The following is a 72,089-nucleotide window of genomic DNA, read 5'->3' as shown; positions in this document are numbered from 1 at the left end:
AAAAAAGAAGCACATAATAAGGAAAAATAGAAATGAGGAAGAAAATGAAAAAAAAAGTGGAAATAGAAATTACAAGGATCTAAAATGTTTCCGTTGTGATAGCAACAAACACTTGGCAGATAATTGGGAATGTCCCGCAAGGAACAGTATATGTACCCAATGTGGAATGATTGGTCATTTTCAAAAAGTGTGCTACAGGAAAGCGGAGAGAAAAGTGAGATACGTTGAAGAGGACGAGGAAGAAGAATCTGAATCATCTGATGAGTCTGAATACAACCTATGTGTGCTCGTCATAACAGAGGGTGAAACCAGAGAGAAGGAGGAAGAGAATGGTAATGAAATACCAAAGTGTGTCATCACCATTGGTGGAGTCGAAATAGATATAGTTGTTGATTCTGGAGCATTTTGTACAATTGTTAACAAGAATGTGTGGAAAAACAAACTTGCAGAAAAACTAGGAAATGAGTTAAAGGAAGCTGACATATCATTGAAAACATACACTGGTGAAATTGTTAATTTGGTTGGATGTAGAGAGCTGAATTTAAAATTCATGGACAGGAGTGCCAGAAGTAAGTTATACGTCTCAGAAAAAGGCCCTTCTGTACTGGGATGGAAAGATCAGAGGAAATTAGGGATAACTCTAAATCCCAACAGTTCGGAACCTGTGAGTTGGATTGCACCAAATGATTGTGCACAATATAGCCATATTGAGACGATGAGTGAGAGAACTTCACTTTCTGTGGACAATATTGGTTGGCAAGAGGCTGCTGAGAAAACGGAGGGGACAAGTGAAACGGCAATGGAAAACTCCGAACAAATACAAAGTACGTACAAGGAAAAACGTAATACAAAACATATAAAGAAAGAAATCGTGATAAGTAAAGAGCAAAGAGTAAGAGTGGAAAAGGGTGGATTTGTCAAAAAGAGACAAAGTAGGTTTTCACAAACTATAATAGAGGAAGAAGACTTTTATAATTCTGCCCACATCAGTGATGGGAAAGTGGGGCATGCGTCTGCATTAACTGTGTGCAACCCCAAGGCAAGGAGGGATTATGCTGGTGACACTGTCCAGGATGGGAAAGAATGTACTTTTCAAGATGAACTAGAGTACAACATCAAAAAGGATTACTTTGACTGGTTGTATTGTGAGGAGTCAGTGAAGGAGGGTGAGAGGATCAACACACAAGTGGATAACAAGTTTACTGCACCGTTGGAAGTCGTGGAGGTTACCTGCAATTCTGCTGTGCTAGGTGATGAAAGAGAATGGGACACCTTAGCTATGTACATTTGTCAAGGAGGCAATATCAAGCAAAGTAATGGCTGTGAACGATGCCCAGAGCAAGAAGGAAGCTACGGCAGTGAATCACAAGGGATGGAAGTGGAGGTAGAACTTGGAGTGGATCGCAATGGAGCAACAACCACAGCTCAGGATAACCTGGGTAGGCAAGACCGAGAGAACAGCGAATCTATTGGCAAACTTAAAGACGTCACCACGGATTCCTCTGGAAGTGAACAAGAGGGAAATGAGTTTGAAAGTGCGAGAAGCGACTACATGCATGAAGATACTGGAGAACTTTTTCAAATCAAAGATGGAACTGTTATAGCACCGGCTGGTGAAACTATGAGCGATCCAGAAGATGTTACAGCCTGCACTAGCAGTTTTAGCAGGGTTCTGATTGAACCCAACTAATTGGATGACTATGTTTGAGTGCAGCACCACGTTGTGAATTATTGGGGTTTCCAGCACATGTCTAAATTCTCTCCTTTTTAGGGATGGAGATGTGTTGTGTCTTAACCTTTCTCTCTTTCCTTTACCCTTTCCTGCGCGTGCCTGTCCCTAGCGCGCAATTGGTTAATGCAGCTGGAATGTTGACAGCTGAGGGTTCCGTGGGCGACAGTTGATATTGACAGTTATACTGAGTTGAGATCTGGCTGCGATGCTTACGCTTGCTGCGGTGTGTTGTCTTTGACAATAAATAATACTTCAAAAAACCTCTCATGTTCCCGAGCGTTATACTTAACACAGACGGACACTGGAATTCAGTGGTTTGCCCAGAATCACATGGTGTTGAGTGTTCTTGCCGAGACTCGAACCCGGTTTCCGAGCTTGGAAGTCGACGCCACATCCTATCCGTGAAGATTCTTTCAGTGAAGCCGCAACAGGCAGAAATAGCTACTCTACTGGTAATTTTTCGTGATCTGCGTGGAAAGGTTCCTTTTGGCATAGTGTTTTTTAAAATACAACTGCATAACGTGTTCCTTTAAAAAGACGTAATTAAAACGGCAATTCATTTTATAAATAAACTCAACGTCCAAATTGTAAAAACAGATGAAGCCTTGTGGATGACAGCCTCACTGATAGATTTAAAGACATCACACACCACGGATCTTGTTATAAATGACTTTACCAACTGTATTATATCTTAAGTTATAAATCAATTGTATTGTTTTTACTGTGTACTTTTATGGTTTTATATCTAGACCCCGAATAAAGAAATGAAGGGGTGAAAATAAAGCACTCTACCAACATCAATGTTAATTTTAAGACTGCTTAAATAGCATAAGGCAAAGCATTCAGGTTTTACGAAATTTGCCTAGCAGAGTCCTTGCCCTGTGCCATTTACCCTCCTATTGGCAATGGGGTGCTGATGAAAAAAAATAATCTTGCCTTGTCCGAGTAATACAAATGATGCCACATTGAAGAATCTATACCATCCACTGACTTTTTTTCTTGCTTCAATGTTTGAAGAGAGCTGACTGGTTTCCCAAACCTGCTATATCCTCGCTGCCATTACTTCGCAGTTAAGAAGGCTGGATTAGGATGTGAACACTCGTCACATAGCCCATGCCATCTTTAGACCACGAGTACCGCAATGTATTCATTCGCCTTTCATGCCACCCTGAAGTGCTCATGCAAAAGGAAGGTCTCCCCCATTTCACAAATCAGCGTATCTGGGCCACACTTGCAGAACTTTGATAAGTATCATCAGGCAGTCCTCCCTCCGCCTCCCTCACTGTCTGTCCTCATCACAGTGTGTCCACCTTGCAGTAGCCCAAAAGATAAAATCACAGCCTATACATCTAATAAATAACAGTGGTAATGGGGATGTCCAAACAGAAGAAAAATGCCAGTGATAAGTGCCCCTCGGTATTGTCAATCATTCCGATCTCAATCAGAGTCTTTACTCTCAGGGGCAGCAGAAGATAAGTGAGATAATGTCCAGTAACAGCAACAAGCAGGTGGCAACCATCAGACATTCAAAGCTAACAAGCAAACCCTTGCTAAAAATAGACCATATGACCCACAGGATAACCCTGAGAAAAGAGTGATGCCACATGTCCTTGACAGACTGCACTTTCCAATTTTGATGGGCTGATAATTCCATATGACTCACTGTAACCCTTGTGGTTGTATCGGCCGCAAGCATAACCTATCTCCCTCTGACCCTGCAGCGCTCCAACTTGGCTTCATTTTGAACCAGAATGAGCTTTGCCTGAAATGCTGTCCCCTGCCATCAGTCACTCCTTGCTCATATAATGACATAGAGGTATATTCCATTACCATGGTGAGTTCTTGGTGTCAGGTGGACCACAATAGTATCACTGGTTACTGATCACAACTCACTTAGTGCGCTTGAACTGGCATTTGTCAACACAATATTGGAGGCTATCACCATCACGCCATTAGCACATCTTGCACCAAGCCGTCTCTTTTTACTTTGGGACCCATTATTAACTCGAAGCCCTGATGATGGCCTTCATTATTTTTAGGTGATAGTGCCATCAACTTTGTCCCGTATGTACCAAAAATGATTCATCCGATGTCTGTTTTGTCATTTGTAACGTGAAATTATGAGGTACTATGTGGCTACCTGTAAATGCCTCACACCTGTCTTATGATTTCCTGCGTTATATTTATCAAAATTAATTGTTCGCTCAATTGTGTTGGTTTAATGGAGCTTAAAGCTCCACTGTTCAGTTTTAATCCATTGCCGGAGGCTCCTGTCAGCAATGTGGGCCTTCTCTTGTTTTCAATGCATGATAGTGATAAGCACAACCCAACAATCTTGAGTTTGTCCACGTTAAAAGAGAGAGGAATAAATAAGAAGAGTTAAGCTTTGAAAGAAGACACTTGTTTAGGGTCCCAGGACTCTTCACAACATCCTACAGAGGACGCCTACTTTCATAACAGAAAAAAAAGCACGGAAAGAGGTCCCCAAGAGGTTTGGTCCTTATTCCACCAGTACCCTACCAGCCTCCTGTTCTACTTGCAATAGCTGTGACGTTTTCTATCCCTTAGGGATAGTGAATGCCCCCTTACCTGTCTCAGAATTTCCCAGTATCTAATAGCATATGTCCAGTTGTACCTCTAAGTTAAAATAAGAAACATCTCAGCATTGATTACATTATCTGTGTTTCTTATTACATTAACTGTAAAAATATCACTATAAAAATACTTACCATTATATCTAAACCGTGGATACCAATTTTTCTTCACGACTTCCTTTAGTGTTGAAGCTGTTACTTTCCAAACAACAGACACATGTGTAGCTGAGTATGCACCTCTTTCTGACCACCAAACTCTTTATCATTACACCATTGTATGTTGTTAACTTCCGGCCTGAACACAATTCCCTCCACATCCATACGCAATGCACCATTTCCAATAGTTTAAATTGAATACATATCCTCATGAATAAGGATGGTGGATATCCACCAATATTCGACGAGGGCCTCCTGCAGCCTCCAGTGCTGAGCCTTAAAATAAAACCATTGACACTTGTGTATGAGCCTGCGTCGTTCCCAATCACATACCAACTGATCTACTGTGTTGCCATATGCACCACCTTGTGCCCTCCCGAATTCTCAGCATGATATAAATAACAGTAAATAACAGTAAATTCCTTGTGCAAGCTATAGAGCCATTAAGAATGCCTCACCTGCATATATTTAATGAGTACAGATTCAAACAGTGGCTTATTTGTGACTCAGGGTTGGCTCTGAGACAAGAAGATAGGACTAAAAGCTGGGTCTCAGTAGGGCACCACCACTAGGCAGACACCACATTGCCCCTCCAAGGAGTAAAATGTGCCACTGGAATGAAAAGACTGCAATAGTTCACTTTGCCTAGGGTCTCAAACATTTCTTCCATAGGTCTGGCTGCCACTGCAAACTATGCACATAAAACTTTCAGGACCCCTCACCTCAGACTATCATATTGCCTTCAAATGCTTTCTCAATTCCCTCTTTTCCATGGTCTTCCACCCTGGAATGCAGGTGGTCGTGAAATGATTTGTTTTCGGTATAGAGTCGAGGGCGTTTAAGTAGGAGCTTCGTTCGTTTTTTTTTTTTTTACTTGATAGATTCACGGGAATATTAAGTTTGAAGCCAGAGGAAATGAAAAGAATAATCCCCGCTTGACAAGAAACTGTGAAGTAACACAGTATAAAAACAGCTGAGGGTGTGGAGGTGCAGGTAGCGGACATGGATCAAACACCTCTGAAGCACGAGAACAGGGCCCGAGGGTGTGAATGTGGAATCGTTTAACAACACTAAATCACCTCCTCTGAGCTAAGCCTTTGCTAATGCAGCTCATGTCAGAGTTCAGCTGAGAGATGGGATGGGGCCGGTTTAGGGATTCGGTCCTTCCATTACTTTATTAGTAAAAGGCAGAATGGTAAGAAAAAAAACCTAGGTCAGTGCTGAGCGACAAGTAAGTGCAAACTCAGATACTCCACAGGAAACTCAGGCATGGACATCAATTCAGCGAAGTGCAGGGGTAGCAGAAATGATATCACATGCCCTTTGACCTCCACTTTCACTCTCACACACATTCTTACACATACACACAAATTCACACATAAGCACTCTAGCATAAACACACTCTGACCAGCAAGCACGAACACAAAATGCATTTAAAAGCATATTTTACTTACCTCAGCTGCCATGGAAGGGCATATTCCAGCTTATTGCACTCCATTTTCATTACATTATTAGTGAACAATATACTGGATGTATTCATTATTTGTGTAAGAGAAAATTGACAGAAAATAAAGAGAGTGGAGCCCCAGCTGCCCCTGTTTTCTTGGCACTGAATTTGCCACCTCTGAGACCAGGGGTCACAAAAACAATGCTAGGGGTAGCAAAGGGGAAGCCAGGGGTCTCAGCTGAAACCCCTGGTGACCCCTATATGATGTTCATTTACTCAGGGGTGTAGACAAGGCAGAGAAAGAATCAAAGATGGCGGGCTCAAACAGACTTTTACCCTTTCAAACAAGGGAACCTTCGAGTTTGGAGGAAGTCGTTTGTAACAATGGAATTGCAAATGTGCACAAGATTGAATTATGTAAGGAGACTGGTCATCGAAGTACAAAGATTCCCACAATTTGCCACTGTCAATATTTCATAGTTCAATGTTCACGAAAATGTCAACGCTTTTAGAAAGGTTTACATAATTAGAAGTAGATGTTTCACATCTTTCACACCTAACTTTCAGGAGCGGACCGTGCAGGTACATGTGGTGAGGCGGTGGGGGACTCAACATACAACAACGTGGGAAAACTAAATAAAAATTTAATTTTCCAACGAATATCGAGCCCCCCCCCCCCACCCCGCCCACCACTCTTACCTGCATGGGCTGCTCCGGCTAAATCTGCATTAAAAAAGACCTTTTCTTTTTAATAAAGTGTTTACATGTACATGCTATACATTGTTACTAGGTCTTTAAGTCAGCCTTCTTCACCCATCAGTGTGCTGTAATCTAATTCATAGTTTGCTTCCACCCACAAGAGGATACACAGGTTCAGCTGACTACAGTCATAAGCCTACATAACCGAGTGACAACATTCTGCTCTTGCACATTGTGCAAATCTACTCAAGTAGTCCCTATTAGGTGCAGGGACTACTGGTGAAATGCGTGCTTTCATATAAGCAAATATGTACATTTTCGCATTTAGACAATGGTTTTTTTCATAAAAACAGAGTATGTTCTGTCAAAGCCAAAAGGTCAGCAGTCAAAACCAAGAGCCAGATTTATAATTGCATTGGCCTTGAGGCATGCATGGTGAATCAAGGGCAACACAATACTTTAGTCAGAGTTACCAAGAAATGCCTTGCATGGCCTTTTGTTGCTTGGTAAAGTAACACAGGAATGTGCAAATCACTGCCTTGGATTACTCTGCCCTGGTAAGGCGTTCCATGGGTGGTGAGTGGGTACTCCCATGCATTCACCAATGGATTTTAGTGCATTCCCAAATTTAGCGAACATTCCTGTTATCATGAGGAATAGCAGAATCCACTGCTCTCCTAGCTCCTCCAGACCCCCCACAACTCATCGCCATTCAACTATGCCCCGCCCCTAACACCAACACTAACCCCCCTACCTGCATGCTCGTGAACTGCCGCTCGGCAGTGCGGTATGCGACCGAAATTTCAGAAACCATCAAGAACGAAGATACTGACATCGCCTTCCTCACAGAAACATGGCTCAAAGATCACTCTAAACCCATCATAGACCTTCTTACCCCCCCCTGGTAATTCCATTCTCAGAAAAGACAGACCTGGAAAAAATTGGGTGTGGACTAGCAATCATTTTTAAAAAAGAACTAAAACTCTCCCTAATCAGTAACACTGACTACACAACCTTTAAATACTTAGTCGCCGAACTGAAAATGAAAAGCTCTCCCTCAGTACGACTTCATAACATCTATCACCCTCCTGGTGAGCCCTGCCCTTTGCGGAAGAACTTTCTGACCTTTTAACTAAATCGTTACTTTCCAACTTCAAAAATCTCTTCCTAGGTGATCTTAACCTCATTGGAATGAACCTGATGATCCCACAATCAATTTTCTCAATAACCTTCTTGAGATTAGCGACCTCCAGCAACTTTGCCACTCCCCTACTCACTCCAAAGGAGCTATTCTTGACGCCATCATCGCTAACTCTGATTTGGCCTCTCTATCCAACATCATCCCTATTGGCTGGTCTGATCCCCATCTCATACTGTTCACGATCTCCCTTCCAGCACCACCCACCCCAGTAAAAAACAAGAAAACCACGATTATGACCAGAAATCTTAAGCAAATCCCCCTCGGCCCCTTGAATATAAACTCCAAACCCAACCCCGTCTCACCCCCTCTCCTTAAATGCAAATTAACTCACTGAGCACTTTAATAAAACTGTCTCAGAGGTTTTAGATCAACTTGCCCCTCCAAAAGTTAAAATGCAAAAAAATGTCCCCTCCAAATCATGGTTCACCGTAGACCTTAACAAAGAAAGACGCTAACTTAGACGGGCTGAAAGAACACAGAGGCAACACCCTTCCCCCTCCCATCTCACTCTCCTTAGAATCGCAAGATCCCCCTACAAAAACACATCTTTTCTGAAGAAGCATACTTCTTTCGTCTGCAACTCTCCCGTGCCAAAAGCAGACCCAGAGAACTGTTCAACATTATTAGAAATCAAACCTCCCCTGCACCCCCCCAACCCGGTGGCCTCCACTAACAAATGTGAAGAAATTGCTAACTTTTTCACCGAAAAAATTACCAAAATTGATCGTGCTTTCTTCGGAACTTAACTCTCGAGCACCCCTCAATATCCCCTGGATACTACACCGTTACCACCCCTCCCCTCAAAACCACCCCTTACTTCCTCACCTCTCTGTCCTTCGCCTACCCTTCCTGAACCCTGCCTCACTATCCCACCACCTAAAAACAATGCCTCATGGCATAATTTCCACTCCGTTTCTGAACTGGAAGTCTTCAACATCTTATCCAAACTTAAACCATCTCCCACACTAAAGACCTTCTCCATCTGCACTTGTCCAAGATCTAAAATACGTCATTGTCCCCTATTGGACCAACATCCTTAACGCCTCCCTCTTAACAGTGAGTGTTCCCATCTCCTTTCAACTCGGACAAATCACTTCCATCCCAAAAAACCCCAAGGCTGACCCTAATAACCCCAACAACCTCTGCCCAATCTCCAACCTCCCCCTCCTCTCTAAAGTCCTTGAAAAATGCACCCTACTTCAAGTGGACAATCACATTGACACGTACAACCTACTGGACCCCCTTCAATCTGGCTTCCGCAAAGGTTGCAGCACTGAAACTGCACTGCTCAACATAGTCGACGACATCCACCTTGCCCCAGACAAGGGCGAGACCTGCCTACTTATCCTTCTTGACCTCACCACTGCATTTGACACAGCCAAACACCCAACCTTACTCAATGCACTCAAGGATCGCTTCAGCTTAATGGCGCTGTCCTAAACTGGTTCACCTCCTACTTCCAACATAGAACCCAACAAATCAAATTCAAAACTGCCTCTCTAACCCAACATCTGTCTCCCTAAGTGTCCCTCAAGGATCTCTCCTCTCTCCTGCTCTTTTCAACCTCCTTGTGGAACCCCTTACCCTCATACTTAAACAAGCAGGAATCAACTATCACTTGTATGCTGATGATACCCAACTGAATTATAAAATAAAATCACATTCTGATATCCTACACCTTAACACTGCACTAAACAAGGTCCAAACCTGGTGTTACAACAACCATCTCAAACTCAATCCTAACAAAACTGAGATCATTCTCTTCTCTCCCAAAAACACCCCTCTCTCCATTCAAACTTCGATTGCTGATCTTAATGCCCTGAACTGCTCTCTCTCTAGCCAAATCTGTCTAATCACTCAGCATCACCATCAACAATAAGCTCACACTGAATTCCCATATGAAGAACTCAGCAAAAGGTGCCCTCTTCACTCTCAGGCATCTCAAAAAAACCAAACAGTTTATCCCAGCTGAACATTTCAAACTAGTCATTCAATCTCTTGTCCTATCAAAAATTGACTAAGGAAATGCTCTTCTCTCTGGTACTCCCAAAATTCACCTCGCCCCCATCAAATCTGTCCTCAACCTTGCAGCCAGACTAACAATTAACTGTAAATGTTTTCACCACATCTCACCTGCCCTCAAGGACCTCAAATGGCTTCCCATTGAAGGCAGATCCTTCTATAAAATTGCTGGCATTACGCACAAACCCCTCTACCAAAAGACTCCACTCTACCTCTAAACCAAACTCAATAAAGCGGACTGCGCCCGAACGTTGAGAAGCACCAATACACTTCTCCTCATTCCCCCACTACTAAAAAAAATGCCTCCCAATCCCGCTCCTTCTCTGGCAAGGCCCCCAACATCTGGCCCTCCCCAAGAACCTTCAATGTAACCCTCTTATGTCAGCTTCAAAAGAGACCTAAAAATACACCTTCTCACCAAATATTGGGGGACTTAACTTACTTAACCTAGGGCCAGATGTAGGTAAGTTAATTTTACCGATTCATAAATACCGAATTTTACCGATTTGGTATTTATGAATCAGTAAAATACAAGGGGGGAGATGTAGAAAGAATCGGTAATTGAATTACCAATTCTGTAGGAATCGGTATTTACCGAATCGGTAAATACCGATTCGGTAATGCCCATTGATTCCTATGGGCATTGAAGCCCATAGGAATCAATGGGGATTACCGAATCGGTATTTACCGATTCGGTAAATACCGATTTTTGCAAGGGTGTAAGGGGTGTCACTTTGACACCCTCTAGCACCCCGATTTAAGGCATGTGTGACATGTGGCACACAGACATGCCCTAAGGGCATGTCCGTCTGTCACATGCCATAGGTGTGCATGCACACATGTGCATGCACACCTGGAATCAGTATTTTACCACCCAATTGGATTGGGTGGTAAAATACCGATTCGGTAAGGCCTGTGGGACTCAGAAGAGTCCCACCTACATTGCAAAATTACTGAATCGGTAAAAATACCGATTCGGTATTTTACCGATTCAGTAAATTTACCGATTCGGTAAAAAGGTGCCCCTACATCACAAATGACCATTTACCGGTCGGTAACAACCGAAATCGGCCATTACCGGTCGGTAAATGGCCACCTACTTCTGGCCCCTAACTCCTTGCTCTCCGTTCCGACTAATTTCCTTCCTCCCTCCTTTTGCAACTCCCCTACCTCTTGCACTCACATACCCCCTCCTGATACCCTCCACACGCCCCCCCCCCTTACCAGCCCTTTTTCCCCATCCCCCCAATCCTCACCTCCCTAATTCGCCCCCCCACCATAATATGTCAGCCGAGCCCTCCTTGGTATACTATAAAATTGTTATTATGTAACAACATAGTTGTTAATTGGAGTTTGTCTATCGTCTCCCTCGCCACCTCACTACATACTCTAAATTTTTCTTTTTGACCACCTTGTATAATTTGTATAATTTTGTTTAGCTCATTACAATTGTTGCTCTTTCTTGTTTATAACCATGCAAATGTAAAGTGCTCTGATACCCTCGGGTAGTGATATATAAAACTTTCGAAATAAAATAAAAACATAAAATGAAGACTGGTGAAATTGGGAATACATCACAATTCTATGCCTCCTATGTGTGGACACAACGAGAAGAAATATATGTATTTCTCCTCGTTGTTTCCTCTTTTGAAGTGTGCTGCATTCTGCTGCTCACTTGGAAAAGGGAAAATGTCTCTAAGGATTGTTTTTGTGCAGTAAGGTGTCCCTTCCTGCACCAAAGCAATCTTGCCTGCAATGTAGGCATCCTTGCACCAAGGCGCAAGGGTGCCTGAGTGGGCACAAGGCAGCATTGTGCAGAAGCTGAGGCAGAGAGCATTAATGAGTCATATATTGGTAAATATGGCTCGTTCCTGCCCTCTCCTTCCAAACATTGCAGTGCAGCAAGTTGTGCTGCTACATTGCTTTGCGTGAAATATTGATAAATCTGGGCCCGGATCTATTGTCTTTGCCAATTTTTTTTTAGCAAATGTAGAACAAATAGACTTGAGCAAATCGCGAAAATTCAGGTAATGTTTCTAGGCGATGAGTGAGGCAAAGTTCAGATAAACCAACACATCAAAACTAAATTAAATCAGGATTGCAAAAAGCAAATGTGAAACTAAAAGGAGGCTACCTCCTTTCCTGAGAAAAAGGGTCTCCTGTTGTGACGTCTTTTTGTGACTACCGTGCTTTTCTGCAACACTGTTCTGCAGACCCTTTCCTTATTCAGTGACACCAAGGGGCATATCATCAACGAGGCGATAAAAAATTATCACCGTTTTTGTGTCCGTTTTCGGACAAAAAGTGGCGATAATTTTATCGCCTAATCATCAAGGTCACGCTATCTCGTGAAACCTTGAATTAGCGCCTGTTTTCTGAAGGCCCAGCTTTGCATCTCTAATGCAAAGTGGGCATTACTGCCCTGACATAACTTGAGAAATGTCGCTAAGCGACATTTCTCTAATGATCAATGGGCACGCTAACCTACAGAGCGACAAGCAAAGTAGCGATAACCTCTGTTATCTCTACTTTCCTTACGCCTGCTTCAAGACTGACTTAGCCATGATATCCTATGTAAGGTGGATATCAATATCTAAGAATGCCTTGCCCTATCATCAAGGTATCGCCAAACTTTGTGATATTAGCGCTGGATTTCCAGCGATAATCTCACATTTGGCAGTTAGCGCTTGGAATTTTATGGCTTTTGAGATAAGCATTCCTAATAGCACGCTATCTCAGCAATAAAATTCCATGTTACCCGGTGATGATTATCCTAGCGATACGTGCGCAGAACGATAATTATTGCCCGTCCTTGATAATATACCCATAAAATCCTCAGGAATCGTTACAAACTCATTTCCCCACATCATCGTTCTATTAGTTTGTGAACCTTCAAAATAGGATTATGGCATCCTGGATAGATGATGTCTTCTCTTTGTTGTTATTTTATTGGCAAGTGTTTTTCTGATTGTCTCTGTTTTTCCTGGCTCCCTTGAATGTATTATTTGCTGATTTATTGCCTATATGTGGGCAAAACATTCAAGTGACCGCAAAACGCATAATATCCGCTCGCCAGAGAACAGTAGCATGTGGGCACAGCGACCATGATGAGTGGTCAGTTTAAGCTAGGATAGTAAAGAGTGCATTATTTTGTAGGAATATTCGTAAGACTCGTAGACTGATTTATGAATGGAAAACCCAAAATACAGTGCTTTAGTAGGAGTTATTATTGTGCCAAAAATGCGCTCTGCTAAACCCTGCCTCAGATGGATGTTCTACTCAGGATGCAGTAGGAAGCCAGCAAATAATGAAGAGTGAAAGGGTCGGACAGAGACAGAGGCTTAAAGCGGAGGAACACATTCCAGCTGGAAATATCAGAGACTAAGGTCATCTCAGATAAACAAACACGAAAAGCCGCACTGATGGGAAAATGCTTGGATAGAGGCAAGGTAACTCAGTGGGTTAAGATTGGTGTTTTGCAAGGATCGAAACGTAGTCTGAAGCCTGTCAAGGCCAATCGAGCTCTTCTTGATGTGTGGTTGACAAAAGGGTTTCACAGTGAGCTGAGTGCACATAGCACCTTCTGAATACAGCACTTGGATATCCAAGGGGGGTTTCAATGTTACAGTTTCGAAAATACAACTGAAACTGTTTCGGATAATATCAATCTATCAAAGAGTTCCACAACATCTGTTTTCATGATGGGAGGAGAGGTTTAACTTGCTTAGCAAGGTAAACATCATTTCTAGCTGCACACTGATTGGGAGACTGCTGATAAAGTCAATAGTCAAATCTACAACAGATGGTCGCACAGATTCTGTCCATCTTCGATATTCCAGAGCTTTATCACTCAGCCTTGAAACTCTACATGTGTTAGATATGGCTTTCAGTACACTGTAGCAGCACTTAGCCTACTGCTATATCTATATTTTTCTAGCCATAATCTAGAAATATACTCTAAAGGGAACAAAGAAATGATGGACAGAAAAAATACAAGTTCCCAATATTAATTCACTTTTTTATATTTTACACTGAGACACCCTAAATCCAAGAAGATTGACCACAAGTGGTTTCAGTGATCACTGTGCCATAGGATTTAAAGTGCACCTCAAGGTTGAAATTGACCGCATTTGCTTCCATTCGGGAGGGGGGGTTGGGAAAGAAAAGCCCTCTGAATGGTAAAGATGTGTACCCCTGCCCTGAGTGCCCAGCTATATTATTATCTGGATCGCTAATGCTGATCTTTTTGTCATTGGCAAACACGGATGATGCACCATGAAAAAGGCCTGTTTCATGGATTTCAGTCTTGTTCGACAAGGACGTGTACCCAAAACACTTCCCTCGTAGAAGTGGAAGGCTACCATTTTCACCATGAGTTAAGCAGCATAAGCATGATGGTGTCTGCATGCCGTCTAGTGATCACAGGTGTAGTGAACAGGACTTTTTTACCCTGTGTCACTGGTACAATGCCTACAGGGTCAGTCACCTCTTAACCCCTTCGATGCGTGTGACAAGGTCAACTCCTCATGGGCGTTACCTGCGCTGTGCGTGTGACGAGTTGACCTTGTCACGTAACGCGGGATTTTTGAAATCTCAGCGGGAAAACCGCTAGCGCGCATGCGGTTAAAAGTTCTGCGGCTCTGTGCTGAACTCGTCCTTTGTCTACATCATGAAAATGTGGAATGCTGTGAAGTGCAGGAGTAGGGACTCTGCGCTGGTTGTATATGTGCCTGGGAAAGCTACAGGACAAGGATGGACCAGTATTGTACAGTAAATGTGTGATCAGTGCATGTACTGGGTGTATGTATGCCTGAGAGGAATACACTTCATGGGAGATGTAGTGCTGCGCAGAGCGTGCTCAATAAAAGCATCACCTGGCTGTATGTGTGCTTGCTTGGAGAACAATACATGGAGGCTAAAGAGTGATATTCAGTGCACACAAAGTGAGTGTGTGTGCTGGCAGTGTGTTTGTGAAGAACACACCCTGGTTAAATATAGAAAAGCTTCAGTGCTGAACAATCCGCACAGTCTGTGTGGGCTGAATGCATGTGTACATGTATGGGTACAGTGCATGGTGGGACAGTGCTGGATGGAGAGTGTGCTGTGGATGTACACTGAAGTAATGTGTCTGCAATGGTACATTACGTGGAAGGCCCTGGGTTCTATTTTGAGAAGCTCAGGACTGCTTAGTGAAGACTTAAGGAGGAGAGGAATCACCACAGACAACTTTGTATATTGCTGCATTCATGTTAGCTGGGTGGGGCCACAATAGAAGGAAAAGGAAGAGACTTCATTTACACTACAAAAGACTGCTCTTTGACTCAGTGATAGATCACAAGGAAGGCGCCTGAACACATCTCAGGAAGGGGGATGGAGCTGATAAGGGAATCATAAAAAGTAGATCTGGGGGTCTGAGATTATCATTTTGGTGCATCTATCACTGTAAACTACATCCACTTGTGAACAATGGGTCACTCCCATGAATTGTGTTGTGGACAATCAGCTTCAGATTGTGCCTGCTGTGACAGAGATATTTCATGACGAAATAAGAAAAGAAGTACCTACTTCAAAATAAGCAGAACCTCAACATGAAATTTCAAATCACCAGAACTTTAATCGCATTTGGTGTCTAGAAAAGAGCTATAAGAAGGGGAAGTTGAGTCCCCAATCATTTGTCATCTGCTAAGCAGCCGGACTGGCTGGATAAGAAGAGGAAGCTCTGCAATACTTCTGACTGTGACCAGAACTAGGAACCAGGGCCTGCTAGTTTCCCTGCTGGGTGAAGGTACATCACCCAGTAGACCAAGTTCACCTGCCCGGAGCATGGAGCTTCAGCACTGCCTACTTGCTAAAACCATTTTCCCCTATGAGGAAGAGGAAAGCGTTTAAGGGAATGAGGCCCAGTGGAGGAGCCCTAACCTGATGACTTCCTGTGTGAGGTCTTCTGATTTGACTAGACAACAATGTGCAGGACTGTTTGCGGTGACTCACGTATGCCAGGAGAGGGCTTGCATTGATTGAGTGCTGTGTGGAGGGCACCAAGCCTACATAGCTTTGTTGTGGTTACCCTGTATTCCAGAGGGGTCCACAACTGGAGTAGTTGTGTGGCCAGCATGTCAGGACCCGTGAATGCCTTGGAGGTGACTCCGTATGCCAAGAGGGACCACAGTGGTGTAGGTCATTGCATTTGAGGAGTCCACGTTGTGCCCAGAAGGTACAGTGGTAGCACTGTGTGCCAGGAGGGGTGGGGGAGAACAAATCGGCTGGGACTGGAGTGAGACTGTGACCAATGGGTCTAACCACACTGTGAGGTCTGCCCTGACTGACTCCAAAGGTCCAGGAGGATGCAGCAATGAATGACACACTCTTGTGGGACTCCAATCGGGAACCGAAGGATTGAATTCCCCCACTGGGGAGAACTCGATTTACCACATTTCTGTGAGGTGAAAGCTACTTTTATCACTGAAAAAAGATAGCCGCCTTACTCCCGAAAGTCATTCTGTGCGCGCCTGATGCTGCTGCATGTACTGCATACATTCTGACTTCTCTGAGCAAGATCTGACCTCACGAGTGCCCACGCTCAATGTACCCACTGTAACACTGAATGGTTCCATGCTGCAGGAGCTGAAAAAACCTTGAGCTGTGCATGTGGGCCTTGGGGTATTTGCTGCTGAAGGTGGTGCCGCACCATAGAGACATTTGACTAAAATCCTGAAGAGCCAAAGGGAACTCTTGAGCATGGCCTAATAGTGTGCACTCCTGGGAAGCTGCCACCAGTGACTGAGGAATAATCTCGAACATGTTACACAAGGAGGGTAGGACTGGGAATTGCATTGCAACTATCAGACCCCCAACCTTAAGGGGGATTGTATTGTTGCTTTTGAATGTCGTATTCCTTTGCATATGTAGAGTTAGAAATAAAATACAACTTTTTTTTTAAAGCAAGTATTTGGCTGGGCATTAATTTGTTGTTAATACTTTCAATTGTGAGTTGTGTTTATTTACCTGTATCTACACCCCCCAGAGGGAGACCTGACTGCTCAACACCATCTATCACTGAGAGTCAAGTGCAGAAGGGGTGCCTTGCCCAGTTGAACAGGATCCATAGTAGATTGGGTTCCAGGACATTAGGAGCAAAATGTCACAACCACCATTGTTAGGCCCAGCAACCCTGTGTGCCCTGTGGCTCTCTGAAAGGGGTTTTGTCAGGGTGTGGCCGGGCATTTCTGGCAGGACTGTTCCTAATGTGGCAGGAACACTGTCTGTTGTAGCACAGTGTGATTTACTGGAATGCGGTACAGAGTAATGGACATACTTAACAACAAATAGCGTTGCCAATCCCCTGAAAGATTTGTTCCGGCCACTAAATCTGATTTTTCGCTTTGGTAACCTGTCTTACACCTAAATCCTTTAATAGACGTTCTGTCTGTGGCAATCCACTAAGGCAGGGTGGATTCCTGACCTTGACTCTGCTAAACGTTCAGACCCTTGTTTGTCATGTTTTCCGGGGGGAACATTTCGCAAGAGAAATTATTCTGTATTAACCCACTTCATTGCCAAATTGCAGGCTTCCTCTGCTGGAGGTTCTTGTTGTCAATAGGCACTTGGACGTCAGTTCTACCATCTGTGTGTACAAGGCTCTTCCCTGACCTTCCTACATCTGGAAGCAGTCCGGGTTGCCTAGGCGGGCGGCCTGCGGAGAACATGGGTTGCATGTAACCTTGAAGGCATTTTGTTTTTTTCTTTCCTCTCTTGGGCTCACAGTTGCGGGCCAACAAAGGACTTGACTTGGATGGAAGACCAACGTGTTTACTAATGAAAGCTCTAGAGAGCAGTTTGCCGTACCTAAATAAAAGAAAACCCTCTAAAATCATGCAGAAATGTGGACACAATTTCACGAACATCTGGGACCAAGGATAAAAGGAGAGAGCCATTTGTTATATGATTAAGTTGTTTTCCTCTACTGTGCTGATTGTGCTCCTTTTCAGTTCATATGCTGACATTTCCCAAATAATTTTAATGTGCATTTTCGCAGACTTTCTGTACCAATAAATCTTCTAAAATGTCCGCATACTCATTATCACGTTATTTGTTTAAATAGTAACTTTTTGTGCACCGAGTAGAAATATTTTTAGATGCATAGGGATTCCAGTGTTGGAGTTATGTGCCCTGTGGCTAGCAGTTTGGCCAGGAGGATTACTGATCAAAGAGGGCTTAAGTGGCTGCACTAATCCATGTATAACCTATCCCACTTATTCATTTAGCGTATAGTGCTTGTGGGTGATTATAATCCTCCGAAAAGCTAATGTTTAAGCCTAATGAGTTCCTTCTGAATATAAAAAGGCAGGCACAAGACCTCTGTAGTAGAGGAGCTTGTCTTTTCGTTGTCCTGAAAGGATTCTAAAACCCAGAAACAGCCTGGAAATGCCTGCTGCATGCGCCAGCTTTTAGACTTTGCCATTTGAAAGCAAGATGCTGAATCTTAGCTTATGGAGAGATGCTGATATCTCCCCAGGCAAAAACCTTCACTTCTCTGCTTTCATCAATAATCATGTGTTAATTCAATGCAGTGTTGAGGTACTCCAGCAAAAGGCATTTGGTCTGATCTTAGTATAAATTATCGCAGTCGCATCAAAAGTAGTTTTGTGGACAACTGTTTATTTCCATGATCTTAGAAACTACTCTAAAGTGCTATTTTGTTCCAGTTTCGGCATATTTCGAGCGAAATACAAAATTCCCTTGAATATTTTACCCTTATTTAAAACTCAACTATATTATTGTTCTGTTAACATACAACATGAACACATTTAAAAAAGAATAAATACATCTCAGCTTTTGTTGTTGCACATAAATGTTGAGCAATTGCTTTATAAGTGTCAAAATAGTAGGAAACTACAAAACTGTACTACAGATTTTAGGAAAAACGTCCCAGCAAAACACTTGTCCATGGTCAGTGCTTGTTGCCAACTAGTGCAATTAACTGTTCCAGAAAGTCAAGAACTATTAGATGAGAAACAATAAATTCTCAGAAACAAATAAAACGTATAGAAAGGTCCTAAAGAATTTGCAGATTCGCCGCAACCCTTGCAGAACATGTATAGTTGGGAGACGCAAGTCCTGATGTTACAATACTGATTAGTGGTACCAGAAATCCCAAAGGGGTCAAAATTACATGTATGTCTTTTAATTGTATGTAGAAATAATATTCAAACAGCATGTCACATTTTTTTTAAATCCAAAACTCAACTTTTAAATAAGTCTAATGATTTGCATTGCTCCTTTCTGGATTTGCGGTACTCGTAATAAAAGCCCAGCCAACAGTATCGCGTGAGAGATGAAAATACAGAGAAAGAATTGTGATCCTGAAATATTTTTTCTGTTGGCGGATCTATAAAGGACTCATTAATTCTTAAACACCAAAAAAAGAAAGGATAGTTTTGAGTGATTACCCACTAAAATGATGCAAAAAAAATAATTGTTTCAATCCTTGAGAAACAAGTACCTCACCCCTGTGCATACAGCTTTTTCTATCCACCTCAGGATAAAATATTCCCAGAAATGCAGCTCAATATCTTTAAAAAGACAGGGTCCCAAGAACAGAACCAGCAGAGGCAAGTAGCAAAAGGTTCCAAGTTACAGCCTCCAGCAACAGCAGTTCAAGATGAAGAAGTGATTGATATACCGAGCGAAAGCCAGGATCCCTCCAGAAAGGCCGGGCATTGCAATTATTTACTGACCACAGGGTGAGAAGAAGTTGATTGCTGTAAAAGTCAGCTGCACTTTGTGCAATTATGTTTTGCAACAAGACCACCGTGATCTTTACTTGTTAGGATTCACAGGCATGATAAAACATCTGCAAGCAGTTTATCCCAATGAGGTTTCTCTAGATAAAGTACAGTGGAGGTGATAAGAAGAGGGAACATAGGAAGAAACAGAGCTTGTCACCCTACAAAGTAATCTCATTCCAGAAAATTAAAAACATTAAACAAAAGTTCATCTCAACTGTTAAAAAACATTAAAAAAAAAAACAAAATATAGCTTATAGTATATGATTAAAAAAAAATAATTAAAAAAGATGTTTAGTTTTAGAGGCAAAAAAATAAATAAGGGTCAGCTTCAGAACCTAAAATAAAGCCTATGCGCGCCGTGGTCTGCCCACAAAATAGGTCCTGTGCCCAGCCTCCTCCATGCACAGCCTGACGACCTGTGCAGCAAGGGTTCGCTGCCCCACAAGTTTGGGCATAGACATTGCTGAAGACAAAATCATGCTGTGAACCTTTGCTGTGAAATGCCGAAGACCTTGAACACTGGGGATTAGCTGCCTTAGGAGGATGCATGCTCAAATATATGTCCTGTTTGATTTGATCATAAATATTAGGATATGTATAAGGAGCAGATGGTTGTTGTATTTGAACAAGTAAATCACAGAAATGCACAGTTATTATTAGACAAACTAACCATGACTCACACACTTAATGCGCTGCTGATGATCTCAATTATGACTCAAGACCTGAGAATGGACATCATTGATGACATTACAATGACATTGCAAATGGCATCAATGATGACATCATGTACGATAGTGGGGCTGAAATTATTTTGAGAATCTTAAATAAATAAAATTAAAATAGGAAAAAAGTGCCAAAGACCGTATGTAGCGTGGTTTGATTCCCAGCAGAGGAATGGGTTCAGGGCTTGGCTTGTGACCAGGCTTGATAGCCAGATTCTGTTGCACACAGCCAAAGGCTTTATTCGGTGGATTGTCTGACAGCAAAGTGTTGCAGAGCTGGATACATGACCTGGGCGAATTCCAGGTCTAACACAGTTTGTGAAGGATTAAAAGCCATGTGCATCTTTGAGTAGTAGCTCACGAACATTTCAATGACGTTTCTGGGAGAAAGCCAGGCAGTGGGAACTACTCCTTTTGCACAGAAACAAAAGGTGTGTGCAGTGATGATTGTCGCTCCAGTGAGTGGTGCATGAGTGCCCTCACCATAGGTCAGTCCTGCAGATAACGTCCACTGTGCCTGGCTAAAGGACATTAGTAGTGGAGTTGGTCACCTAACAAACTTTGGAGCTGGACTTTGCCCAAGATATTGTCATTCCAAAAGCTAACAGCAGTAGTTCAGAAAAACTTCATTCACAGGAATTTTGTCATATTCCCAGCTCATACATTATGGGTTTTAATCAAAGGGATGCCAAGTTATGCATATATATTTATATATTATTGTTTGTAAAATAACAATTATGTGACAGGTAACAAAGTATTAAGACCTCTTAGATAATGAGAGCTTGGGCATTTTCCTGGTGGATTGGAGTCACAGGAGGCAGGTTTTGAGAGAGAGAGACACTGATTTGAACATTTGACTGCTTTTGGTTCACTGTTCAGCCGTGGAATCATGCATATGTGAAGCGGACAAGGATAGCATTTATACCTACTGGCGCATACAGGCATCTCCACCCATTTATAACCAGCAAAACAGCCAAAGACCCAAAGATAAATCGGGTTCTTCAAAAATATGAAAAATCCAAGTCTACTCCAAGTCCAGAGCTCAGCCATAAGGCCTCATTAGCATACAGCAGGCAGCCCGCCGGTCCACCGGGTCAGCAGACTGCCTATCATATTTAGAGATCACCTTCAGGCAACAGGAGATCTCTGTGCCTTCTCTGCAGCAGCCATTGTGGAGGCCCCAAGAATTTCCAGCAGGCGCCAAGTTTATTGGGCCCGCTCTGCAGAGTTTTTGTTTTCAAGAAGCAAACTCCGAAATGGGAGCTTGTTTCATGAAAATAAAAATTGCCCACTTCACAAACAAGCATTAAAAATGCAATAGGTCTCACCTTTGATTAAGATAAAGCCATTTGCTTTGCTAATGGTATTGTATGGCAAAGCAAATGGCTCTAACTTAATGAAAGGCGAGACCTATTGCATTGTCAATGCTTGTTAATATAGCACATTGTTTATCACATGCGTGTTTGAAGCATCCTCTCTGTGCACCTCATAAAATGGATTACGTAGCAAGTCTCTGTGGCGTCACCTCGGATGGCTGCCACTGCCCGAAGCAGGCTCACTGAAGCCCACGCTCTCTGCCGGGCTTCGGGGTGAATGTGAAGGGGCGGAGTAATAACCGGACTTCAGACTAGGGGTATATAATATTTATTTATTTATTTAAGTGATTTGTAGAGCGCACAAATACCCTTGGGTGTCTCGGCACTGAGAACTGCCCACTTGCCAGCACCAGCCAGACTCTGGTTTTTTTAATTTAATTTTTCTAATTCTTGTTCTCTCTCTCTCCTTTATTCTCTCTATCGCTCTTTCATTCTCTCTCTCTCTCTCTCATTCTCTCTCTCTATCTCTCTCTCATTCTCTCTCTCTTCTTTTCTCTCTCAATCTCTCACTCCTATTTTCTCTCTCTCTGTCTCTTTCTCATTCTCTCTAGACCTTTTTTCTCTTGGAAACCTACATTATAATCTTAACATTAAACACTGATAAAAAATGGTGGTACACTACACACCTTCAATATTCTGTGGGATGGTCACTACAAAATAACTCAAGAAAAGTGCACAAATTACTTCATTACAACAAAGTAAAAGTAACCTAGCCTGAAGACAGCCCATGAGAGGGACTTGAGATAACATCCTTTTCCTACCATCACTATGCACTCCATTTTGATAACCAGTGAAACGCCATCTGTCTAAAAGGAGTGACAAGCGTCTACAAACGTCTACAAACAGCAAAGAGGGAGATACGCACAAAGATAACAGCACCATATGCTAGCCTTACTAACAGATCCCGGTGTGGCGGCACTTGACGGGTGCTATTCTTGAGAGGAGAGGAGTTGTGCACTGGTAATTCTGTGACAATATCAGACGTGCAAGGACACTGAAGCATCTCTGAATCCTAGAGCGAAGTGAGAAACCGGATCTCTGCTCACTGGAGCAGATTCTGCGCAACGGGTACTCACTCCGTGCAACACAAGACTTCTGGAGATAGTTTGCTCTACGGTCCCTTGCTATCCTCACAGGCAGTGAGTGCCCTTAATGCAAAGCCCATGCGTCCTTGAGGCGTCCTGCTGACGTCTTAAGAAGGGAAGGTGTCTTGTTTCACCCTGCCTGCTTTAAACACCACTTTAGATTGTAATTGTAATTCTGAAGCTTATAAAGCGCATGGTTACACTTACCAGTGTGTCCCCGTGCTGAATAAACTGCTGAGGGACCCGTCCTGGCCTGTTCCTGTGAGGCACCCAACTCCTGGGCAGCCCCCTGGTGAAGCCAGGCATCCTTAGCGATTAGGGCCGGTGTGTAGACTAAGCAAGCTATTGCCCAGAGTTGCAGCGTGGGACCCCATGATTAGAGTAGGCACCGTGCCGAGAATTATCGGGTCCGCGGACATTTGAGCTCAAGACCCTGTCGCGACGGGAATTGAACCCTGGTCCCGGGCAAGACCTCTGCATCAGGGTCTGCCGCTCTAATCAGTGAGCCACACTCCTCCACAGATAGAGATATGAACTAAATTTGATGTAAACTATCAGCCCGGAACTGATGAAAATTTACTCCATCTTCTGATAACACAAACCATCATGCCAGTGAGGCCTATTCTACTTCTAATACTCATGTCAGTCACATCTGTTGCCCACAGATGAGATGCTGGAGGTTTGCAAGGAAATGGCCAGCGTTCGTCACTGATATATGGTCCTACCACTCTACAGTGGCTTCCGTCCGCAGATGAGGAGCCATCCGACTGATCCGAGAATGATCCATTCCTTATTGCAACAGCAAAGCGATCTCAGTTACTGCATTCTGAGTTAGTTAAGGCACGAGACGGATTCCATACATTACAAGGATGTAGGTGGTTCAGCGAACAAAGCCTAGGGGGACTCACTATATGAGACATGCTGGAAATAAAAATATTACTATAAAGGGTGCGGTCATGAGGTCAGCCGTTCTTGATGGCTATGTCACAAGGACCAGTTACAGTTTTAACAGTAACAGGGAGACCAGCAAAACTCTGGAAAATACATTTAAAAGGCTTTCAAAAAGTTTGAACGAAGTTATGCAATTAGAAAACGCATTCCTCCCGTCTGAGCTGTAACCCAAGGAATATCCACATGAGTAGCCAAGCAACAGCCCGGCCGGACAGCAGGCTGGACCGACAGGGCTTCTGTGGTTTGGGCAGGGGAGGCATGGTACAAAGAAAAACCAACGAGTTGGCCGAGTCCGTGGGATAAGACTTGATTCCGTCGTTATTTAACAAGTAAAACAAGCGCGTTACCGCAAAGACAGTGTGTTTATTTTCGCATCGCGCTTTAACTTTCAGTGAAAGCGCAATGTGAAAATAAACATGCGGCTGACTTTGCCAAAGCCGAAGCCGAAGAAAAAAGTGCATAGCGACTAAAGAAAGAGAGAGTGTCAGGCCGCCAGTAAACGATCCAATACCAATGGGCCGTGCCCAAAGGAGACAAGGCGGCAAAACGGAGGGACTAAGAAGCCTCCTTTACAATCAGAAGCCAGCGTTTTGCATGGAAGATGACGATACCCAATTAAAAAGATGGGCGGGGCTTCAAGTCCCCTTCCAAAACCGGATTGATTTCAAGAAGCTCTCGAATGCCAAGGACAGCGCAAGCGCGCTGCTATCGCGAGCCGAGACCTAAAAACGTTCATTTCCTGCACATAGGGGCTAATCTGCAGATTGGATCTTACCTAGAAGTAATGTGTTTCATACAATGGACTTAAAGAATTCTTGAAATATATTAAATTTCTTGCAGCTATTTTATTTTGAATGATTAGTTGCGATAAATACATGATATACTTGGGACAAGGGAATGGGGGTGAAAACGCTCCTTTTCTCACTTAAGAAGCCAACGGTCCTTGTCTAGACAAGCACAGGCAACCAAATACCTTAAAACTATTGGGTTCGTTCAAGAAACATGAATATGACCAGAGGTCCTGTAGCAAGTACAGGAATCTCTAGTAAGATAGATAAATTAGAATTCTTTGTAGCAAAACTGCTATTAAAAAAGTGTTTTAATAATAAATGTTTTGCATTAATTTGACCTTAATGCATAGACACACTAATGCTAGCTGTAAAGAGAAATCATGTTTATTCACGTTTAGATTGACTACAGCTAAAATAGGCCTGAATTTTAAAATGGCTAAAATTGTGCGCCATCTTGTTTTGTGACACATGAACATTTATTTCCAGGCGAGATGGAGTTCTAATTATCAAAAGGAATGCTCTTTTCTCTGCTTTTTCATGTAAAAAAAAGTTTTCTTTCCTTATCATGATTATCGTGGATTTGTTTAATGAATTGCACTTTCATAAAAACACCTGCTGTGTGTAGACAGCTCATTGTATCTTATGCTGTCACAGAGAGTGTAATTCTGAAGGATGCAAAGCGAAGCTTGCATTCTGAGAAACATTGCGAACCTTAAGAGCATATAATTGTCCCATTTCACTTTGACCTGATTGGACAGTTTTATTAGAACTGAGCATCGGTGTGTAAAATGTAAGAATGTGTGTGTCTTTAGGTGAGAGCCAATTAGAGTTCAGAGTGGAATAGATCAGACCAGAGTAGGAGATTTGGAGGCATATTTACAAGGGCTTTATCTCTGCTTTTTTGGCTTAAAAAGCGGAGATAAAACTATTTCCCTATTTATAAGAGGGTGCAAACATGCATAATCGCATGTTAGCACCCTTTTTCCCCAACTCCTCCCTTTGCATTTCTAATGATATGCAAAGTGGGCGTCACTGGGCGTACCCCGGATGGACTACCTTGCAAATATCACTGATGTTCACATTGTGATATTTACAAGGCAGCCCACATGATTTTAGGAGACGTTACATTTTGGCGAAAACAGTCATCTAACGTCTGCTAAAATCCTGACTTACCTATGTTTGACATAGGGGTGGATTATGCTGATACGACCACAGGGTGGTATCAGCAAGGTTATCATTGTTTTGCCGGGAACATCGCTGGAAAGCCAGCGATCGCTGGAAAACCAGCGATGTTCCCTGCAAAACAGCGATAACCTCGCTATCTCTGGAATTTTTATCGCCCTGGAGAAACGCATTCTTAATAACATGCTACCAGGGCGATAAATTCCAGAGATCGCCTGCGATAAGAAATTTTTTATCGCTAAGCACGGCCAGCGATAATTATTGCTGGCCGTTAATAATATGCCCCTCTCCGAGAGACAGTACTTACTTTCATTTGCCCTTTACTTTTAATTTAACCCCAATATGGTTTTCTTTTGTTTTCTGAAGATTTGATATCATTTGATTGCCTATTAATTGAAGTATATGGATGCTGTTTATAACTTGATACTAACTTGAATTTTGCTTTCTGTAATTTATTAACTTTTAATAAAATGTCCATAGCTTGAAGCTACATTATTCTCCTCCCTTTTCATGGAGCCTAATGTGCTATTCATATTATTGAGCATATTGATTTGTTGACCAGGCTCAGAAAGTGGAGCTCCAAAATCCTTAGGGGATAAACATTTCTCTCCTTCCATGAAATGAAGTACTTTATGATCCCGGATTTGCACAACGAAATAAGTCACAAAAGGAGTTACTTTTATTTCACAGCTTCAGGGGGGAAATTAGGGTGAAAAGACATATGCAAGAATGACTGCACACATCACGTATCGGCCATCTTTCCATTTAATGCCTGTGCACCTGTCCCAATGCAGTGTAGGCTGGGCAGTAGCAGCCTGACATTAATCAAAGTTACAGCCAAAAATGTTCTGAATGGTGTGTGTTTTTTAATAATGATGTCTTCATTCTGGCATAATTGAAAAGCAGCCACTCAATAATCTTGATGACTCATTGAATTCTATTTACTTTATTGTTTTTAAGTATAACTCTGGGAACAGCAGGGGCCTTGAAGTGAGAGAACTTTACAATATGCCATATTAAAAAGACTGCAATGAAACTTACAAACGTGTTACTATAAAACCGCACAAAAACCTTCAATTAGACATAGGTAATGACGCCAATTATTTTTATCTGGCTACGGCAACAATACTATGTGCTTATTCTTGTCTCGGTAGGTTTCTGCTTCCTAGGATTATTAATTGCCACATCTCTCTAAAGGGTCTCTCTTTCTTTTTCAGAAACTCACAATGTGCTCTGTGACAAGGCCATATTGTACATAACAGATATGAATAAAAACAATAACTCATTAGGTTGCCCCCTTGCTGAATTAGTACTTTAGTATTTTACCAATTGAATTGATCTGTACCATGCAGGGTCAGCACTTTCAAGCAAGTTTCAACACTGCTGACAATATTGAATGAAGTTGAATCAGCATGATAGTAGATTATTTACTCAAAAATGGAACTGTACAGTTTAGTTCAATAGAGATTGTCTCATTGCAGTTTATTATTCAACTGCTAAAATGAAGACGGCTGTAAAACAAAATAAATCATGAATGGACTATCCAGAGGGCTATAGGGCTATGTGTTGCTTAGAGTGTTACTTAGTTAGGTATCAGTACTACTATTGTGGTAGCAAGCCTCAGCCAGGCCTACTAGTGCAAGGGATTCATCCTTCTCTACACAGAGTCCTTAGACCAATAGCAAGACGTTGGCACAGAAATGGAATAGAAAAAACAGAGTTTATTAAACCTCATGAGTGGAACTACATTCACACAACACCCTTCGGTAGTGTATGAGGTAGCACACTGACTAGAAGGAGCTTGGTCCTGTCATACCCACACAGGGGCTGAAATGAAGGCGGTACAAGGCACAGAGTGTTGGTTTCAAATACATAAAAGGTCATACAGAGAGTGTGCTAGCAACAAGTGGGAAGGGCTCACAGTTAGCTAATTCTGGTGGACACATCTTGACAGTTACAAATTGGAGACAGCTGCATGCTCAACTGAGCATGTGCAAAGCAGAAGAGGATAAATATATCTTGTCTCTAGGCAGATTTCAAGAGCAGTTAACAGGAAGGTAGGACACAGCACATGGCAAACAAAATGGCCGACAGAAATACAAAATGGATTCCGTAAACGGACAAGATAGTCTCTAAATACAAGATGTCTTCTGCTAATGCTTAACCTAATCATTGCTAAATTACGACACTATCTACATTGATAAAGCATTATATGACCTTATTACCAATATTACTGTCTGCATCCGCAAAATGTAAAGTTGGCGCAACCTTATAGATTTGTCTGATGCCTGAACTTCGGTGACCTAAGGAGGTATGTCTAATGTCTGAGCCTGAGCCATTTGTGTCACCTGATTGAAAGCTTTGCTGTATACTGAGAGATTGTAAGATCTGAGCAGATCTTTTTTTTCCCACCCTGTTTCATCCAACTAGATCCTTACCAGTGGTGGCTCCTCTGCTAAAGAGGAGGAGCACCGTCCCATTGCTCTTTGAGCAGTGCAAAAAAAGAAAATGATAACAACAAGATGTTATTTTCATTTTCTTTTTCTGTGCCACTCAAAGCAATTTGGGCTCACCGCCGTCAGAGGGTGCAGGAGTGGTTTGCACTCTCTAAGTGCACATGACTGTTTTGCTGGCCCTCCTGGACCAGTCAAACAGTCATGCACACTTAGTATGTTCTTCATCTGGTTGTGTTACACAGCCCACTCAAGAACATGCCCAGCGACCAAACAGGCCACTCAGACCAATCACAACACTGCTGATGCAGCGACGTTATTGGCTGGGAGAGTCCAGGAGCCTGGCTGCTTCTGGTGTGCTGCCTACCACCCCTGTTCTGAGGCAGCTGCCACTGGTCATAACGGAACACTGAAAATTAACTTGAGTAGGACAGTATAGTAAAAACGAATTCAGGTGGAAGGCAGAAGTGAGGAAATATGCTAAAAACCTATGACCGACAGATAATTTTGATTGCAATTGGACTGGAAAACACAATTTTGCACCGATTTGTAGCAGATTTTGTTTCAGGGGAATCCCCACCCTCACACCTATGGGGAGTTCTAGACTTTCTTATACATTATGAAGTTATTAGAATTTTCCATTGGTGCCCTTTCAGTGCGGCCTATAAAACCTAGGATTTTTAATACAATAGTTTGAAAATTGTGTTATAATTTGCTTAATTAGGCACACTTTTTAAACTTTTCCTGTGGGAATATTCCCAACTGCAAACATTCTGTTGGATGTCAGGCAACCTTTTGGCATGAGACCATGATAATGCCTTCCAGATCAACACAAACCACTTGCATGCTTTTAGTTTAACAGTGATAAATTATTCAGAATTTCAGAGGCTACCAATTAGTTATTGGTTGTCCATAAAGAACGGAAAAAAGTCTACTGAAGGATAAAAGCTTTTTAGGGGGCATGAAATGAAAACAGCATCTTTCACAAATTTTAAAAGTTCTCTTGCTCTCGTCTTCTGTTGGCAAGCAACGTTATGGCAACCATACAAAAAGAGAGCCCAGATTAACCCCTTCGATGCTGATGACGAGCTGAGCTCGTCATCAGCCACGGGGGGCGTGTGCGGATGACGAGCTGAGCTCGTCATGTAACGTGGCTTTTGTAAAAAAGCCGCGGAGCGCAAAAATGACAGCAGCAGCGATGCGGTTAAGAAAACAATTCAGTATCATTTTGATGATCAAAGGTACTGTTCAAAACAGTAGAACTTGATATGAATTTGTAGATTTGTTCCGCTTGCTAGTTTTTCTTACCTTGAATGCTTCGTGGTAAAAAGTGGGTCACCCTAATCTATGTTTTTACATTCACCTATTCAGAATTCATTAATGTCTTGAGACCAGCCATATGAATTGTTATAGGATTTGTGTAACTGTGTCTCTGATTCTTGTTGCATACACTCTCCATGTGAGTTTCTCCATCTGCTAAAAGTACTTTCCCACAGGACAAACAAACAATGATAAATACTCTACTTCAGAAAGCAAAACTCAACATCACACTAATAATTAAAGTGATTTTGATTTCGGATAATACTAATTTCTTCTCTGGCAACCATCACCATCAAAAACACAAAAACGACACAATCCCACAATAAATACATTTTTTATTTAAAGGAGCTTGTAGAGCGCCTGGTGACGCCTCCCGGCGTATCCCCGCACTGTGGAGAGAGTGTGAGAAGGAGTAGAGGATTGTAGATAGCTCTTATAATATGCAAAGAATACACCTCCATTAACCCATTTTTGGGCATTCCTTGGACTTCCAACAACATTCTAAACCCAACAACAACACCACACAATATCATCCAAACTCATCTAAAAATGGAAATATTCAAACAACATTGGCTGCTCACCATCGTGCATTAACATCACCAAAACCATGTAGTTGGCAAAGCATTTCCAAACAAATGCACTGTTGAACACCACATCAGCTTGTACCCTACAAAACACTAAATGTAGCACTATCACAAGCACACAACATAAGACTCCTGGGTCTAGGGAAGGTGGTTCCTATCCATTTCGTAGTTGGATATTAGCATGGTTATGGTTCATGTGCAGACCTCCCTCTAACCTGCTTGCACTCAGTCTCTCACACTTAGTAGACATGGATCCAGCACTCCTGCTCCTGCTTTGGTACACTACTTGGTGTTCATCTTCGGATGTCAAGCAGATAGGAGCGAATGTCCTGCAAGGGCTAATTATCTGGCCTTGGTGTTGCTTCACCTACATTAATTTTCTCTGCTTGATGCGGGCAGGCATCAATCAATATTCTGCTTGCAGTACAGCCACACACAGACTGATCTTATTTTAGGTATAGAGTCAGGAACAGGCGGTTCTTTTGATTGGTGAAATAGCCATTCATAGTCTGAATTTCTGATGGTGTTGTGAAAAATTCACAGAATTTGCTATTGCATAATTCTGAAATATTTTTGCAAAATTGCCCGAAACATAAATCTGTCATTTTGTGCTACATTATTGCTTCAAGTTGTGATGCGAGACAGTATTTCTTGCGAAGAAAAAAGTACCACAAACAAGAGATGTTCATATTCTCTCTCCCCTGAATTAGCAGTAACTTTGACCACAAATGGCGCAGACACTGTAAATATTTATTGTGAATAGCATGCAATTGCATGAAGTTGGCATAATTGTGTAATTAAGGAATTCATTTAACAAGCGTCACAAAAAAAACCTGAATTGCACTAAAATAATTAACATTTCATCCAGGCCTAGTATTGTCACTTACAAAAAAGATATTGGTCCCAACTGAGATTATTAAAGTTGAAAAATCATTTCCACCCAAGACAAAACGTAATCAAATAGAATTGAATTCCACAAAATGTATTGTATTTTTAATTACACATTTAATTTGTATAATGTACTGTAAGACCCTTGGTCTTAGACAAGTGAACGAAGGTAAGTCCCTAATAGAGTGTTTGGGAAAAGACGAAGATGGGGTAAGAGTAAAGGGTGCAAGTAGGTACAATATTTACAGATAGTGAAAATTGAAACTGTATGAAGGAATCTTACACATGTTATAATCCATAATTATAAGATACAGTATGCAAATTTCAGTTATCTTTATATGGACATGATTCACGTAAAGGTCAGTATATTAGAAATGTTGACATTTCGATCCCAGGATGGATGAAGGGCCAATTAATCCTTGGAAAAGGGTCTTCATCAGGACAGAGGGGGAGCAACCTACAAAATTGGTAGGGCGATACCATTAAATAAATATATAGGCGACTTGTGGAATTCAATTCCTTTTGAATACGTTTTGGTTTGGGTGCAAATAAGTTTTTCAATTTTAATAATCTCCATTGAGACCAATTTATTTTTTGTAACTTACCTTACCCAGGTCCTGTGGATTGCTGGGTTTCCCCATTGTTGTGTAATGGATTGGCACTAAGCACAGGCCTTTCTTTTGATAGCAATGTGGCTACATACAGGGCAATATTCTATCGTTGGCACTGCCATGCACAGACTGGATTTTTACATAGTCTTACAGCCTGGAGTGGGCATAGGTGATCAGAGTCTGAGTCTTCAAGGTTACAGCCCAGAGCTGCCATGGAGAGACTGCTGCGCTCACAGGAACTCTGTCATTTGATGTGTCTTAATAACAACTATTCCCACCTTAAACAAAGGAGAAGTAGGGAAAGTTTTGAAATATGGAGATGTCAGAATTATTATACCCTCTCAACAATGGACAAAGGTAATGTAAATGTTGGGCTGGGAGGGAAAGTATTTACTTTTCTAAGTCTACACTGAGCAATATTAATGAAAATGTTTGACTTTAAAGGAAATGTATTTACTATATCCAATCCACACTAAAGATCAGGACACAAAGGGGGATATTCCCAAGGACTTATCTCCGATTTATCCCCACCTTAACGCATTAAAAGTGGAGATAAATTTAACACCCCTTTCACAAGCTGGTGCAAACTGCTGACGGCGCCAGTATTTTCGTGATAACTGCCCCAAAATGTATCTCCACGGTGGACACCACCAACTAACCCTAATGAGATGCAGATTAGGCGTTCCCATGCAAAAACACACAAAAAAACACAACACCACTTTCACAACGAACTGTCAGATCCACGATGCGAGTCAAAACTCACGATAAGCCGCAGTAGCAGCAGGTATTTAAAACCTGCCTACTGCAGGTGTAAAGTCGGACGACTACCTGCAGTAGGCAATGGAGCCCCGCACACAGCCACACCCGAAGAACAAACAACGCCATGGAGCTACTTATCATACAGCTCAGAGCCCCAACAGGGCCACAATACCCACTGCTACCACCCCACCGGGAGGACCACAGAGGCAGCGCAGAGTAAGATAACAGAACTACCAAAAACGCACGAGTCTCACAGACCTAACGCCCGAGGAAGCCATTGCCCACTACAGGCTCAAAAGGACAATCATCATCTGCATCATGAACCACATTGCCCACAGGTTGACAGTCCCAACATAGCGGAGAACCAACATCCCTCCACAGACAAAGCTGCTGGCTGTGCTGCACCTGTTGGCCTCTGGTACCTTCCATCCAATAACTGCCAGAGTCGTTCATGACACCTGACTTGGATGCCATCCTCAGCTTCATACCCCAGTACCTTCACTTCCCAACACTGCACAGGAACAGCAGGAGACCAAGCAAGGCTTCTAGGCCACAGCTGAATTCCCGGACATGTTGGGGGCAATAGACTGCACACATGTCCAACTTGATACTGCACACCACTACCGCAACAGAAAGCACACTCATTCCATCAATGTGCAGGCAATAGGGGACCACCGGGGAATGTTCACCAATTTTGCGGCTAACTACCCCGCCAGTGTGCATGATCCCTACGTCTTCTTGACAGTTCATCATCAACCAGCGCTTCCAGGATGGCACATATGGAACTGAACTACTCGTTGGTAAGTGACAAATCAAAACACCACACACCTCAAAGCCACCATCACACAATGCACAACTGTGGAAAAGCACACATGAGCAAACCAAATACAACATGTCAATCAACATGCTCTTCTACAAGACACAGCCACACTACTCCATGGAGATCCTGGGCTACCCCTGCACACAATACAGCTATATTATGGCACCACAGCCAAGCAACAGCTGAACGTGTGTAGATGCGGAATGCAGCCATGTGCGAAGAATTCAAGTGATCTGTGAATGGGAATGTACACAACGACAAGTGAGGTGTGGATGTGCAGGACAGGCATGGGGATGTAAGCAACAGATATGTCAATGCAGACCACAACTGCTGGTGACTGGAGAGTAGTGAACAGTGGACGCTACCATGTCACCCGAAGCCGTGGCTCAGATAGCGGAAATGACGCTCGCTGCGTCCCCCGTGTGCGTGAGCATATTGGGTTGGCCCTGACTACCCCAAGGGCTGCGCAGGGGTGTGGACAAAAACCCTGTGGTGCAGAGCATGGTTCTCTCCTGGAAAGGGCAACATCACTGACAGGGTAGCGCCTCACAGTCCGCCACGAGGCTGACGCCGTGAGCAGCAGGGCCTGCGACCCTGTGCACCTGCTGCACCCCAGGACGTTGATACCCAGACCAGGCCTGCCCCCCCAACACCGTTGTGTGTCAAAGAGGGCCCACCATGTGCCGGTGCAAGCTCCAAGCCCCAGTCTTCTGACCTCTGCAGCCACGGCAGACCATCGCAGGCCCCCACAACGCTGGCCCAAATTACTCCTTTCTCATTAACATACTCCACCGGCATCCTCCTTGTCCCAGTAGGTTCCACATGTGGAACTGTGTCCTGAGTCCTGAATGGCAGTGACCCTAATTCCGAGGCAGTGGCCACAGCACCAGACTCCCTTCGATCAGTGAGGCATAATTCCATGTTGCAGGCCTACGACACGTGGTACCACTAACCTTGTTCAACGCAAGCTGGTGACACGTGGTGCCACTAATCCTGTTCAATGCAAGCCTGCTATATGTGGTGCCACTAACCCTGTTCAATGCAAGCCGGCGACACATGGTGCCACTAACCATGTGCGCAATAAGTGACAGCCAGCCTCCAGCGGAACATCGTTGGTGTCTGAGCCTGTGCCCTGGGGGTTGTCATCAGCAACGTGCAGGTATGGACTTGGTATCTGGCATGAGTCTGTGGCATTCCTATTTGCCATGTTGCCAGACACAGCTGCCAGGTGCCCTCTGCCTCCTGCCCTGGGGTTAGGCCTCCCATTCTCCCCGAGCCACTTCACGGAATGCACCTATGACACATACGAGACCCTGCTCTGCCCTCATGACCCTACCCCAGTCTCCCGCAGGTCAGCGTCCCGTGGCGGTGGGCCCATGTGGGCCGCTGTGCATCCGGGGCCACTAACCCTGTGAGACTCAAGTCATCCCCCTTTGTTGTTCTGACATTGCATTTCTGATTGCCTGATGACTGTTGGAGTTGTTGCCAGCACCAGCTACTCCCTGAGGGCTAGCTTACACTCACCCCACACACAGCTAGCACAGGCATCACTGGATTAGTGGGCCTGCCATCACATCCTGCCGTACCAAGTATTGACTCTTTTCTCCATGCACTGTCACAGGTGATCAAGGATATGCCCTGTGCCCTTGGATGATGACACCCGTCTGAGACCCGAACACACCCGCCCAGAGGCAGTACAATGTGGCCCACATACACACCAGAGGCATCAATGAACGCACATCTGGCATGTTGAAGTCACGTTTCAAGTGCCTGGATGGCACAGGTGGAAAGCATCTGTGTACACACCAATGCCCTATGGATCCCTGTTCCAGAAGTACCGGACGATGATGGGGACGATGAGACAGGCGGCCCACATCCCACTGCAGCTGCGGCAGCAATAGCTCATAGGAACACCATTATTGACAATTACTTCTCATGAGCATGTGACATTGTGGCCATCCCTGGCAATCATGAGACAGTACAAAATGTCCAAAAGCACAGCATTTGTGAATTAAACAGGTTACAGGTTGTACATGTACATTGTCATGTCACAGTTTCCAGCTGTGACAGATGTGATTTGCCATGTTGTGCACATTTGCGACACCAGTTGTGTCCTGTGTTCTGTTGTGGATGTTTTTGTTTGTACCAGGATGTTGTCAATGTCGAGGTGCACTTATACTTATGTGCGTATTCTGCACGGTAGTTGATTCGCTCCTGCAGCTCTGATTTGTCTGCCACTGGTCCATTTCATGCAGAGTGCCTGTCAGTTCTGTGCTTCCACAGTGCTGAAATGTTGCAGATTTGGGTAACTTGTGCTCTTTGTTGAGTTGTGACTCTTGGGCATGGTTTGTCCATAGATGTGTTGTTGATATCAGGGGTTGTTTGTGCTGGTGGTTGTGTCCGAGTGTGACCTGCTCCTTTCCGGTTGTGGTCCGCACTCAGTCACGGTGGTATCATGGTGATTGGACTGCAGCCATGCTACTCATCATGTCGTGTCTCTTGCATTGTCAGTGTGGCTGAGGTAAATGCATGTTTGCTGTGTTTCACACGTGTGCATGTGTTGGTTCTGTGCTTGTTGATGTGTTGTGTGGGTGCTCCTTTGGGCACATAGTGTACGTGGGACTACTTGGTGTTTGTGTGTGTGCTGAAGTGTTCCAGTGAGATCAGGGACATGATCCTGAGTCATTGTGGGTGTGCAGTGTGTGCTCTGCTTAATTGTGCATGTGCGCCATTGTGCCCATCGCCCCCCGTCCACCCACTCCCTGGTCGGTGCGCACCCTAATGATGTGGTGTTGGGTCATGTGAGGCGGTGTCCGGATGCCCGACTCCTGTCACCGTCTCCCGACTGGTGACTGTGGCCACCATCTTCTCCATGTCATTCAGCTCCTGGTGTTCTGATGGCCCCCTTCCTCTGGGGTGCGTTGCTGCTTTCCTGTTAGCAGCAAGTTTCTGCTTGGTTTTGCCATTCACATCGGTCCAGGGCCTCTTGTGCTCTTCCATTGCCCTCCTCTGCCATGCAACAGCATTCACATGGTCCGAGGTGATGGGCCATCTTTGCCTCTTTGTTGCCAATGACATGTTGGAGGTGATGAACAGTTGGTGGTGGTGTTCTGGATCATCCGTGGCGATAATCGGGTTTTCATGGCGACTGTACACCATCTCCCTCTTCCTTTTCTCATTGGCCTTCCAAGGGCCCTGTATTCCTGGGTGTTCCTCCGTGGGGATTGTAGTCTTCATGTTGTCCTCTGCAGTCGGTCAGGGTGCATCCCTAGTACTCCGCAGTTGATGTTGTTTTTTATTTGCATTTTCAGTATGCTGTTCTTGTGCTTTTTCCCGCTTTACGCATGGGTATTGCTGGCCTCTCGCTGGTTGTCACTGTTTTCATATTGCTTTTCGGCACATCACGTCTTTTTACACGTTGGAGTTTGCGTTTTTATCTCCGTCGCGGTGGTTGTATCGGGGACATTGGCCGTGTTTTTGACGGACTATCGCATGGTACTGCTGTGTTGTGAATTCCATGTTGACAAAGGGGTATTTTATCTCGATAGGCTTGGATGTGTAAAGTTGTGTTAGCATTTTTTGGTGATGTTTAGCACACGTTCTTGTGAATATACCCCAAAGTGTTTGAAGGGGTCAAATTTACTATTCCCACTCCAAACTGACCAACAGTAGGGAAACTGCTGGCTTTTGGAGGGGCCACTTTTCTGTTCCTGCTCAAGACTAAAGCACAGTGGGGAAATTGTTATACTTAAAAAAGTCACAGTAACAACCCATAGTTCAACCTGACCATTAGTAAAGTTTATGACTCTGAAAAAATTCCATTTTCAGTTCAGAAACATAAATGATAATAAAAAAAATACAAAGATCAAAATTAAATCATAATTAGGGATCCCGGATTTATGGTATTTATATTTTTCCATATTTTTTGCTAATTGTTTCCTGTATTTATCCATATTTATTTTAGGTTTTGTGAAAAAATGAAGCTGAAATGTGTATATTTCTGCATTTATTTAACCAATGAATGTGCACTCATGTGTGCATGACTGACATCTTTCAATGATATACACAATCAGATGGTAAAATATGCACCTGTAATAATATATGCAAATTTTAGTGTCAAGTTTAAGGCTTTTTACTAAAATCCCTATATTTTTTTAATCCCCTTCTTGTCAATCTGCACAGCTATTAGCCTGGCAATCATGACTGACAGCATTTGAAATCACTCAAAAATAACCCAATTCCCGCTTTTAAAAACATTTAAAAATAAATACAGACAGGAAAATAAATGGGCAAGAGGGCAATTGGGTTTGGCAGGTTGGACCATCTCTGACTTGATGAGAGGGAAGAGCTGTGACCTACCTTACTTACACATCACAAAGGCTCTGCCTGAGCACACCCAAAAAGGGTTTGACAATAGTCTTTTGTGAACCCAGAAAAACAAGGGCAGGGCAAGGAGGCAGGGCAGGGAGGCAGGAAATTCCAGAGACCTCTGGGAATGGAAACCTTCAGAACCTTCTTCAACTTCAAAGTGGGCGCTAGGTATATATGATGGACCCTCTGGAACTGTGAAAACTGCAGTGCTACTCTGCTGCCCTACTTGCCTGTTGCCCTGCTGCCTGAGTGAACAACCTGCATTTTGCACCAAGGACCACCAGTGTGACTCCAGCGGGCTAGTTGAAAGGCCTCCTGATTAGATCCTCAGGGACATAAAAGGTTCCAAGCAACTTTTACTCAGCCCTTGGACTCTGTCTGTTGTGAGTCTTACACACCCAAGTAGTGCTACCCAGTCCTAGAACCTTGGAAGTGGGCCTGAAGGTACTTTGCTGACCCAGCTGTGAAGCAGAACCAATGCAGTCTCAAAGGACTATTTTAAACATTATCTGTATACTATTTGATGCAATGCTATACAATTACAAGGCAAAATGTTAGATAATGCCACCCTCAAACAACAATCCACAAGGAAATTAGCCCATCAATAAATCTTCTAGTAAACACTCATGCACCATGAGCTTAAGAACAGACATGGGGTAATGAGACCAGACTTCGCACTGCTTCCGAATTATACGTGATGTTGGTAGAGAGAGGGGTGCAAATGGAATCTATAGCCTAGGAAACTGAGCAGTGAATATGTGCCATATAGAGTTCATGTGGTTATAATAGCTAACATGCAATATGTGCATTGGAGATGAGCTTAGGGTGCTGATTGAATCCTAGTGAGAAAATGTCAAATAAAAGGTCTGAATTGCAGTTTGGTAGAATACTTATTAGTTTAACATAGAGCCTCAACCTGAATCCTCATACACCTTTAGTACTGTATTTGCGTAAATATGTTTGATAGATATTGTATGATTTGAATTGAATCCTTATAAATATTGGAGGAGGATTACATTCATGAAAGACTGGTGACGTTTGTTTTTAATTCTGCCTTAACTACTCATTATATTTCTGTAGCTGCTTTAAGCCTCTGATTGAGTAGCCATGCAGTCCCGAGAATAGGTCGTTGTAAGCCACACTAAATTAATCTTGAATGTGTGAGCACTGAAATGTCACTGTTCGGCAGATGATGAGCTGGATAAAAGAAATTGCAGTAATTAGGGCCGAAAATCTTTTATTTCAGCAGTTTTCGGAATTTAGGGCCTCATAGCAAACTTGGACAAGAGCCAGACGTGCAGATCCTTGACTGTTTTAGAAAATGGATTTTGTGATGGCCAATAAGACTGCAGAAGCTCTGATGGGTATGAGCCCAAATATAAAATTGCCATCTTGGCTGGATTACAAATTAGGAATATGTTATTCAGTGTTTTTTCATTATTATCAGACAGCACTAGGGTACTGTTAGAAATGGGATTTCTGGTTGGCTAAGGCTTGCGCCAAAGCCAGGCAGAAACCACCACTCTAGTCAGGGCAAGGGAGTTACATGCCAAAGATAACCCCTGCTCACCCCCTTGGTAGCTTGGCAAGAGCAGACCAGCTTATCCTGGAGGCAATGTGTAAAGCATTTGCGCACGCACACATCAACAACATCCCAGGCACACTACAAGAGGAACTCCACACAAGGTTATATAAAAATAACTTTTGTATTCTAAAAACACATCAGATTGTAATCACACAATATACATTGTGCCAACTGGCATGGGCAATATTAATAAGGGATTATTTACACAGGACAGGGCCACGTGGGCCACTGTCAGGATCAACACTTAGCAGAAATTGGTACAAGTAAAAATAGATCATAAACCTACAACCAGTAACTACTGGTAATCACTGTACTCCACCTCAACCTGTAACATAAACTACATTATTACTCTTCTCACAAGTCTAAAAATATTAGACCCTACCTCCTAAGTCTAACTCACATTAGGGGCGTAAATCACAGGGAAGTACAATCTCACTAAAACAAACTTGAATAGGTAAAACCATCTCTAGAGGTATCAAACACAGGGTGTGTAAAACATACTAAATGTATTACATTTCCTTGCACCACATTTAGAGCACATCAATCACATTAGGGCCTTGCACCCTATACACATACCAGCCCCCCTAGCCAACTGGCCATCAAGAAGGGACTCAAATGCCCGTTATCTAGAATGAGAGGGCGCACTTCCAATGCAGCGCCAGTCAGGGGTGCGCTATCTGCACAAACCTAAACGTTGCAGCTGCCCACTACTTGCTGGGCAGCTGGGGACAATGAACTGGGGCCTAAACACTGCAGCTGGCACTAAGTGCTGCGCAGTAGTGAAAGGCCAAGGTAGGGGCGAAGGAGTGCGTCCCACTCCTGAGTCCAAAAGCACCTGTCCCCTGAAATAAATGCCTAAACAGTACAGCTGCCCACTACTTGCCGGGCAGTTGGGATCTGTAAACTGCAGCATGGGCTCTCACTAGCCCGTAGGACAACCGACTGTGCCCACTGGAGCCATCTGGCTCTAAAATCACCACATGTCCTAGTAGCACTCTGACTCCGTAAGCGCCTATGTAAATGTAAATGTAAATGTCATGGTACTTATAGAGCGCACTGTCACCAGACGGTCACCTTGCGGTGTCGCCTATTCGGCTTCCTGGCGCTGATACTCATACCGCTGTGGAACCCCTCCTGGCTCTTCCTGTGAAGTGTCCACTCTTGGGCACCCCCAGGGTGAAGTCAGGCATCCTTAACGCTGTTGGGGCCGGTGTGGATGCTAAGCAAGCTATTGCCCAGAGTTGCAGCGTGGGGCCCGTGATTAGAATAGGCACCGAGGCGAGAATTAACAGGTCCGAGGAAATTGAGCCCAAAACCCCGCCGTGGTGGGAATCGAACCCTGGTCCCTGGCCAGAACTCTGCATCAGGGTCTGCCGCTCTAACCATTGAGCCACACTCCTTCACTATGTCACCAGGAGCACACTGGCTCCTTAAACAATCATGTGTCTCATCGCAGCTGACCCCAGCCAACATGGGGCAGCTGAGAAAATGCCCTTCAGGGGCGGCATGGGCCCACGGGGCCTTGGGATCCCCAAAAGGCCCTTGAAGCACATCTGGAAATGTTGGAGCCTCACGGGGCTCTTAAAATACACATGCCCCCTATCGCTGGATCAGCCCCACTGTCAAGTGGGGGGTGCTCAGGTAATCCAAGGAACTTAGCGCTGTGTCCCTCCCCCTCCCCTCTATCCATCTGGACTCACCGGCTCTCGGGCGGGCACGGCGCTTCCTACTGGTCTCTGCTGCTGGTGCCTGCGTGGCTCTCCCTCCGGATGGGAGCCCCGCCTCACCTCTGCGCCACACTTTACCCGGTCCCCCGTCTCGGGACCGGGACTTAGGAATGGAGCCTTGTGTTGCTTCCGGCCCAGACGCAGGCCCCGCCCACGTCACAGGCGGGCTTGCCTGACTTCGGGGTGTCCGCGGCTGGGCGGCAGTGGCGATTTTCAACTCATGGCACAACGAAGGGTAGGCTCCCTCTGTGAGCAAAATAAACAGTGATGTGGGCGCCCGCTTCATGGCACAAATGAGCGGGGTGGGCACCCGTGTTAAGTATAAAAATAAAACAAAGACGCAGGGTAGGCACCTGCATTCAGGAACTCCACATAAGCGGGGTGGGCACCCGCAAAAGGATCTCAAAAAGGACTAAAATAGGCGGCCATGACGGGGGGACTGAAGGACTGGGTTCTGGAAGACCCAGCGGTGCCAGGGGACAACACCTGAAACCTTCGTGGGTAACCTGCTCCGGCGTACGAATGACAGAGACACGGGACACTTCCTTCGGCGTCAAACATTCAAGGTTTATTTACTGCAGGGAACACAGAAGTCACGACAAGTACAACACGTGCAACTTGGGGAGACTGCTTCAAATTGGTTCTGTGGATCGCTCCTTTTATACAGAATTTACCCATAGGACAACATGATACACAAAGGTTTACAACCCGGTTCCCACAATTATCCCCCAGAGGGGTCGCTTTGGTCACTTTGATACACACAAGGTCCGGAACATAAGTGCGGAAACATTTGGCGGTTCCCAACTGTAAAAACCCATCTTCCCAACATTAGTGCATTCCAATCGGCAGTAAAACAGATCGAAATAGGAACAAAGACAGGTGCAGAGGAAGATGGAGACAGTGGGGAGATCGGAAAGGGTGTAAAAGGGGAGGTATCGGGAAACACGAGATACAGGCATCAAAGGGACGTGCCTAATGAGATGCACGGCTGAGACAATAAACCGGCACGGCAAGATGAGCCTCGAGCGGGGCCATCTGCCTTACAGTATCATCCCCCTTGTCATAAAGACACTTACAAAGAACATGTGTCTTCCGCAAATATCTTGGGAGTCCCAGGGTCGCGAAGCGGACAACGTCCGTTCGCTGGCTACTTGAGGGCAAGAGACAAAATGGATGCCGTATCTAAGATGGAACCCGTGGGTACAGATGAAAAACCCACATAGCAAACTAACGGTTTAAGTTAGCACAGCGAAACTGCGCACATTTACTAAACTCGTCATTTGCGGTTCGTAGATACCAGACTCGACCATATTCGTGCGAGTCGAAAACACCACTAACAATTGTCACGGAACCTCAGACGCTCCTTTTGCCCTCATGTAGGCAAGCACTAGTCGGAATCATACTCGATATTCATCAGACCATCTAGATGTTGCTGTAGCATAGCTCTGTCCAACCGAGTCCCCTTGGTAACAGGTGGCTGTCTCATACACGTTGTAGCACAGAGGCCACATAAGGCAGGACCGCACTGCACACAAAGGCAACACGTGAACAGGAACGCCACAACGACTCCGATGATCATCAGAATCTTCCAACCCCAAGTCGACATCAGGCCCCAAAACCATCCAAGTAGCGTCCAATCCCCTATATCCACGTGTATGGATTCGGAGATTTTATGCAACTTCGAGATGGCTTGATAGACAGTCGGAGCGTTATCAGGAATGAAAATACAGCAGCTCGAATGGATCACCTTACATACCCCACCTCGATCTGCTAAGATCACGTCTAAAACCATACGGTTTTTTAACGTCATGAGTCTATCCGCCTGAAGTTCAGTGGTGATATTACCAAGGGCACTGGCAGTATTTTAGCTGTCGATTCTACCACTCGAGTCAACTGTCTCAGGTTCCTACTATTAACCATAGGTCCCCAAAACGGGAGGAAACCCTTGAAAAAGTCTCCTGCCTCTTGACCGGCAGTATCCTCTTCGCTAATTACGCCTCTCACAACTCTAGTCTTGTGATAATCTGCATCTACAGTAAACGTCAGAGGCAACAAGTTTGCGATAAAACATGAGCCCATGAAGTCAGAGGGCAACCATGCATACGCACGATCATGACAGATAAAGTATGTACCCTTGGCAGCCAAAAACACAGGGGACGAGACCATCGGCAGAATGTAATTTTCAGTGCAAGCACTCTCTCCAAGTCGGGCTTTCGATCTTCGGCCACGACCTATTAGACAAAAATTACCAATGTGGGGTACGACCCATATCGGAGGCGAGCTTTTAAGCTGTTTTTCACTAGTGAACACACTATATTCGCCTCTACTTAGGACCCTATAAGCTTGTACCTCTTCTTCAGGAATAAGCGAGGGATCATAGATATCGCTATCTAAGTCTTCAATTGCTATAGACAAAGGTTTCTGATACGAGGTAGGACCAGAGTAGGGGGAACGTGGTTCTCGAATGGGGTGGAAACCCAGTGCGCTTCGAAACATTGTTTGAAATGCTCGAGCAGACCCTTGGGAACTATACGGTAACACCAGATATGGAATTCCCTTATCCGTAGTGTGTGGCATCAACCCACACACCCAACAATTAGTAGTGTTAACCACTAACTGATGCTGGTGAAGGAGCTGAATAAAGGAATTGTTGCGGAATTCTGCACGTCTAGCCTGCTCGTGTTCAGGTAAGATATGAAAAGAATGAGGAGAAACAGTGTGTGGAACATGAGCCCATAATCCTATCGATGCCCAGGCCGCTGGCGCAAACCGCCTCTTAGTTCCCATGTTGAATAATTACCAAATAAAGAGACGGGCGCTGGAAGCAGGAATCAAGAACATCAGTTTAATTCTCATGAGGAGAGCCAGTCATTTCGGACACGAAACACAGTGTCTTTCGGGAGGTGCTCTAACAAGTGAGCTGAGACTCTTGCTTTTATACCTTACAGAACACTTGATAACACAATCAGGACAGTATGACGCAAAAGAAAGACATCCCTATAATCCTCGTGTCAATCCTACCCCACATGTGTTCACAATGGGGACCCTTGACCTGCTGATAAGAGGGGAGGGCAATCACGCAGCTGAGTGTTTCGTAGGATGTGTACGCCTGATCATAGCCCAGGGGGTGGGGTGGCTAGGATCAATAGTGGGTCTCTTGAGGAGGAGTGACTTCATACAATAAGGGCAGTAAATGGTATCTCCTGGCTTAGGCGATGGCCTCGGACATGTGTGGTCAGCCGGACTCGGGGGAAGGGGTCATCAAGGAGTGGTATTCATGCCGCGTGGACAATCGAGCGCGGAGGGAAGGCTCGTCAACAGAGGGGTATTCATGGAAGGAAAGGAGGTGTTGGTCAGGCGCGGCCGTGACTCTCAAGGACAGGGCCTTGCAGAAGAAGAAGGTTTATGACTTGCCCATGTGAGGAGAAGGGAGGGGTAGCCAGGGTGGACACAGGGACAGAGTCACACAGAGAGAGAGAGAGATCTTATGACCCGTACATGAGAGAGCGGGGGCAGCCAGGTGCAGCTGGGGAGGGCTATGTCAGCTAAGGCGAAGGATGCCTCTTCAAGAGGGAATGGAGGGGGTTTTGTGCGGGTCAAGCAGGAGAGTTGCCTTTCACAGCAGGGTCGCGCAGAGGGAGAGGGTTTCATGGTCTATGCATGAGAGAGGGGGTGTAAGGTACGCGCAGGTGGGAAGCCGGGGATTCCAATGGGTAAAAGGCCATGGTGCCTAAACTGGCTGTACATATGCATAGGGGTATGGGCTCTTACTGGCAGAGTGATACGGTCAATAGTTTACGGTATTCATGGTGCTCACAGGGAGAGGAGTGGGAGAAGAAGGGGAATGAATGCTGTCTATGTACATCAATTTCTTCAACTTTCACAAGTGGAGGTGAGTTTAGGGTCAGGGGTAGGAGTAGGTATGGCAGAAGGTAAGAAGTAAGACATCGTGTAATACACCCCACCCGCCAATAATGCAGAAACAGTCAAAAACAATACGAATATTTGGAACATAAAACATTTGGTACGACTGAGTTGCTGCAGCTTGAATCTTTGCGCTTGAGCTCCTTCCAAGTCCGTCAGCTTCGAAAATGCCATCCCCTATGACCGTCCGCAACGTTTCTTGACGCACTTCGTTCTGTGTAGCAATAGTCAATCCCTAGGAGTTCCCAGGAACCGACGGTCTTTAACCTAGTGTCAAGACCTACTAACCAGAAGGAAGTACGCGCGCGGCCCTACGGTCTTTATTTCACAAATATATATATGTGAAAACAATGTTTCTCAGCTGTGGAAGCAAAAAGTGTAAGGAATGGAACTCAATGAATATATACAAAAATAATTACAGTGATATGAGTGTTCAAACTGATCGTGGAAAACGGGATAATGCAATTGTCAAGGGACAGAACAGGATCTTTTATTAGTCTCTGGTGCTAGATCGCAAAAAGTATCGGGTTTTCCCAGGACATGTCTGTTCGTCAAACAAAGGATCCGTTGAAGAGACAGCGTTCTGTTGATCAGTTGAATGTTCTGGTCTTGAGTCTTTCGATGACAAATGTTCTACAGTGTCTTTCTGCTGCACTGAGGATTCTCCGACAGGTTGTGCGTCACTGAAAGGTACAAACGCCGGCAATCCTTCGGTTTCAGTTGATGCAATGCCTCTCCTCACCCACGAGTCTGCCGGCAACGGAATAGGGACCTTTTTGGTGTGGGTGGCGTGCACCCAATTCTTCCGTCCCTCAAGACGAACTGCAGTTCTCGTGGCAAGGAGGACCTGGTAGGGTCCAGTGAACCTGGGATCCAAATTGTTCTTGCGCGAAAAGTTTCGCGTTACCACCCAATCTCCGGGCTGGAGCTGGTGGCCTGGACCCTCCATCTGCGTCGGCAATGCTTCGTGAACCTGTTGGTGAATTAACCTCAGTTTAGCAGTCAAGTCATGAAGATAATCGATCAACATTGGATACTCAAGATCACAGAACACACCTGGCCTAGGAACCCCCCAAACATTCGCAGGACGACCGAACACTATTTCGTAGGGGCTAAGCCCCACTCGGGAGTGTACAGTCGCCCTAGTTGACAGTAATGCTAAGGGTAAAGCGTCAGGCCACGAGAGACCAGTCGTAGCCTGAATCTTTGCTAGCTTTAGTTTAAGGCTACCGTTATACCCTTCAACCAAACCAGCTGACTGGGGATGATTGGCGCTATGGAATTTCTGATTAATTCCAAGGCCCTTACACACACTCTTCATCACACTCCCCACAAACTCACTTCCGTTATCTGACCACACAACTCTAGGCATTCCATACCGAGGAAAATATTCCTTCAGTAGGATTTTCGCAGTGGACAAAGCAGTATTGTCTTTGAGAGGATAGGCCTCGATCCATCGGGAGAATGCGCAAACCACAACTAAAACGTATTTCAGGTTATTGCATCGCTCCATATGGATGAAGTCCAATTGAATCACCTCAAAGGGACATGAAGGGGGAGCAAAACTGCCAGGAGGAGTTGGGGTTCCCTTACCAGGATTGTACAACATACATACCATACAATTCTTAACTAAGCGTTCAGCACATTTCGTAATACCATCATTCTTCCACACAGGAGACAACAATTTACAAATACCTTTCGCGCTAATATGTGCTAACCCATGCGCCATTGTCACAACAGCTAGCACATACGCATCAGGCAACATCCATCTTTTCTGGTCCGATAAATCAATCCAACAACCACTTGCATCCAACTTTCCCGTACTTTCTTTCCACTTCGTCTTTTCAGTCTCGGTGGCCTCATTCTGAATTACTTTCACACTCTCGATAGTGTCCTCACACATACTCGATTCTGTAGGCCACCTAACCGAACTCGTCACATACATTCGAGTGCTAAGGTTTCGTGCAGTCTCCTTAGCAGTCTCATCCGCAAAAGCATTACCACGACCAACATCATCCGTCACCTTACGATGCGCACTACATTTGACAATCGCCACTTGCTTAGGCAAAGTAAGTGCATCCAAAAGATCATTCACAAGCTGGCCATGCTGAATCTTCGTACCATGCGATGTTAGAAAACCTCTCTCTCTCCACAACCGTCCAAAACTATGTGCGACGCCAAAGGCATATTGGCTGTCGGTAAACACATTCACACGTTTCCCTTTCGCTAACACACACGCTCTAGTGAGAGCGATCAGCTCTGCGGCTTGGGCAGAATTCTGATTTAATCTCGCAGTCTCAACAACAGTATTCAATGTTACAACAGCATAAGCAGTAGTCACATCGCCATTCGGCAACTTGAAACATGAACCATCCACATACAGTGTTCCATCTGGGTCTTCCAATGGGGTGTTTTTAAGGTCCACTCGACCTTTTGTTTCCTCCTCTGTCCTCAAATAACAATCGTGTTCTGTTATTTCATCTGACTCTGAGCTAATTGGTAACAAAGTTGCCGGGTTCAGAACATTACAACGTTTTATTTGAATGTGGCTTGCCAACAGCGTCAACTCGTACCCAGACAACCTCGCACTCGTCAAGTGCTGAGTTTTCGTACGATTCAAAAGAGTGTCGACTGCATGCGGAACCATCACCGTAAGCATATTATCCATGACCAATCCTGCTGATTGTCGGATGGAGACCGCGGCTGCCGCCGTTGCTCTTAAACAACTCGGCAATGCTCTAGCTACCGGGTCCAAGGTCGAGGAAAAATATGCACATGGACGTTGCTTACCACCAAAAGGTTGCGTTAAGACACTCAACGCACAACCTTCCCTTTCGTGAACATATAATGTAAACGGCTTGCTATAGTCAGGAGTACCTAACACTGGAGCCGAACACAATGAATCACGTAATTCAGAAAAACTTTTCTGACATTCTTCTGTCCATGGTAAAGGAGTCGAAACATCCTTGCACGTAAGAGCTACCAATGGTTTCGCTAACAATGAAAAATTTGGAATCCATTGCCTGCAGTATGACGTGATACCTAGAAAGGCATGCACATCTCTTTGGGTTGTTGGCACAGCCATTCGTGCAATTGCTGCAATTCTCTCTGGGGTCAACCGTCTTCCCTCCTTTGACAATAAGTGACCTAGATAGGTTACTTCTTGACAACAATATTGGAGTTTAGAAGGTGACACCTTGTGATTTAACTCGCAAAGATGTTGCAGCAACGACACCGTAGCAATTTTGCAAATGTCCTGAGTATCTGCAGCTACCAATAAGTCATCGACATATTGGATCAAGGCCGCACCAGCCGGTAACCTAAACGCATCCAGTTGACCCTTCAAGGCTTGACTGTAAATCGATGGACTTTCACAGTAGCCCTGAGGAGCGCGTTTGAACCGGAAGCTGCGTCCACCAAGAGAGAAACCGAAAAGGTCTCTACTTTCTTCTGCAATAGGAATGCTGAAGAACGCATTCTTCAAGTCAATCACCGAAAACCACGATGCAGAAGCTGGAATCAGAGTCAATAGTGCCGTGATGTCAGGCACAACGGGGAACTGAGGAATCACAATTTTATTCACCTCCCGTAAATCGATAACAAAACGATAAACAGGTGGTTTCGAAGGATCAGTACGTTTTAGAATGGGCAGTACAGGGCTGTTGCACACGTTTCCCCGTGTTTCCTCAATAACGTCTTTCTCGATCAAATCATAGATGATCGCTAACAATGCTCGTTCACCATCAAGAGAGATACGATACTGGGGAATACGTGGCAATCGCACATTAGATTTCAACTGGACAACATAAGGGGAGATGTCAAGCAGGCTCACATCATTGGGACCTGTTGCCCACAAAGATGCAGGAAGAGAACTCAATTCCGGTGGAAGCTTATCGAGAGACAAGTACATGGGAGAGACAACCCTCTCTCCCAGCGTAAGCTTTACACCCGCAGGAGAACAATACAAAGTTGCATACAAACGTTTAAGCAAATCCAGACCCAAAAGATTTTCACCACAACCCGTGGTTAAAATCAACGGAGCTTCTAGCTCACGAGGCCCAATTGTAAGGGGCAAAGGGCGAGAAACTGGATTGCTAACGAGGGCGCCGGAGAATCCAACGGAAACATTTGTTAAGCCAGACAAAGGTGCGCCAGGGAGTTTCGAATGCTTTATGGAACTTTTCGCTGCACCAGTGTCCAACAGAAAAGGCTCAACGACCCCCGATGTAGCAACTGCGACGTAAGGCCCTCTCTGATCAACCGGAAATGATACTACTCCCTCTCCTTGTCTTCGGCTGTCCTAGTAATTACTGTCGTCAGTTCCCTGATCGACGTAATAATCGTCTACATTGTACTGCGCAGATCGTCCTTGCGATGATCCACGTTGATCAAAACAATTATCGGAATTTGATGAGTTATCTGAACGATCATTCTGAGCACCACGACCTCTACCACGTGGTGCCTGCTGTGAACCACCACGACCTCCTCTAGATGAATTACCACTATTACGTTCGTTTAGAACAGGACAATTGAATTTGATATGACCCTCCTGTCGACAATAGGCACATTGATTGTATCCTAATGACGATCTTTGGAAAGAGGAATCATTACGAGTTTGTGATTGGTTCGATTGCGGCTGCGATCTATTTTGTTGTGGAGCATTCTGATTCGAACGAGGGGGATAGGCCTGCTGCAACAACACTTTAGTTTTGAGTTCTTTCGTCTTTTTATCAGCACGGTCACTCTCTTCTTTCTCACTATTCTCATAATATTGTGCCGTGGCCAATATCTGAGCTGAAGTAGAAACGGCCCACGCACTTTCTGAATTCTTCAATTTATTGCTCAAATCGGGCAATAAGTTCGAAACAAATTTATCTACGAACAACCTTTGACCACCCTCAGTGCTCATATCCTGACCACTATGATCAATGAATGCCTCCTCAAACCTCGTAAAGAAGTCGGAGACACTCTCGTCCTTTTTCTGTTTACAAGCTGACAATTTGTCCCAATTCACTCTCATAGCTGGCATAAGAGTTTTCATTAACGTTATTATTCTTTGAGGAAGATCCGCAATGAACTGGTCGGGTTTAGCACCACCAGTCTGTCGGGCATCCGCCGCTACTATGGCAGCCCAAGCACCACCTAATTCATTCGGATGGTTTTCCTGACGAATCTTAGCCCAAACCGGCTGCGGTACGACATTGCCAAACAGCATGTCAATATCGGCAAGATTCATTATCGTAGCGTCTACAAGCTGCGATAATTCTTTATAATACCCTGCAGGATTTTTGCGAGGATCAGGCAAAGATTGCTTCACCTGCAACACTTCTGATCTTTTCCATGGGAGATGTATCCATACTCTCTGGAAGAACGGCAAGATCGGCGGAGCAGCATTAGGATTACCTGGCATCCACACTGGTGGAACTTCTCGCATGGGAAATTGACCAGACTCATCTGGCTGTCTTTCGACATCCTCAACAAACAAGGCTTGAGGTATAGGAGTGGGACGAAAAGATAGCAACCGTTCAACAGCACGTCGAACATTGGTATCCACTATCAGTCCAGTCGAGAACTGAAGCTGTAGATCAGACACAGCGGTCAGCACCTCGTCAGGTGCGTCGGCCGATATCTGATCACGTAGGACCTTACACATTTCCTCGAACACAAATCTCTGGGTTGGTATATTAAATTGACAAAACGTGTCGAGTACAATACGCGGTGGATTTCTAAGTGGATGCGTCATCCAACCCATCGCCATATTGTATAGTGAAGCGCGCTCCCTGTTACCAGGAAGCTGACTACGTCTCTGAGGACCATCAGAACCAGCGGACCCAAGAACAGGTCCGAGCGAATGAAAGAAACTAGCCGCTAGAGGAAAATTACGACTACGAGTAGAGGGAGAAGTATAGGACACAGGACTAACAAGTGAAGGAGTAGAAACAGAAGCAACAGCAGGAGTTAACAGAGCAGGAGCAGTAGCGGGAGCAGGAGTATATGGAAGCGGAGGAGCAGTAGGGATAGCAACAGGCAAAGGAGCAGGAACAGTCGGAAGAACGGGTGCAGGTTGAGGAACAGGTACAGGGAGAATAGGTACAGGAACAGGTACAGGGGGAATCACAGGAGCTGCGACACCCTGTACGTACGGAGGTGGCGATTTCATAAGATAGGACATTAGAGGATCCTCAACTGCTTCTTCCTTCTTTTCCGACTCCGTAGGCAAAGTAGGATAGCATTTATCTATGGTCATACGCTGTAATCTATCAAACACTTCCTTTTCCTTAACCTCCTTATCATGCTGAAATTGCTCTGCTTTATTTACAATGGCAGCAACACTATCTCTCTGATTTCGTTTAGTCTGTCTGATTTCTTTCTGTCGGGCTTCTTTACGCCACAACCGAAAGGCATCAAACATGGCCGGCCTTGACTTTCTCTCGAACAATTTAGCCTCTAGGTTATCTAAAATCGGGGTCTCAAAGCTACCATGAGGTGGCCAACTAAGGACACCATCCTTCTTTGTATAGCGAATCCAGTAATCGTTAAAGGTAATCGGGCCTAGCCCATGTTTACTGTACAGTTCATAAGTCGGGGTTCCAACCGGAGGTATCGGACACGAGTCTTCCAGTCGGGAATCCGCACCACAAGGTCTGAAACAACTAAACAAAGTACTACGACCAGGCATCTTGCACACTAGCCGAGTTTCACAAACTTCAAGGGTTACGGGATTTACCAAGTCCCAGCAAAGAGCAAAAACCCTCGGTTTTTGGCGGCTGCAGTCGTCAAATAACACAACAAAGTACGCTAGTAAAGTGTCACCGACAAAAACACTCACACAGCGTCAACAACAAAAAACACTCGCTAAAGTGTCAACAACTAAGAACTCTGGGAGCGACCCACAAATACTTAACTCAAAGATCGATGGCGTCACCAGGAAGGCCCGTCAATAGTCTCGCTATACCAAGGTCTACGCCAGGCGCCAAAACAGGTCTACAGTCAGGGCAGCAGTCCGTCGCAGCCGTCAGGAGGCGGGAATCTTCGCGGGAAAAGTCTTCGGGCCACTTATTTCGACAACAGGATCGATGAAGCGGAGTGCACCTTCCCTCGGAGATTTCACACGAAGTTCCTCACGATCGTCGGGCTTGGACCGGTACCACTGATGCAGCCCCACGTTGGGCGCCAACTGAAGGACTGGGTTCTGGAAGACCCAGCGGTGCCAGGGGACCACACCTGAAACCTTCGTGGGTAACCTGCTCCGGCGTACGAATGACAGAGACACGGGACACTTCCTTCGGCGTCAAAGATTCAAGGTTTATTTACTGCAGGGAACACAGAAGTCACAACAAGTACAACACGTGCAACTTGGGGAGACTGCTTCAAATTGGTTCTGTGGATCGCTCCTTTTATACAGAATTTACCCATAGGACAACATGATGCACAAAGGTTTACAACCCGGTTCACACAATTATCCCCCAGAGGGGTCGCTTTGGTCACTTTGATACACACAAGGTCCGGAACATAAGTGCGGAAACATTTGGCGGTTCCCAACTGTAAAAACCCATCTTCCCAACATTAGTGCATTCCAATCGGCAGTAAAACAGATCGAAATAGGAACAAAGACAGGTGCAGAGGACGATGGAGACAGTGGGGAGATCGGAAAGTGTGTAAAAGGGGAGGTATCGGGAAACACGAGATACAGGCATCAAAGGGACATGCCTAATGAGATGCACGGCTGAGACAATAAACCGGCACGGCAAGATGAGCCTCGAGCGGGGCCATCTGCCTTACAGTATCATCCCCCTTGTCATAAAGACACTTACAAAGAACATGTGTCTTCCGCAAATATCTTGGGAGTCCCAGGGTCGCGAAGCGGACAACGTCCGTTCGCTGGCTACTTGAGGGCAAGAGACAAAATGGATGCCGTATCTAAGATGGAACCCGTGGGTACAGATGAAAAACCCACATAGCAAACTAACGGTTTAAGTTAGCACAGCGAAACTGCGCACATTTACTAAACTTGTCATTTGCGGTTCGTGGATACCAGACTCGACCATATTCGTGCGAGTCGAAAACACCACTAACAATTGTCACGGAACCTCAGGACTCCCTAGACAGCAGCCCAGAGCTGCAAAGGCGCAAAATAGAAGTGCTCTCTAAGCGCAAGGGTAAAGTCACCAGCCTTCTCCGTAAAAAGCGCTCCCAGGGCGCTTAGGGTACAACAAGCCTGTGCAAAGGTAAATAAAGGGTCCCAGAAGTCTGCAAGCAGGGAAACACAGGCAAAGGTTTTCAGGGAAAGTCCAACAGGCATCCAGGGGCTGGGTAGAGCCCAGGGAGGAAAGCCTTCCCCTAGGCCCCAGCAGCAGCACACCCCTGGTAGATTCAAGTAGGAACAAGAACATTTTCATGGGGTCACAGCCCCTCTTTTATAAACAGAAAGCCTTTGTTTCCAAAGGTGCAGGCAAGGGGCGAACCAGATACAACTGGTTCTTGAGCACTTTGTTTTGCTCAGCCCCTCTTCCTATTCACAGGATGGGTCAGGGACATCAGACACACCACAGGGGGTGGAGCCAGCATTGTGGAGGGAAGGCCCAGCCCTATTCAGGTCCCAGGTGCACTCCTCCCTGCCATCAACATGCAGATCTCTCCATTCACCACCGGGGCAGACCCATCCCGACTCCTGGAGCCAGGCACACCAGCCAGCTCCAGCCAATCACAAGCCAGACAGTCAATTTACATTTACTGCACAGAAGTGGCACTTCTACACTAGACACAATAAATCTGCGCACATCATCGTGCAGCATTTAATCACACAAGTTTGCACATACCAAACTCGACCCTGCACTCCCCGCACATCAGGAACAACCATGGTCACACATATTCCCCATGCATTCCTAAGGGAGGGAAGGCCACTCTCACCACACATACAGAGAGAGTGCACGCACTTTACACTGGACCACAGGGAAAAGTGCGCAGAGGCCTAAAATCGCCAACACCAGGTAACAGAAACAGGCTAGGCAAATGCAAAAAAGTTTCGGGGTGAAACTGCCAAAAGGGACAAGTCCAACAGGTACCCTTATGGGCAATGGTGTGCTTTAGAAATACACATAATACACATAACGTAACATTTTAGAAATATTTCTTTGCTGAAAGTAGGATTTGATTTTAAACAAAATGTGCTTTGTATATTTTCAGCATACTTAAATAATGTGAGACCATTGTCATGGAACAAAAATGCAATATGGAGTAGATATTGTTATAAATCAGTGAAAGCTTGAGCCCAAAAGGACATAATTTACTAATGGATTGGGTGCTGTGTAAATTGGGACAGGAAACATTTTGAAATGAGAGATAATAGTTTGACCAGCTTTATGGGAACTCCCGTGATTTTTTCTAATAATGTATTGAAGATGATGCAATTTCTGAGTATTCATAAGAGTGCTCAAAGTGCTGACTAATACTGGTTTTATGCCTCACATTGACTGGAAACCTAGCTGGAATGTGTGCATTAGCTGAAGGGATCATGGAAATGCTTAGTGGTGTGAATTGGTATTTCTGGAAGCAGCAGCAGTAGTAGTATAAGCTTTATTTCTACAACTTGTGTCATAAAAGCTAAACAAGACACACCAGTTAAAATATAGATAAAAACATAGGAATAAGTGGCTGTACAACACATGTCACAATCGGTTTAGAGGTTCTTCCTTCCACAAAGGTTTAGTTTCTATGGCATACTTCCTATGAGAGGATATCATTTTAGACTGGCGTACAGTATTTACTTGAGTCTCTCGGTACTACTACAGACAACCCATTAGGATGGAAGGCAATCCAGTTTGCAAGCCAGTAAAAAAAAATGCCAAGCCCATTTAACATGAACCAATTAGAAACAATTTGTTGTGAAAAGTAATTCTTACAATGAAAGTTAAAATTCATTTGATTTTAAATTACACCAATTAAAACGATAAAAATGTTTGGAGGGATGTGTTAAAAACAGCTATCAAATAATTTCGGAGGTTAGAATATACTTGAAACAATCTCAATGGGAAAGAAGAGCCATCATGGTATTACCACAATTAAAATGTGCCAGATTGATCTTCCTACCCAATGATCATATTGTTTACCTTTTGGGCCCTCCAATGGCAAAACTGCAGAATAGTTTATAACCGTAAAGTGCTTGTGCATTGCATCTATGGGAATTGGGATTTTCATAGGTATGCATACTAAATACCCTTGGGCAGCTGAAGCTAGGGACCGGCCTGCTGCTTACTGCAATTCTCTCGTTCAGGCCTTTCTCCTAATACCCGAGATGTGGTATAAAACGTTGCCATTGCACAGGCGAACAGTGTACTGGAACCCAGTTTTAAAATACGCAGGGCTTCCCGATGGTTCTATGTGCCCCATTGCCGGCAGATCGGTTTTAACCATTTAGACCTAGGCTGTACATAAGCAGGACATACACACAGCGCATGGGCAATGGACTCGAGCTTGGGTAATTTGAATGCCACATGGCTGTTACCTCACCAACAAGGAGGGTGCCAAACCTGAAATGGATATATAGCATCCTATTCTGGGGGATCTGGATTAGGTCTAAGTAGGGATCCAGTAATCTGGCCTGTTCATGGAGATGGAATTCTGAGTTTCTCCTGATTTGAGATGGTAAACTCTTGTTGCTCAACCCATTCCCAATATTGTTGCTTAAATGCATCTTTTCGGGGTGAGGGTGGATCTTATTTGTCCCATGGGGCCGGAAGCCCTACATTGTACACCAGATTTCTAACATTTCTAATCCACCTTTCCTTGTTGCACGTAACTAGACGGATGGCCTCTGATAGGGCTTATGTGTGGTGCAGTATCACAAGGTTCCTGAGGATTTTGTGCCCTGATCTACTGAGCTTGGGTATCTTGTGTAATCCGCACAGCTCAGCACCATACAGAGCAGAGCAGACTGCTCTCAGATCGAAGACGTGCAGGGCAGCAGCTACGGGTCTGCTGCATAAAGGGTGGTGTTCCTTTCCTAGGTCCCCCATGACATGCTTGTGACCCAGTAGCATCTTGGTTAAGTGGGGCTTTCAGATAGGATAGGTAATGGGATGCCCATACCTTAGAGTACGTGCCAAAGTTTGTACCTGGGGACTAAATCTAAGGCAATCTTTAGATCAATAAAAGCTAATATAAGGCTGCCTTTGCTATTCACTACTACTTTCCAATAAAGAAGCAGGAGGCGGAATACCTGATTGATTTTCCCCATCTTTTCCCTAAAACCAGCTTGATATTCGGAAAAAAATTGCATTGTCTTTTGCCCACGTCTGGATCTTCTGAAGGAGGGCTCTACAGAAAACCTTTAGGATGGCGTTGATCAGGCTAATAGGCCTGTAGTTGGAAGACTCTTCTCTGTCTCCTTTTTTGTAAGTTGGGACCACCTCTAACCCCTTCCATGACCCTGGGACTGGTGCACCGCTAACTATAGCGTTTGACAAGAGTAAAATGTAGTGACCTCATCTTGTAATGTCTGATAAGACTAAATCTCCTGGAATACCATCGGCTCCTGCAGCTTTGGACTGCATTATTCGACCTATGGAGGCCTCAATCTCGCCCACATAAAAAATTCAACAATCAGGGGGATGACTGGGGTAAACAACATCCTCCTTCAAACGTGTGTCCCCAGAGTCTGAATAGAGCTTCCAAAAGGGATCATACCATGCCAGGCTTGCCATGTCGTTGGGGAGCGGCTGGGCCCCTGATTTTTTGCCCCAGGTGACTAAGGAGCAAAAGGTTTTGGAATCTTTCTCAGCACATGCGTCCTTTAATTGCTGCCATCTGGATTCATCCCATGCCCTTCTCGCATGATGCATAGTTGCCTTGTAGTGCTTCCTAGAGGCTTTGATTGGGGCATGTATTTGGCTTTGATGGCTGAGTCTAGAATTATGATTTACAAAAAGGGGGTGGTGATGAACAGAGTGTCTGAGTGAAACAGACCACTCTTACCCAGTCCAAAGATCAGGGCTTGATCCATCACCGTTATTTATCTCACTGCCCCATCCCAGCTCAGAACCTGGCTATATGCAAATCAGTCTGTCCCTGGCCCAGTGCATCATGGGAACAGGGCAGACTAAACTACCAAGCCAATTCTTCACCAGAAAGGAGACAAGCTACCGGGGGCCAGGTTCTGAAACTGGGATGGTGCAGTGAGCTAAAAAACGGTGTTGGATCTAGCCCTGATCTCTTGACTGGGTGAGAGCTTTCTGCTTAATTCAGAGACTCTGTCTCTCACCACCCCTTGTTGTAAATATTTTTGTCCACCCTAAGCGTGGAAGGGTATTCTCAGATGTGAGACCCTTGCTCATTGCACCATCAGGATTCAAGCAAACCGGGCCGAAGACGGCTGTAATGCCAGAAACCGGTCCCCGGGAGCTTGTTTCCTTCCCAGTGTAAGAATTGGCTTTTGTAGTTTGGTTTGCCCTGTTCCCATCATGCACTGGGACAGGAACAGACTAATTTGCATACAGCCAGGTTCTGAAACTGGGATGGTGCAGTGAGCTAAAAAACGGTGTTGGATCTAGCCCTGATCTCTTGACTGGGTGAGAGCTTTCTGCTTAATTCAGAGACTCTGTCCCTCACCACCCCTTGTTGTAAATATTTTTGTCCACCCTAAGCGTGGAAGGGTATTCTCAGATGTGAGACCCTTGCTCATTGCACCATCAGGATTCAAGCAAACCGGGCCGAAGACGGCTGTAATGCCAGAAACCGGTCCCCGGGAGCTTGTTTCCTTCCCAGTGTAAGAATTGGCTTTTGTAGTTTGGTTTGCCCTGTTCCCATCATGCACTGGGACAGGAACAGACTAATTTGCATACAGCCAGGTTCTGAAACTGGGATGGTGCAGTGAGCTAAAAAACGGTGTTGGATCTAGCCCTGATCTCTTGACTGGGTGAGAGCTTTCTGCTTAATTCAGAGACTCTGTCCCTCACCACCCCTTGTTGTAAATATTTGAGTCTAGAATTAAGCACTCCCTTCTTTATTCCCTTGTATACCACAAGTATTGTCCCCCTATTGAAGTGTTGGGCCTTCGGTCTGTCATCAGGACTACGGAGTAAGAACTTAGGGCCTCATTAGGATGGCGGACGGACCTTCAGACTAGGAGGGACCGTCCGCAGGGGCAGCGGCGGTCCCTCCGTGCAGATTAGGATGTGACCGCCACCCTGGCGGTCACATCCTGTATGTTTAACATTGTGGTGGGTGCTGCTTGAAGCAGCACCCGCCGCAATGTTAAAAATGCATGCTTCGCATTTGCATGCACAAAGCGGCCGGCACCGCACGGTGCCTGCCACTTTGTGCATGCAAATGCAGAGGGGTAACATAGGTACCCCCCATGTGCACCCCCCCCCCCTAGTCACCCTGGGGGCCCACAACGGGCCCCCAAATAAATCTCCGTATGCCTTTCCACAGCGGAGAAGCCGCCGCGGAAAGGCATCTCTTTACGCCCATCGTAATATGGCTGGCGGTGTCTGTTAGACACCGCCTCCATATTAGAGCTTTTCCGCCGCAGTCGTAAGGCGACCGCGGTGGAAAAGCGGCGGATGGTCTTCCTCACCCCCCAGCCATCCTAATCTGGCTTTGAAGTCTTTGAAGGCTCCGCAGCAATTTTTCCTCATCTTCCGGGCCGGCGGACACTCCCGCCGGCCCAGAGGATGCGGAAAAAACGCAATCCTAATGAGACCCTAAGTCGGTCAAAGCAACAAAGAGTGGGTGGTGACTACTTCAGCATCTCTGGCAGTACTTGCAACCAAAGATTGAAGCTCAAGAGTGCCCATTACCAAATCATGCTGCATATCCTTAATCTTATTTTCGTGCAGAGCTGTCTTCCGCCATTTTAGTGTTCGCATATTGTTTGATGGATAGACCTCCTTAGTATTGCTCAGGGATGGGCTTCTCATGGGGTTGGAGGGTACATCCAACAGGGGCTTCATGCTAAGGCAGAGAGGATTGTAGTCGCTGTTGGTTGTGACACCCACAATCAATTTTTTTCAATTTCAAAGCTTTATGCAACAGCATGTCATAAAAGCAGAATATACATCCCATCACAAACACTATAAATATTACATAGCAAAATACAATGTTAAAAAATGTGTTAAATCTTAATTGCTGTCATTTACGTAATGAAACATTTTAAAAGAGTGTTTTAAAACAACTAAAATTATGCATAAAATGAAGATTGCTCTTGCGTTTTTAGATGTCTTAGAGTTCTTTAGCTAACTTCTAGAGACTGTAAAGTGCAAGTGCGTATGATCCAAACACACCTTAAAAACTTAGCAACGGCAATCGCTATACAGGGTGAACAATCTGACTCTAGTATCCTTAGAGCCTCAATAGACCTCCGGGTGCCCAAGTTGATACACGTTGGTTTTAGCCACTTACGACGAGGGCTTGTGTAAAGGGGACATACAAACAACATATGGGCTATGTTCTCAGTCAGATCTTTACAGTTGTGACATTTATCATCCCGGGTTGTTGACCATTTATAGCTAAAAGCTTTTACAAGAAGAGTCCCAGTTCTAAACTGGAAATACAGTTTTCGGTCAAATGGACCCTTTATATTATCCCAATAAGCCTCACAAAGTGGGCGAGGTTTAAATTCAAGGAAACCTCCAGTTAGATTAGTGTTTACACAGGTACTATGGGCGGACATCCAAATCCTTTCCCAATACTATTTTTTCAGATTTATTTTTGATGGGAACCATGAGACGTCTGAATCTTCCCTTTAGGTGGTCAAGTTACAGCTTTGATAATAAACCCCTTATCTCTTTAAGCCATGGGATAGAATGGAAACGGTCTGCCCTAATAATATCCTTTAATGCAAGGGCATAGTGAGCTAGTTCTGGGGTTATCCAGATACGTCTCCAATATAATAGAGGCCGTAACCGTGCTATATCCTCTATTTTTTTCCTGCCAAGATCATATAAAGGCGGAACAGTGGGAGTACTTTGGGGGACCCCGACCAAACAGCGTAGAAATTTATTCTCCGCCTTTGTTAGTTGGTTCAAATAATTAAATCCCCATAGTTCTGAACCATACAAAGAGGCACTTATAACCTTCATATTGTAAATATCTAGGGCAGGTGTAATTGGCTTGGTAAAAGAAGCTTTATGCTTGGTGGCTAAGGCACCCGCAAGCTGGTGGAATTTTAGAACAGCCATGTCAATATGACTTTTCCAGCCCATGTTACTCTGGAGAGATATTCCTAAATTCGTAAATACCTCTACCTGCTCTAGTGGAGTTCCATTAAAATTAATTGTTCCTTTGAATGTTTTCCGCTGATTCAGGGACATGAACTTGGTTTTTGAGGAGTTTATCTCAAGTCCACGCAGTTGACAAAATTCTCCAAACGCATTCACAGCCTTCTGGAGCCTACTCGGGGTCCGGGAAACAATCAACGTCGACCCAAATAAATCTCCGTATGCCTTTCCACGGTGGAGAAGCCACCGCGGAAAGGCATCTCTTTACCCCCATCCTAATATGGCTGGCGGTGTCTGTTAGACACCGCCTCGATATTAGAGCTTTTCCGCCGTGGTCGTAAGGCGACCGCGGTGGAAAAGCGGCGGACGGTCTTCCTGACCACCCAGCCATCCTAATGTGGCGGGGGGTCTTTGAAGGCTCCGCAGCAATTTTTCCGCATCCTCCGGGCCGGCGGACACTTCCGCCGGCCCGGAGGATGCGGAAAAAACGCAATCCTAATGAGGTCCTAAGTCGGTCAAAGAAACAAGAGTGGGCGGTGACTACTTCAGCATCTCTGGCAGTACTTGCAACCAAAGATTGAAGCTCAAGAGTGCCCATTACCAAATCATGCTGCATATCCTTAATCTTATTTTCGTGCAGCGCTGTCTTCCACCATTTTAGTGTTCACATATTGTTTGATGGATAGACCTCCTCAGTATTGCTCAGGGATGGGCTTCTCATGGGGTCAGAGGGTACATCCAACAGGGGCTTCATGCTAAGGCAGAGAGGATTGTAGTCGCTGTTGATTGTGACGCCCACAATCATGTCGACCACATCTCTCCCATGCCTCACGTCAAGGATTATATAGTGGATGCGGGATGGGCAACTATTTCTGTTGAACGTATTTGGGCCCTGTCTGTCAGGCAAAGTTCTGCCATTTACAGATTTTGTCCGCATTCTAGGTTTAGATGGTACACTTGGAGCTCCAACTGCGTCCATTTTTTAACTGGAGGGAGCTCTAAGGAAGGAACGGCCCTTTTAAGGTCTCTTTCCTGCATGCCCATTAAATCCTCTTTGTTGAGGGGCCTAAAAAAGATGTTAAAGTCGCCTGCTACTATTAGTCTCAAGTAAGTTGGGCACCTGGCTAAGCTCTCTTCCAAATGCGCAAGTGTTGGCAAAGGTCTCCACCCTTTGGTCCCGCTCATGTAGATATTAAACAGTTCAATAGAATCTCACCCCAAAGGGCCCTTAATACAAATCCCCAGAATCTCTGGGCTGGCCCTTGGAAGAAGGGTGATCTGGCATCCCAATGCAAACCCCACCCAAATAATCAGTCCCCCTGCTGGACGCCCGTTCCCTCTAGTGGTTGCTGGTGAACAGTAACATGCATACCCAGATTTTAATAAGGGGACCAAGATCCAGGTCTCCTGAAAAATACAAATGTCATATCCTTCAACTAGCTTATTCCAGTGAGGGTGTGACATTTTACTGCTGAGTCCTGCCACATTCCAAGATATTATCATGAGCTGTTGATGGGATTCTGGGCTAGAGAGCAAAGCAGCGCTTGAGCTGGCAGGGCAATGGTTAATGGAAGCCTGGTTCAGTACTTGGAGGTTGGTGCTCGTACTAAAGTCCAGTGCTTAATTTGAGACGGGGCTTTCCGGTGCTAAGCACCGGCAATTAATTGGCTTCCAGTGCTCGGCACCAGCACCTAATTGTCAACAACATACCTAGAACAGTCCACCACATGGTGGCATTGCTCATCTAATTTAGAGATGAGCAGAACAACGGTTGTTTAGGACTACAATATACATTAAAATGCAAATACCTGCCACCCCAGGTAAACCTTTAGCTTTGGGGACCTGGAATAATCTGAACTGTCGCATTTACATGCAAGAGAGATGATTAGTAGTTGTTTTGGCAGAGAAGACAAGGGCGATGGGTGGTGCAAGCTGCAGTGGCCTCCCTGTCGGAGACCTGACACTTAATATTTTACAAATTAAGCCCTGTTAAAGTCCAACCCTCTAAAGTTAGTCCATGGACTACCCTTGTCTGCTTCTTGCAGTATTCCATCTCCCCTCATATGAGCCAACTTCTGTGAGTCCAGTGAACTAGCACTGATGGTTGTGTTAATGGGATATGTAGAGAGAGGCCTAGCATGCTGATAATCCTCCCCAGAAGTCAATCTTTGGTCTCTGGTTGAGAAACTCTGGTAGTCCCACCTGGGGGGAAGTAGGTTAGAATTTCTCTCCTCTTGGGGGATATGACGGTTAAATTGAATTAAAGCAGAGTCAGGGGAGCAGTAACGGTATTCTAGGGCAAGGAGATTTTCAGCCAGCTTTACCCCTTTAGTGTTAGTTCAATACAATCAAAGGGCCGGTTGGAAAAAGTACATCTTCTTGCCCTTATGATGTCATGGCGATTCATGGAGCATCCCATAATGCCATAATGGATCCAGTGGATCGCTTTATTAGTCAATGCAACTTCCTCCTCATCACCATGTCTCCCACCAAGTTTAGGGACATTAACCCTATACATTTTCCGGCCAGATGACAGATGGTGGGGAACTAATGATATTGACTGAATGCTACCTTGTTTTTGCAATGCTAACCCCTGTTGGAGATTTTTACTTCTTGCCCCAAGATGTTCAAAGGGGATATTCTCAGTTATTGCCTTAAGGGGATAGTTAGTTTGATTAACATTAGATTTAGATAATGCTTGTATGTTTAGGATAATAGCAGGGTGTAGATGAGGGCACCTATAGGAGAGGAGGCCCCTTTTCGGGGTTCTGGGCAAATGTGGAACGGTCAGGGGTAAGAGGCGCAGACACAATATGCAGGTGAGCGGGGCAGTCTGGAGGCTGTAGTCCTGTGCCCATCCCAGCCTCTGTGTGAATTGGGCACTCCTTTATACTAAACACATCTTGGGAGAAGAGTTGGCCTAACAGCTAGGGCGGTCGACCTTTAAACTGGGGAACTGGGTTCGAGTCTTGGCAATGAACCTAACCATCTTGAGATTCTGGGCAAATCACTTAATCTCCCTGTGCCAGAAAAATGAATGTGTCCTCATGTAACCCAACTGGTGCTATGAAAAGTGCTCTGATACCCGATACCTTCGCATCAAGTTTTGAGCAGTTCCTCAATTTTCCTGCTGGATCTGGAACAGGAAGTAAAATCCCCATGAACTCCTGTGGAACCCTCCATTTAGCTGTAGAGTTCAGCAGGAGTACTGCAGGACCATGTCTCCTGTTTCCAAACTACCTTCCTCTTGCTATATTTCTGTGTACTGATTTCTGGAAACTGAGATGTAGAATTGTGTGCTAAAATAACATGTGATTTCTTGTGGCAGCCCAGCATCAATATAGGCAAAAGGGTCTTTGTTGTGGCCCGAATAGTTCTTGTGCAGGAAGGGATACCTTGTTGCACAAAAACTATTCTCAGAATTTTCTTTGTATGTGTGCTGCAGAATGCTGCACCTATGCAAAGAGGAAATAATGCTCCAAAATAAAGAGATTTCTCCTCATTTCTCCAGCATCAGGCAGGCTACTATGGGGCATATTTACAAAATAAGTTACAGAGTGTGGCGTTAACCTTGTGGGTTTAACACTGTGCTCTGCCACTTCTGAAACACAGAGCTGCACTGTATTTACAAGAATACGGTGCATCCCTGCATTTCCCCTTGTGCTGGCCCTAATTACAGCTGCCTAGTGCCAACACAAGCACCCTTGCACGATAGAGCAAGGGTGCCTGCATTGAGGGAAAGGATTGTTTATGTACAGGAAGGTGTCCCTTCCTACACATAAACAATCTGAAATGGCGATTTATAACTTCTATGTGTGCTGCTTTCTGTCAAAATTAGTGGGTGTTGCGGTCGAACGTTCACCACAACACCCATTGTCCACCCCTTTCACACTAGGTATAGCGTGAAAGGGTGACTTTTTCACAAGGGGACGTTAAGCCACCTTAAGTGGCTTAGCGCTGTCTTGTGAACAAGGCAAAGCCCAGGAACATCACTAAAAGCGACGTTGCTGTGGCAATGGGAGCTTGTAAATATGCCCCTATGTTGACACAAACCCTTACTTAACCCCTTCGCTGCCGCGGCTATTCCGCCGCAGCGCTAAGGGGCGAGGGGGCTGCGCGGCGCGCTAATGCTAGTGACGGAACCGCTCCGTCACCAGCCGCGGTTGCGCTCTGCTCGGACGGAGCAGTTCCGTCACGGCCCCGCCCGCTCAATGGAACGCTCAGCGCAGGCGCGGAATCCGCGACGCGCAGGCGTACCGTGACGGAACCGCTCCGTCATCAGCACAGCGCGACCGCGGCTGATGACGGAGTGGTTCCGTCACCAGCAGGGGAGGAGTTAATGACTTTAGTAAATATTGGTTTGTGTCAAAATACAGGGGCGGATGCACAGGAATGTGCATGCTCCACCTATGTTATGCCTCACAGACACAAGTTTTTGCATTACTTTGGGTTAAAATTCCATTAAAAGACAAGCAAATGTGGATTTGCATTGCTTCGTAAATTCCAACATAGATTTTGAGTCAGGGCTGTGTCACAAACGTAGCACAAGCCTGATGCAAAATCTTTTAAATGCTCCATACCTACTTGTGCCCCTTCCATCTCAGTCTCTTGCATTGCTAGATATTTGCCCCTTAAGAGGCAAGTGAGTTAGCCAGAGTGAGACGTAGTAAGTACAGAGGGGCATTGTTGGATGAAACTAAGCAATTACATGTTCTAAGAACACCTAGCTAAATTTCTACAGCAGAAAATGCACATCCGGACTATTTGAATGAAATTGTTGCTACAGCTGACGAACTGACCATGCAGACAGCAAAAAGTACTGTTTGATGGGTCACGATATCTACTGGTTGTGGCTTTTCAAGACTTGTAGACTTTTGACTTGTCGGCTCCTCCGGTACTTCCTCCAGGGTGCATAACAAAAGTGTGAATAAAGTTTAAAAATAAGGCAAACTCGTGTCTTTCCGAAAGGTTAGTGGTCGTGCAGAAGAAGGGATGGAAAAAATAATACCAGCTCTGAACTTGAGAGATTTTGAAATTGAATGATAATTTGAGAGGAATTTCAGATTGCAAATAGTGTGTTTTCTAAGGTGTTGGCTAACTATGACAGGTAAATTGCAGGTTTTACTTCTATGTCTCAAGGGATCCATTTACACAATTACGTGACTAAGCAGGGGCACTTTACCCATTATGTTATTTAGAGAAATAAAATTTGGCAGACATTATTATGCACTCAAAATCGATGTTTTCAATATAAGCAGAGTTAATTTCATTCAGAGTTTGGAAACATAAAATAAAGAAACACCTTGTGCATAGGCCTTCATTTTGAGAGAGAGAGTGTGTGTATAAGTGCATGTTTGTGTGTGTGACTGTGTGTGAGAGAGACTGATTCTGTGTATATCTGATATTATATGTTCGTATAACCGAACATGAGTATGATGGTGAGTCTGTCTATAGCTATGTGCTTTTCAGTCACCGTTCAGGATTATATGAACTTCATATCATATTTACATAGGATTATATGAGGATTATATCATTATATGACACTGCGTTCATCTCCATCTTGCGTAAAACTCTTTGGGGCAGATTTATGTTAACTGGCGCATCCCCAGGGATGCGCCAGTTAATGTGCGCCACATTGCGCCACAGCTCCGCCACCCATGGTGCGCCGCATTTACCATGGTGCAAAAACGGCACAGATGCGTGACGCATCTGTGCCGGAAAGGTGGCGCATTGCTGGAGTTGCTTCGCAAGCGCGATGCAGCTCCAGCAAGGCTCCGGGGTGCCCCATCTTCACAATGCTGCGTCAAGACCTACGCCTGCTTCAAGCAGGCGCAGGGTTTTGACGCAGCATTGGCCTGAAAGTGACTGAGTGAAATTTCATAGATTTCACTCAGCTACTTTCAGGAGGCGTTCCTGCGCAGGAACGCCCCCCCCCCCCTGCGCAGGAACGCCTCCTTATGGCGCAGGGCTTTACAACGTGACGCATCTCCTAGATGCGTCACGTTGTAAATAGGGCGCATTGTTTGCGGTGCAAAGAGGCGCAAGGGAATCATAAATCTGCCCCTTTGTCATTTAGCGGCAGATTTATGATAACTGGCACATCCCCAGGGATGCGCCAGTTATTTTGCGCCTCTGCTCCGCCACTCATGGTGCGCTGCATTTACAATGCGGCGCACCATGGTGCAAAAAGGGCACAGATGCGTGACGCATCTGTGCCGGAAAGGTGGCGCATTGCTGGATTTGCTTCGCAAGCGCGACGCAGCTCCAGCAAGGCTCGGGGGTGCCCCATCTTCACAATGCTGCGTCAAGACCTACGCCTGCTTCAAGCAGGCGCAGGGTTTTGACGCAGCATTGGCCTGAAAGTGACTGAGTGAAATTTCATAGATTTCACTCAGCCACGTTCAGGAGGCGTTCCTGCGCAGGAAACCCCCCTGCGCAGGAACGCCTCCTTATGGCGCAGGGCTTTAGAACGTGACGCATCTCCTAGATGCGTTACGTTGTAAATAGAGCGCATTGTTTGCGCCGCCATTGCGTCAAATAAAGTGACGCAATTGCGGCGCAAAGAGGCGCAAAGGAATCATAAATCTGCCCCTTTGTCATTTAGGGGCAGATTTATGATAACTGGCACATCCTCAGGGATGCGCCAGTTATTTTGCGCCTCTGCTCCGCCACCCATGGTGCACTGCATTTACAATGCGGCGCACCATGGGGCAAAAACGGCACAGATGCGTGATGCATCTGTGCCGTAAAGGTGCCGCATTGCTGGAGTTGCGTCGCAAGCGCGACGCAGCTCCAGCAAGGCTCGGGGGTGCCCCATCTTTACAATGCTGCGTCAAGACCTACGCCTGCTTCAAGCAGGCACAGGGTTTTGACGCAGCATTGGCCTGAAAGTGACTGAGTGAAATCTTATAGATTTCACTCAGCCACTTTTGCAAGGCGCACCTGCCCGGGAACGCCCACCCTGCGCCGGAATGCCCACAAGTGGCGCAGGGCTTTACAACGTGACGCATCCTAGATGCGTCACGTTGTAAATGGGTCGAAGGGATGCACCACGTTTACGCCGCAGTTGAGTGACGCAAATGTGGTGCATTCCCAACATAAATCTGCCCCTCAGTGTGTGCCGCAGTCATTATCATTTGGCTTTAATATTCTGTTCCAAATATTTAAAAAAGTTGCCCAATTGGGTGAAGATTTTACATGAACTCCAATAGGGTGATGATTTTGTAGGCGATATTTAGCACACCATATGTGTGTAGGTATGCCAGGCAATTTTCTGACAATATTTTGGTACTTCACTGATGCAGTATCACACAACTGACTGTCTTAGGCAGATCCCTTCGAAACTGTTGTTCCGTTGACTTACTTCATGCATCTTCTTTATCAGTCGATCAATCCTCGATAGTCTGACTTTTGTCAACCGCAATCTGTGGAGAAGTCGCATAAGCAGGTCTTAGACGTTACTAAGTATTGTCCACTCCAATCACAGTTTCCTAATTTTGAATTCTCCTCTATCTGATGTCTTTGACATAGTTGACTACACACCTATGTTAGCACCAATCATCTATAAGCACAATGTACAACACAGTGTAATAGTTCTCTTCCGATCTCTTCAGCTGAGTGTTCCCCTGCTGCCCTTTACTCTCACCACTGCCCCCCCCCCCGCCCCCCACCCCCCTTGCCAGTCGGTGTACCACATCTCATTCCTGGTACTTCTTCTTTCTTATCTCTGCACCACTTCACATGTTGCCAATAGCTCTTTGTTTTCTCAAATTCAATTCAATGCAATTCAATGTAACTTTATTTCGGTCTATTTACACCATAAAAGTGCATAAAAATGTATAACATACATAAATATCAGGGTCAAAGGGATTGCATTTCTGAATATATATGCTGGAAGGGGGCATCACAGTACACACAAATTCATCATCTATTTACAATTTTAAAAATTATCAATTAATTAATTTTATAAAACAATAAATACCATTTAAAAAGAATCATTCTCTTTTTTAAAAATCGGAAACTGGATCACACTGGCATAGGGTATTCCATCACAAAGCACTACTCATTAATAATAAAAGACAATGTCGCTGGTTACTGATAACATCAGCCATTGGTGGGAGATTACACCACACTTCATTAGACTATGAGAAAAGACTAACAGTTCTGATCGATTATTAAAATTTTTGCTAATACTTCTAGAGTCGGAATCCATTTTTAACTCTAATGTACAACACATTGCAAATTCTCAAATAATCTATATACTGATTCTACCTTGAACTTGTTCTTCTTCCATTCCTAATTGTACCTTAAACAAAACATACTATCTGACAGCCTGAGAGCTTTCACAGACTGAATGATTCTAAGCTGTCTATTTCTTAATTCTTATACGACAAAATTCATCCTTCTCTTTAGGCTGGAACTTAGTGGTGCTTCACAATTGCAGTGCACAAGTGCAATCTAACATTACAATCATCACACATGGTAGACAACAGAACCACAACATTACTCTCCCTGTAACAAAATCAAAACCTTTTATCATTATCCACAATATATCTAATGCATACACTCACCTAACTCGTGTAGCTCGCATCAAGAAAGATGGTTGTCTGTAAAATTAAAGGAGCTTTACGCTGTGCTCTCTTTGGTGTTGACATCTATTCAATGTACAGACCCGTCTCTCGACTGGCCTTAGGCTGCAACCCACCCTGCTTTCTATGTTCAGGTATCTGGATACAGTGATGCCCAGGATTGAGCTGCCTGCGCCCCTTCTCTGGATCACATGGCTACAGCAAGTTATATGCCTCTTTGCCCCTGTAATGTCCAAGACTGCCCTGCGCAGTCTAGTGTTCACGCACGTAGTCGTGCGCCAGCGCGGACGTGGTACGTGGCGTCCGCGCGTACTATAAAATAAAGGAGGCGTGGTCTCGGGGTTAGTCCGGACCACGCGGAGAAGCAGCAAGGTGTCCGGAGTCCCTCTGTCCAGCGCAGCGTCACCGCGCTGCGCCAGAACACACAGGGGGGCCCCACAATGGCGACGAGGGCGAAGAGTGCCCACGCTGCGTGAGGAAAGGCTATCTCGCCTGCACCGCCGGTGCGCCCAGGCGTCCCCGACCTCCTGGGACAACACGTGTGTCTGCCGAGTGCGGAGCTGCCGGCCCTGCATCTCCTCGACGGCGCAGGCTGGCCTCAGTGCTTTCTGCCTCCCAGGGGATACTTCGAGTGCTTTCAGCTCTGGCACATGATGGGAGCAGGACTTGATCAACCCGAGGTACCAGCGCCGTGCATCTGCTCAGGGCCACAGCTACTCCTATGAGCCCCTCCCCCGCGCAATCCCAAGCAGTGCAGCCAGGGCTCCAGCATACTGCCCTCTTCTGGCCACTGGGTTGACTTCTCACCTAGCATTACTCACCTGGCTCGAGATCTGCGCCTAGGAGGCAGAGGATTCACACAACCCTCGCCCCACGTGCCAGTGAAGCGGAGGCTAGTCGCACTGCGTCATCATGGCGTCCATCCCCCCAATCGAGCCCTTTGTTGTTGACGGGGCCCCAGCATCCCTGGCCCCCCGCTGGAAAGACTGGGTTGAGAGGCTCCAGTTCTACTTTGAAGGAGCAGGGACGGCGCGCGACCGACGCAGGGCGCTCCTCTTGCACCTGGGAGGAAAAGATATCTACAGGATATACAAAACCCTGGTAGAGGCCACCCCTCGTACATATGTCACGCTCCTCAACGCGCTCAATGCCCATTTTGAGCCGATGCAGAGTAAAGACTACGAGCGCTTCATCTTCAGGCAAGCGCGTCAGGAAGCAGATGAATCCCTCGATGCCTTCCATGGTCGCCTGAAGGAACTCGCGAGCACGTGCGGATTCCAGGATGAACAAGAAGAAATCCGCGGCCAGATTATCCAGAACTGCTACTCCTCTGACCTGAGGGTAAAGATCCTCCAGGAGGACGGCAAGCCCCTGGCCGACATTCTAAAGCTAGGCCGTTCAAAGGAATTATCCCACGCAAGGGCGTCGCATATGGAGGCAGCGCTTCACAGACCAGTAAAGGCAGAGCAAGTCCACGTGGCAGAGCACGTCAACGTGGTGAGACCGAAGCAACGCCCGGCGGGGAGAGGAAGAACGCCAGAACGCCGGAAAGAGTGCGGATATTGCGGGGGCGCACCACATAGAGCACAAGACTGCCCGGCACGGGGGAGGAAGTGCGGGTCATGCGGGCGCATGAACCATTTCGCATCGGTGTGCAGATCATCTAAACCCAAACCTGAAGCCGCCCATGCCATAAGGGAAGACCCTGAGAGCGAAGATATGGACGATGACGCTCACAACTATCCGGTGCACTATGTGTTCGCCATAGATCAGCCTTTGAGGAAAAAACGGCGACTCCCAAAGTGCAGGATAAAGGTACTAAACCAAGAAGTGAGAGCGACCATTGACACAGGGGCCTCGATAGAGCTGATGGCGGCAAACGTCTACAACCAACTGCGAGACAAACCACTCCTGAAACCAGCCAAGATCAGAGTCTTCGCCTATGGACAAAAGACACCAATACCGTTAATAGGGTGCTTCCAGACAGACATACAGCACCAAGAACTGAGGACGCCAGCCACCATCTACGTGACCAAAGAAGGTAGCGGAATGCTCCTGAGTGGCCAAGCAGCTGAAGACCTACACCTCATCTCGTTTGCCATGGCCGTCTTGGAAGAAGAGCTAGACACAATCCTGGAAGAATTCGAAGACACATTCAAAGGTATTGGATGCCTCCGAGGCAAAGAAGTCTCTCTACACATTGACAAATCCATACAGCCAGTAGCCCTCCGTCATCGACGGATAGCATTTCACCTAAGAAAGAAAGTGGAACAGGAGTTGGAGACCCTTGAAAAACAGGGGATAATCGAGAAGGTCAGCGGGCCCACCCCCTGGGTGTCGCCGATTGTGGTAGCGCGGAAGCCCAAACAACCAGGACAGGTCCGCATCTGCGTCGACATGCGCCTCCCCAACGCAGCGGTGAAGAGAGAAAGACACCTGACGCCTACCATAGACGACATTCTAGGAGAGTTAAACGGAGCGAAGTGGTTCTCCAAGATGGACCTGAGATCAGGATACCACCAGCTACCTCTGCACCCGGACTCCAGGTACATCACCACTTTCTCCACTCACGTTGGCCTCCGGCGCTATCGGCGACTCAATTTTGGAATATCAAGCGCTGCAGAGGTCTTCCAAAACACGATTCGAGAAGTATTGAGTGGGATCACAGGCGTCCTAAATGTCAGCGATGATTTGCTGATATACGCCGATACAGTAGAAGAGCACCACAGAAGACTCAGAAGCGTGCTACAAAGGATCAAAGACTCAGGCCTTACCCTACACAGGGAGAAATGTCAGTTCCTGCAGAACACCATCAGCTTCTTTGGGTACACGTTCTCCGACAAGGGAGTAGCCCCTGACCCTGAAAAAGTGAAGGACGTGCAAACAGCCCCAGCGCCGAACAACACATCAGAAGTTCGAAGTTTCCTCGGGATGGTAAACTTCTGCGGGCGATTCATCCCCGACTTATCCAATCTCACCAGGCCACTAAGGGAGCTCACCAAGTCCACCACCCCATGGCAGTGGGGGGAAGAACAGGAGCGGGCGTTTCAGAACACCAAGGCAGCCCTGTCAGCCAACACGACCCTGGCGTACTTTGACCCTTCCAAGGCGACGAACGTAGCAGTGGACGCCAGTCCCTATGGACTCGGAGCAGTGCTGACACAAAGCCAAAACGGTGAAGACTGGGCACCCATAGCCTACGCCAGCAGGTCCCTGACAGAAACTGAACAACGCTACTCTCAGATTGAGAGGGAGGCCATTGCGATCCACTGGGCCTGCAGGCACTTCCACGTTTACGTCTATGGACATCCGTTCACAGTCTCCACGGATCACAAGCCCCTACTCCCCCTGTTCCGAGGGTCAGTCTCGAAGCCTCCCCCGAGAATCGAGAAGTGGATTCTACAACTCCAAGAGTATGACTACAAACTGGAATTTAAGCCCGGTGCGTCCAATCCGGCCGACTACCTCTCACGGCACCCCCGAGCGGCAACCACC

This window comes from Lissotriton vulgaris, chromosome 9 (assembly GCF_964263255.1).
Source record: "Lissotriton vulgaris chromosome 9, aLisVul1.2, whole genome shotgun sequence".
Taxonomy (NCBI): Eukaryota; Metazoa; Chordata; class Amphibia; order Caudata; family Salamandridae; genus Lissotriton; species Lissotriton vulgaris.
Note: the sequence above shows the minus strand (reverse complement) of the source record.